Below are 54,781 nucleotides of genomic sequence, written 5' to 3'. Positions count from 1 at the left end.
TATTTTAAGTGAAATGAGGGACTTTATAATTTGAATACAAGCACTTCTCTTCCCCTTGTTCTTTAAGACCATGAGCTTGCTGCTCTTTGCTCAAGTTTTCAGAGAAACTGAAAGTAACTAGAAACTGACTTCAAAAATACCTTTTCTCCCCACTATTTTCTTACAAATTACCTCAGCTTGATCTAGCAGTATGGAGAAGTGTAAATCATCCTTAGGTTTTTTCTCTCATTTTAGCTAGAGGATTTCTAATACACAGCGTTTGCTTATTAGATATCGAGATTCTGGCTTTCAACCAGTATAGAGTCAGAGAAAACTGACTGAAAGCTGAGTTATCCAGCTGAGAACCTGCCCCATTTAATATATATCTCCCATCTTCTTAACTGTGCTTTAATTATGCCATGTGTAAAATGTTTTTACATATAAAGCATCCAATCTAAACTTACTCAAGCGATGGCATCTGTCTTTGCAGTCAATGTTCTCAGCCCACTGCTGGTTTAAAATGCAATCATCTTCTAGTTTGAATGGAATTTAAGATTCTTTTCAAGATAAAGCCTGTGATGCTGCATTGCATCGCACAAAGACAGTTCCTACATTCTCACCAGAAATCAGATCACTTCCTCTGTGCTGCAGAGTTGGGGGTCTAACAGGTTTAATTGGAATCCTTCTTGAGCACACAAAAACACAGCATTTTTAACCAGTAGCAAATTTATAAACATTTTTATACGATACATAATAATTCAGTGGGACATAATAAGCCATATTGCCAAAAGAGTCCATGTTTTCATCTAAAATATTCACTGACTTGTACGCATGTGTAGCTCCAAAAAGGGTAAGCAGAAAAGGCAAAGGTGGGTTGCATTCTTCCTGTATCTGTACATAGGCTTTAATTTTACACATGTACACGTGTTAATTTAATGCATACAGAAAAACTGTTTAGATGAGACCACCTCTTGTAACAAAACAGGTATCAGTGTTTTGTGCGTGATGCCAATAAAGACAGCTAAAAGTGCTGTAGTTTCTGTGATAGGCCAGACTTCTAGAAGTGGAATATTTCTGCTCCACTTTAGAATAAACAATCCTCTATTGTCTTATTAGGAGAAATGGTACCACCACACCGTAGTGCCAGTGCTTGTCTTGTTAGGCTGCCACCTGACATTCCCTAGGGGCTTGTGCATCCTGTATGCCTGAGATTTGCATGGCAGCATCAGGGATTCGGATGCTCAATCCACGCTGAGTATTGCTGAGGATCTAACCCCTTTGTTGAGGAATGCTACTTCTTTCTGGGGATTTGCTGTCTTCTGGCTCTGTGGTTTCTATTCCCTACCCTTCAGTATTTCCAGTGAGTCTTAGGTCTGGTCCTGGCCTTTTGCCAGTGGTGCATTTTATAATTTTTCACAGAAAGCCCTTTGCTGTATATGGGAAAGCTATTTCTTACAAGCATGTTAAGCACACAGGTACCTCAAAAACCTCCTGGAGAAAAGCAAGCAGGAGAGGTAACAGGCCATCAATGTAGATGATTTGGATAATACAACTCACCAGAGACCTCAGAACAGAAATTTCTGAGCAAGCTGCCAGGATGTCCAAATTAGAATAAACTGTTTGAACTATTTTGGTCCCTGGAATACAGTAGAATTCCCTGAAATACAAATTTACATTTTCTCTTCTTTTTTCGCAGTGGTGTAACTTCCTTGTAATGTCTACACCAATACCAGAAAACAAAACAGTCCTGAGTCTAAGGCTTAAGTACTGGCCCTTCACTTTCCCCATTTAACTGTCTTCAGTTTAAGCAAGAGAATAAGAGACTTTAAGTATGGGTGCAAGCCACACAGTCTTAATTAACCTCCAGACCATAGAACATAACCTGGCTCATTTTATTCACTACTACACACAGAGCCAGCACAGACAAAGATTAAAATCTCACATTTAACCAACTTTGCCAGGCACGCTTAAGACAGCTGGTGAGAAGGGCTGCTGCTCCATCATGATTAGTTATTATTACATTTACATATGTGTGGCTGCATGTGTATGTGTATAAGTACACATACACAAAATGTTTATGTCAATGGATGGAACAGCTACAGCATCATTTTCTCTTAGTTAACAAGATATTCCAGTACAGAGAGCAATTTTCAAGCCTTTGACTTATGGCTCCTCTTGTTTTTCATATGGTTTTAACTGTCAACTCTAGTAAGTCATAAATATGAGCATAATGTATTAAGGAGTACCACAAACACCAACCTCTATGTTATTTTATTTTTGTTCCATATTTAAAATATCCACACATCTTCACCTATTTCCTTCCTCCTCACTGTCAGACACTGAGGCTCTCAGTTATTCAAGTAAAACAGATTGACACTTTCTAAACTGTAATAGTTCCTCGTTCTCTCTTGTTGAAAGAATTCTGATGACCAACTGGAGTCACCACTTGAGAAAAAGGTCTTTGGTCATTATACTGAGACAAGCTTCCGTGTTTTGCTATGCATCTGTAATTACAAAAAGTCAAAGAAAAAAAGACTTTAAAATGTGTTCTCCTATTTCTAAATATTTCCTCTTCTTCCCTCTAACTCCATTCTTCCTTAACAGTTATGCCCATTGGTCTTGGAGAATACTAGTGATCTGCAATATTCCATAGTATTAAAATCAGCCCCTGCAAGAGCAATGGTGGTAAATCTCCCTAAGAGTTTGAAATCTTACTTTCTGGATACATGTAATGTGCTGAAAGACACATCCCTGCAGCAGCTGTAAGAAAGGTAGGTTTTGCCTCTTTCCTCTTTTCAGCCTTTCTTGGACAGACACAGCTGCTTCACAACTAATCTGCACATTGTGGAGAACAGCCAGGAGCAAGCTGAATGCATTCAAGCACTCATGGACCTGTGGTGTCTGGAGGGTAACTCTGCTGATGCTGGAGGTTTGGCTTTCAAGCCTAGAAAAATGACTTTGTTGGCACCCTGGCATGCCTGCTTTAGATGCCCACTCCTCATGGTACAGAATACTGGGATGGGGTCTAGAAAATGCACTGGGGACCCTCTGAAAAATTAGTGATAGATTTCTGATATTCTTCCAACCTGTTACAGGAAGAAGAGCTGTAAAAAAGTTTATACCCACAACTTCAGCTGTTGTAGCCCCTTTGCTGCAAAACCCCTAATCAAATGCAGGGCTGACACAGAACTGACCACAGAGTTTTATGTTCACTCACTCTCCAAATGAAAAAAGATTTTTTTCTGACCTAAATATGCCTTTTGAAATCTCTAAAGCAACTTGATAAAAAGGAGCAATCTATCTTTCTACCATCAAATTGACTAGGCAAACACATTTCCATACAACTCAAGGTGCAAATGAATACGTTTTCTGGGTAGCCATGGACAGTTAATTTAAACACAGAAGAAAACACAAAAGAACATACAAAAACTTTCTTCCTATGCAAAAGCTAAGCAATACTGCTACAATTTAATTGTACTAAAGGACCTGGAAACTTAATTTTCTGACTTTGCCTTGGGAGTACCTGGAAATAAAAATACAATAAAAATACATCAATAAAGTTTGATCTATAAAAATAGTGTTTATATTTAAGGAGGAAGAAACGATATTCCTTCTGGTTTACACCATATACAATCCCACAGAGTTCAGAATGCTTAAAACAGGTATAAAGGATTTTGACCCACATTTGTGGAAGCTCCATGAAATAGAAATACAGTGCAGAAGTGGCTGCATGCTGCCTGGTCTATCTGATATTGCTGATACCTTTGACAGGAACATTTATTAGACCATGTTAACAGTAGATGAGAGACTCTCTCTGATACCCATAATTGTCTTCAGGAGACTGGCTGTATATTGCAGACATGTCAAATAAAGCAGATACAAAAACATGCACCACATGCAATCGCTTGCTACTTTCTGAAGCATTATTACAGTCGTGTCTTGAGAATGATCAAGGAGACAAAAGAAGGGGTCATAATTTTTAAAACAGTAAGAATAAGATCACATCCCACATGAAAAGCACTTGGAAGTGAATTGGAACAGTCTGACCCCAGACTGCAGGAATAATCTCTCTTTACCACTCCACTACAGTCTAGCTTGATCTGTGACCACTGAAATCAGCAGGACTTTTATTATTTGGCAGAGGGAAGAAATTGAATTTGTTATGGACATCACTAACTAATGTTGGGAGGAGATTCCCAGCATCCCTAATAGTTTTCCATAGGTTCACAGGGGCCTGTGGTATGCCATCTGAGGTCAGTGAACACCACGCTACTCCAGAAGCAGCCCACCAGAAAGTAAAATTGGGCTGTTGCAATTTTGCAACCAGTGGTTCTGCCCACAGGGGAATGTACTATTCAACTCAGAAAAAGGGTAGTAAAACACAGTTTGTAGTGTCTGGGTGTGATTATGCTAATTATTGGTTTCCTACGCATTCTTCTTCAAAAAAATCAAGGAATTCTGTCCTGGTTCTGGTAAGTCTCCATTAGCACAGAATGAGAACCTTGTTCTTACTTATCCACTAAAAACTAAGAAACTTCATCCACTATGAACTACAGCAACAGTAACACCTGTAGAAAGTAAAAAGAAGTAACAGATGCATTTTCCTGTCTTAGATCACAGTGGCACCTGTCTTTTTGCTCTTGAAATCTGGCATCTGTCTGAAGTCTGTCAATGATCTTGACTAAGATGCATTTGCCTATTTGTCTCTGACATTTACAAGCAAGTTAGTATTGCATCAGGGTGCTCTGAGTTTATCTCTTTCCTAGATCATTATGGAGAGCAGGGAATCAGAATCTAAAGCAAAATATCATAAAGGAGAAAGGGGAAACAAATATTTATTCATCTATTTTGAAGCTACTGGCAGAAAGTTTAGGTTGGTCCTTTGGTTCTAAGCTCTTTGTGCTAACAAAAGGAAAACAGTTTTTCAGCTGTTCTGAGGTGTCCAAGCTTTTCTGAAACTAACAGGAGTTAGACACCTAAATACTTGGTGGCTCATGTTTTTAACAATCTCTGTGTGGAAAAGCAAGAGAGACTAAAGATTGTTAATTCACTTCATGAAGTAGCCAAAACAAGGGATTTGGGGCAATGATGATTTCAGAGTCACAGGGTCCTGGGCTGCATTGGTGTGAGACATGGCATGATTTTGCCTCCCACTGCCTTCAGAGTAAACCCACAATTTAAAAAAATTATTTTTGTATGGCAAATACCCATTTCATAAGTCTGCCAACACCACTTTGGAAACACAGCAGCATACATTTTTCTTTTGGGAATTTTTAACTTTGACATTCATGGGCCTCTTTCAAAACAAGAACAGATTAATAAAATTTGAAAAAATAGTCATGTAAGCCATGACTTAGCAAGCATAGCTAAGGAAAAAATTTCTCGGTGAAGAAATAATCCACACTAAGTAATCATTTAACTCAGTGTAAGGTACTTTCTAATACATGCCTTACAGTATTGCAGAAAAATTCTAAAACATCAAAAACAGATTAGCATGGAAATAATGTGGTGCGATCCCAACTGCTTTTTTTAAACCAGTGGAATATCATATTTAACATCTAATTAATCTATAAGTAAATAAATGCAATTAGGCTTTTCCCTGTAATCTTTCTGAACAAACTGAGAAATATACCTCATACCTACCCATGCACTCGTGCAATTATTGATGGGTTTGTTGATGGAAGATTAGAATTTGCCGGGTGGGTTGCTGACCAATGAACCTTGCCAGTGTATCCATGGATATTTGGAGTGCTAAAGGAAAAAGTTAAAGGGGGGGGGAAGGTGGAGAAAGAGTAAATTAAGTGACTGTAGGCTTGAAATATGACTTACAGATCAGTTCTAAAGTAGCTAGTGTTTATCAGAGCTGGATGGAATAAAAACTCTTCATAATATTGTGAGTAGAATTTCTGAGCTGGCACAGCTTCTTTAAAATCAGTGAAAAAACTTTTTGATGATGTAACTGATGATCTGACCCAGAATCTTTGGTTAGACTTGACAAAAGTGAGTTCGTTAGTGATTTATTTATTTATTTAAATTTTCATCTGTTCAGGTTCAGTATGTGTATGATATTAATGCTTAGAAGTAGCATTTAATCTCAAATTAAATGTCACAGGGTCAAGGAGGTTTGCAAAGAGCTCAAAAAGCAAATAAATATTTTTTTTAAATATGACATAGATTTAGCTCATATTTAGGTTCCAGCTTCAAACATGAAATTTAGGTAGCAGGGCTCAGGCCCACAAGCATTATTTCCTATGGCCTAAAACACAAATACTTTCTTAAGTGATTCTAAACTTGTCTACATTTCCCCTAGAATATACTAAGAATATATTTACATGTATATGTATTATTATTAACACTGCTTAGATGTATCAGCTGAAATTCTAGCTCAAATACACCAGTGGGCTGAGACAGTATGCGTCACACTTTCAAAAACTGAAGCCATTTGTTAATTCTGATGCTAAATTTTAATGTGGAGATAAAAAAATTAAGCAAAAAACCAAAAACCAAACAAAACCCCCCAACAATTTAAGCCCCCAATATGACTTTTTTGCTGTGCAAAGTATGCCAGTATATCACCAGTACTGTTCTGTATTGACAACACCACAAAATAGGAAACTGCTGGATCACACAGGTATCCAGACTGCCCGTACACATGGATGCAACAGCTCATGACACAGTTTTATCCACTGAATCAACTAGATACTTGAGATTGTGAGCCTTGCCTGCATTAGTCCTTTGTGGGTTTCAGACTGCATTAATAATAAAAGTGCCTCCCTTGAAATGATCTGAGAGATTTTTTTTTTGTTCCCCTGTACTCTGAAGAAAAATAATCAGTTCCTTTAATTATAAAGTGTATAGAGCTACTGGTTTCAGTGCACTTGATCAGCTACTTCTCTGCAACTAAGTTTAGCACAGGATGGAAAACTGGACACATGTGAGATGTGTGGTTTACTAGAAAATTTGCTGACTTGTGTACTAGGAATCTTGGTTCTGAAATTCATCACCTGAAAGAATAGCAGAGGTTATGACAAAATGCTGTATCTACCTACCACAAATAACAAAGGACTATGTGTGAACTATACTTGCCACAGGAGCACTGCTGGTATATGTTGGAGTCTTTGTATTTATAATTAGCAGAAAGACCATCTAGTTCTTTGCCTTATTTTGAAATAGCCCTCCATTAATCCATACATCCAAAGAATGCTTTATTTTCTGGGCTATGCTCCCACGTGTGACCAGCTAGAGAAGATGGCTTTCTAGAATCAGTACCCAACTTCTGCAGCACTTGGGAAGTTGTTACCTATAGGGAATTGCCAAGTAGTTAGCTGAGCTAAGTAATAAATCTGCTCTCTGTCCTGACAGTAGCCACACAGGGGTAACAAACAGGCTTGAAAATATAAGACAGCTGCAGAACATAGCTTCAGAATTGGAAAAAATGGCTTGAAGACAAATTGACTTTTTCATGTTGAAGAAAGCAATGGTCAGGCTATGTGCAGAAGAAACAGCTCTGTGTACATTTCATCTGCATTTGCCGAGATCCCACTGAGGGACACGATGGACATTGGGTGGGTGTGAGTCTAAGCACATATATTCAGCTCAAACTGAAATGTGATCTCTTCGAAGGTATCAGTCAGATTGTGAACACAGTTTTATTACCCTGGTGACATGCAACATACCAAGATACATCTCTCACATATAAACAAGAAATTCCACTGAATTCCTTGAAGTTGTATGAGCATTACAGAGAAGAGAAAGAGCTCAAAAGAAGCCACATACTAACTTGCAACATTTTATATGTCTGTTTAGAGCTAGCTCATCTAATAACTATACAACTGTGGAGATAATAAAATACATTAAGCACTGCAAGCCACCTGGTTGATAAAAAACTTCTGACTTTTAATATTTCCAAAATGGAAAAGCATCATAAATGGTCAAAAATTATTAAAAAATCAATCTTGAGAGTTAACTTGAGATTAATGTCTATTCAAGATTGTCTATTAGAAAATACTGGCACAAGTTGGTAATATGTGGCAAAGATGTAGCTTTGAAGTAGAACAGAGACAGGGAGAGAAAAGGTAGAAGTACCAGGATAGTAAGACAGCTTACAATAAAAATAAGCTGCTCCTCTTCTGGGAACCTGCAAAGAAGATGCAAAAATGTTCTGCGGTTGTGTGTTTGATAAAGCAGTAGAAACTGAGGTTAAAAAAACACCCCTTTGTCTTTTTGTTTTTGGATCGTGCTGTCTAGCTCTTGTGTGTTTCTCTAATGAGCTGCTAAACCAGACTGTTGCTGCCAAAGAAATCAACTGAGTGCCAGGCTACCACTGGGCAACATATAAAACTCCTCTGTGGTTTTGCTGTCGTCATGAAGCTTGCTTTCTGTAACCATGACATCTCTCTTGTTCATACACTTCCTTGTTATCATGCTAGCAGCTCTTAGTCTCAACAGTAAGAAACATACAGTGTTGACAGTCGAATCTCTGCAAGCTCTTCAAGTGGAATGTAGTGATTCTGAGTGGCTCTGTTCTGGTGTGCCTTTGTTTCATTGGTCCAAGATTTTATTTTTTTTTCCTGGTAGGGTAGTGTTCAGGAAAATCTGTGTGGCCACCTATGCAGGCATTTAGAGTTATTTGAGAACTACCTTAAGGTATCTGAGATAACCCCCTATAGCACAGGACCCATCGGATCTCCATATTGTTCTGAAGCAAGAAGTGGAAGTGATGTTCGAGGTTGACCCCTGGGAATTGAATGCCCAGGTTTGCCATGTAAATTCCATGTCAGATGCTTTTATGGGAGCACAATCAAGATGCCTGCAAATAATTTGCAATTCTTGAAAACCTTGGATCCAGCACTTCAGACTGAGCATTTGAGGTATCTAATTTTGTGAAAAAAATCTGTTGAGAGCAATTCAGTAGATTCTTACCTTGCACTTACAAGCAAAGAATTCCTAACATCATATTCTTTCTCAGAAACACTGTTGTATAATTCTCATAGAACCAAATCACCAGATTAAGTAATTAACTAGTTAATTTGGTTACTGCAATTATATACCAGGCATCTCAGGTTGCAATCACAGTATGTAAGACTTGCAACTGGCTTCCACCTCAGATTCCCTTCCAAGAAGATTGACCCGTCACATGTTTGTGGACCTTCGTTTTACTCCATGATGCTGTTTGCCAAGAATAACGTGTGGTAAAAACACCTCAGGTGTGATGCTATGTGAGGAAATTCAATGTAGTCTCTTGTGATGGGAAAGAACATACCTGAGAGAACTTGTGGAGTCAAACAAGGTGCTCCATGAAGAGCAAAGAATGGTATCAACAGGATTTTTGAACAGAGCATTTGGGGTTGCATTTCAAACCCTTCTCCCCCAGCCGTCACAGCAGGATAGGAAATGGGTATTACAAATGTATTTGGGGTTTCTAAAAGCTTAAAACCATAAAAATGGTAATCCCTCTGAAATATTTTGAGTCACGTTGAACTGGAGCATTTTGTTTATAAAAATTCAAAGAATTCTATTCTGCTTTCAACTTTTCCAATCCCTCTTTTTAGTTGGGGGTAATATTTTTCAGAAACAAGAAAGCATCTCAAACCAGCAATAAAATCTCACTTGGAAAATGTCAAAGTAGGATATTTCAGCTTCCCCCACCCTCAAGCCCCTGAATGACTCAAACTGGAAAATTGCTAAAAAGGCATACATGGCAGACATGCAGTCAGTTTCTGAAGACAAGAGGCATTGGGGGAAAGCTCTTAAGCAGCCCATGAAAATGACTGTGCAAGGTGCAAGGCAGCAGAGGCTCCTGTCCCCAGCTAATTGTGGCCTGTGAGGTATCTGTGGTAACTTGAAATGATAAGGGATGTATACACACAGTCAGTTGGAAGCTGACTACACTGAAGAAATATGACTGAAGTCACTACAGATATACTGACGTGACAGCAGCACTTTGCCCCAGTGTGCCTGGGAAACCAGGAGTAAAGAGTAGTTTCAGAGAATAGCTTTGTGCAAGAAGTGCAGGACTTGAAACACTTAGGATTTGTCTTCCTGTAAACTGTACCTATTAAGAGTTCACATTTCTATCAGCTGGTTACAGAAATGGATTTTGGTCATATCCTCTCCTCTCTCTGACACAGACAGCTGTGGTGTGGAGTCACTTCAGCCTCCTCTGCCTTCATCTTTCAAAAACTAATATTACAATCTACTAGTGCTATGGCAATTAATTAGCTCATGGTTCCAAACTGCTGCTAAGTAAACAGCACTCTGTTAGAATGCATATGCATTGTGTAAGCACTGCCCTCTACTGGGTATTAAGAGAGCTGATGAATTATTACTGACAAGTTTTAAAATGCTAATGACTGACAGATTTTTACTTAATTCTGGAGGTAGAGGCCATTAAGGTAGAACAAGAAACCATAACCTCTGTCCTGACTCCTGTCAAATGTGAAGAGGGAGGTTGCAGTAAGCACCACAGTGAGAAACCAGGAAGTTGCTGTGCTATGATACAAGACATGCAAAAGAAGAAGGAGGCAGATGTACCACTTGATTGGTATGAACTGTTGCTACACTGGAATGCACTAAGTGTGCTACACTATTACTTCACTAAGCACTGCTAACTGAGTGAGGGTGTAAGGGAGGTCTAACAATGCCAAGAAGGAGAGTTACTTGTGCCTGTCAGACTGAGCATTTACCAGTGCACAGCCCCTGAGTGCTACAGAGGAAATCCCCATCGCCACTGCGGGAGGCCTTTTTTTCCATTGACCCTTAAAACACCTGCAGAACTAAAATACCACATAGAGCATAACCTTGTTTCAGCAGCTGATTGAGGAAGAAGTCACCAAAGGAAAAAGCTGGTGACTAGAAGTGGAGGAGTATTATATAAAATTACATACCTATAAAGGTATTTAAGAAAAAGAAAAGAGCAGATTATAATGTTGGGAATCCATATGATACAGTTAAACTAGTTTCTATATGTTTTTCAAAATCATTAGATTTTTTTCAAAGTAGCTGTTAATAACAAGAAAGAATGAATTGGGTCATTACTTATTTTCATTTCTTAATAACATGGAGTGTCCCAAAAGTGCACAGAGAACTTAGCAGCTTGAGCCTTCCTGGAAGTCACTGTAGGTGTGCTGTGAAGTTTCCCCCCCTGTGTAACTTACACAAGACTTCTTTTTTCCCTTGATACACATTTGGGTTGGAGCAGCAGTTACACGCAAGAGATTGGATTTTTAGAAGTGCTCAGCGCCTAAAAGTTTCATTGTGGGGTTTGTGGCCAGATTGTCACAGGAGCTTAGCAATCAATGTGCACCCAGAATGTGAGCTCTTTCAGAATTCTGGTTTTCATGTGTGGTTGCTGAGCTATTTTTGAAAACCTGGCTGGCTGCACATAACATACTCCTTAGCTCTCAGTTTGCTTCCCTCCCTAGAATATGGTTAGCTATGTGACATATAAAACCAAAAGCAGTATTCAACTTCCACAAGTGCATAAATATTATAAGGAAATAATGAACAATAAAATCAGTAAGAAACAAAGAAAAAAATAACCAAGGAAACAGACAGTATCAATTCAGATTCCAAAGTCTTCTAATGCAGATCACAGGGTCTCAGTTCTGCAAGATATATGAACAGATACTCAATGCTACCGCAGGTCAGGAAATCTTTTTAAGCAGAAACCTTTTAACTCATTTATTTAAATGGAATTTAAACTTCGTGGCTCTGAAAAAAAGCAAGCAAATACAAGAAGAGAGCTTAAAGTCAAAAGGCGAGTAGAGAAAGTAGGGAAAAAAAAAGAAACACGAGAAAGAAAAACTACGCACACCAAAAAAAATCCATAAATTAAAAGCTAAAAAAAGCCACCTGATTCAATAGATAATTGCTGTCCAGTATGCCAAAAAAAATCACAAAAGTGTTGCACAATGAAAACACAAAAAAGCAATAAAGCATTGAATCTGGAAACTTGCTAGTTAGTGGCACAAAAAAGATGAGCCTGCAACTCTTCTGCTCTGACCAATGTAGTCCACTTGATGGAGCACTTTGAGCTGTAAACTGAGATCATGCTAAGTTTTACAAAGACTTTTGGACATCTGCTGTTTGAAAAAGAAATACATTAGAAAGAGAATTTCAGAGTGCTCTCCCAAACAACCTCCTCATGTTTTTACTGGGTCTTTATAAAAAAAAGATTTGCATGTTGTGCTTGGCAAAAAAATGATAGAAGATTTCAGCTTTTAAGCATACATCGCAACATAACCAAAGATAAAAAAAAGGAACAAGTTAAGAAGATTCAGTAGTGCATGCAGAGACCAAGGATATTAAGAATGATGCTACACTCCATGGCTGGAACAGACTTCAAGAGATGCTGTAATTTATCCTTTGTCCCCATTACAGGCTTTAATGCAAGCCTGGAAGAGAATAGGAGGAACTGAATTACCATCCAGGATCTTTGGTCAAGGGCAAAGATGAAAAATCTAATGTGAGAAAATCACTTCCATAGCTCCCTTAAGGACATGCTCACTGACTTGCCTACCCTGCCACCAGATCACAAACATACCATTGACCTCAGATTCATAAATCTAGCTCTTCTTCAAGTGCTAAATCTTAATGGGGCACAATACTTATGCTATAGTTTTTTAAAGACAGTGAAGGCTCCCACAGCAATTCCATGCCTGAACCACAGAGATAAACTGGATTAAAAATTGCTTAAATGTTAAGTCTTCACTTGTGTCTCAGCCTAACTTTTAAGAACTGCAGCCATCATTTTCTGCTACTTATTATTTTTTTAAAACCAAGTTTGAACAAAGCACCATTTCTATTGCTTAAAGCTCAGAGTTTGGTTAGAAAAAAAAAGAAAGGCAGAAGATATATAAAGTTTAATTCCTAACAGAGCTAATGATTCCCTATTGGATACGGCAAACCACTTAGTTCCACAGCACCTGGTTTCTCATCTGTAAAGCTTCCAAATTGCACGCTAAGGACTTCAGAGTGTTATCTAGAGTGATGGGTGTATGCACAGCAGTTTTTTGCAACACTGATCTTATACTAGGGCTTTTAGACTCAACTGTAGCATAGATTATGACTTTTATCTTTTTTCTAATTCCTTAAGAAAAAAAGAAAAACAGAAGATGGTTTCCTGTTCTGCCAAAAGGAAGAGAGGGTGGGAACAAGCAAAACATGCTCAGGTTTACCACTCTTCCTGTTTGTCTCTGCAAAATTACAAGACAGATGACTCTTAGCCAGTTTCAGCTTTGCAAATAATTTGAATGGCAACCACCTTCTTGCATGGTCTGGGGAAGAACAGTCTCTCTCTCTAGAGCAATGCCCAAGCACTGACAACGTTGCCCAGATGCTGGAGGCAGGAAGTACAACTGCTAGTCCATGAAAGACAGAAAGTGACTGTGTACAGAGACATTTTTACATGTACAAAGCACATTTAGCTTCTAATTTAAGCATTGGAATGGGCTGCCCCAAGAAGTAGTGGATTCTCAATCCCTGGAGATATTTAAAAAGAGACTGGATGTGGCACTCAGTGCCATGGTCTGGTAACCGCAGTGGTAGTGGATCAAGGGTTGGACTTGATGATCTATGAGGTACCTTCCAACCCAGCCAATTCTATGATTCTATGGTTCTAAATCCAAAGCATGTACATTACGTCTCAAGGATTCTGGGGGGAGTCTAGTGGCCTTAATTCCTTTACACATATTTCCAGGACTACTGTCAGATGCACCAAGAAAAAAACCCCATATATATATATACACACATATATATACACAGGGGTCACTTTTCTGTCTTCTTTCTGACTTTCTTCTTTCTTCTCCTTAAAATCATAGCATGGTGTCTACACAGTTGATGTCTAACAATCATACAGACAAAATATACTTTATGAAGACCTTAATAGAATTTTCCAGCTGTAACTGAGTTTTTCACAGCTTTGAGTTGTCAGAAAATATGACACAGAGAATACTGGAGAAGGTAATGCAGAACTTTTGCTCAAACCTCTAAATCCACCATGATACCATACACCACAAATAGTCCCAGACAACATTTTTGTCTGTTTGCAGCACAGTCTATATATCACCTTCTATTCTTCAAAGCTGTACAGCACCAGTAGTATGATATGGCAGAACTAAGGGTTCATAGCTCTGCTAACTACTCTTTAAACTCAGAAAACTCTGTTAAGCACTATGTTGTTTGTTATATGTGTTGTATTTTTGAAGTGCATTTCTCAATAATTTTACACTATTATATCTTCAAATTCAACCTGAACTTACAAGTTAGATGAAGGCTTGGAGAAATTTGTGCCGGAAGTAAGAAAAAACAATCAGAATGGTACATTATGCACCTAAAAGCTTGACATTAAGAGGTTTGGTGCTAGTAGTATGGGTCAATTTTAGCTATGGTACGATGCTTACTTTGCCTGTGAACCTAATGCTATAGTGAGTAAAGCTGAGTAAAGAACGATGTGCCATTCATTCCCCTAAGTGTGGCAGCATGTGATGCATTACAGAAGGACATGCATTCTCTCTGTAATTGTTATAAGAAATAGAAATCAAGTGACAAGGTGGGGCTCAGAAAGTCCAGCTACTTTAAAGGAAGCTCCCACACACTAGGAATGATTAGCATGTACTTTGCTGTATGTGAATAAGGCCCAGCAGTATGCATTTTCTTCATAATAAAGAGGGAAATATTTTTACAGTTTCATCCCTTTTCCTTCCCCCTGTAGTTTCTTCATGAATGTGGACTGCGCAAAACCACTAAAAGCAAAGAAAGTTAAGGTCTATGCAAATAGAAAATCTTATTAAGTAAACAGAGCAGTCTCTCTCCTCTTTTGTTTTACCATTTTTAGTTCTTACCATTATGCTTTTACTTTTACCGCTTTACTTGCTCAAAAGTTTTCAAATTAACAATTAATGCCAGCATAAGCTACTAAAAGACAACTTCAGGAAAGGCTTAAACTGAAAACCTTTGCATGTCATAGCTGACGACCTAGTTAAAAGTCAGGGGGTGTTTCTATTTGCAAACTCACAGGCCATCTAGTGTCTAAAGTTAAAAATCACACGTTTTTAACATGGCAATATTGAAGTCACACTTGGGGAGTGACCCATGGAAGAACGGTGTATGCATTTCTACACAGCAAACCTGTTATTATGACTAAAAAACTGGAAGTGTTTGAAGTATGAAAGTATGTCATAGTTTGAAAATAAACTCTTTTTTTTTTTTTTTTTTTTTTACAGAATGTGATCAGCAGAAATTCCTAAAATTCCTGGAGCATGGTAAGCTCAGAACCTGCTATGTCCTCCCCACCTGAGTCTTGAATGTAACACAAATTCATCTTTTACTGCTGGGCATTTACAGAAATGTCTGTGTGAGGCAGTCGCAAAATCATTAGGAACCACAAGGCAGGTATTTTGGAGTATGATCTAGCAAATCTGCTCAGACTACCTGCACATGCAGCTTTTCTCAATTGAGAAAAAGGACAAAGTGCCTGCTGAGTTCTTAAAACTTGGTTGTGCAACTAGTCTAGCAAGGTTAATAGCAGGGGGGGAGAGTATACTCAGCTTTCCATCCCAGCCTAGGTCAGAGACTGCTGATGAATTCATTAGACAAAGTCAGTATATTGCACTGTTGTTACCAGAGGCAGCCTATACTTGTCAGGACAGACACACTAAAGGTTGCTTTTGGTCCAACAGTCAGCTACTGTCAGTCTATTATGATCATTCTGTACTAGATGGATTGCAAGGTCCCAGAGCATCTGTAATCAACATTTCTGACAGAAAAGTGTGATGCTTGATGCTAAGAACATAATTTCCCTTAGGAAAGTAAGGAACTAATGTGATACAATAAAAAAACAGGCCTTAATGTCATCCTACATGACGAATGTTTTATACAGACCTACACTGACCAATGTAGGCAGTTACCACTGCAACCCATTTACTACTGTTTTTAAAAAGGACTCTTCAAGTACAACTTTGACTCTGAAAGCCCTGTTTCTCGTGTTAACAGACATCATTCAAGTTATTAATAAGAATAAGCAGAATTCCCTCCAGTTTTTTTCAGTCTTTTGGCCCACGGTCAGATCTTCAATGGATTTTCCCCTTTCCCAACTAACCACAAGTCAAGAGGCAGTTCAAAAATCAACTAAGAAGAGAAACCTACTGTGCAGTGCTTGTGTAGCGAGGCTTTAAAGTTCGCACATGGTGAAGGAGGATTAAGTCTTCATCAGGATTGTCAATGTCTTCAAAATTTACTGCACCAATGCAGCCACTGTTTGGATAGAGAGGAAATCAAATATATGTACATTATTCATAAGACAGCTGGCAGGGGCAGCTGAACCAAATAATACATGGTCCAAAAATTTAATTATTTATGAAAATGAATGGTCCTCAAGAAAAAACATGGAGATGAACTGCCCTGTGTGTCTGGCATGTCCCAAGATGAAAACAATTATCTGCTGAACTTGCAGCATGGAACAAATCACAGCCCTAATACCAACGTGCAGAAAAGAGCCTTGGGAAATATGGAAGTAAGACAGAAATATGCCATCTCTTGTTCTTTTTGCTACACCCATAATCAGAGTAGGATATTCTCCCAAAGAGGACATGATGGATCGTGACTTCTAGTTACAGGTAAAAGGCTGGAGTCACCTGCAAACAGAGGAGACTCAGCACATGCTCTTCCTTGGCGTGTGGACCAGAAACCAATTTAAGATTAGTTAACACAGGGCATCTGTAACTCTTGCTTCAGAAAATGAGAAATGGATTACTTCAGCTAAATCAAAAATTTGGGAAGTAGAAAAAACCCAGGGACATTGTACTTACGTATACAATGGGATTTGACAGGTTCGAGGGCTGCGGCTTACACTGTTAATGACAAAACAGATAAATCACCTTTTTTTTCACCACACAGAATATTCTGATGGAATATTTATGAGTCTCAAAAGAGAGGTGGTGACAGGTCAAAGTTTTGCTCTTGGAATGATGCAATGCTCACTTGAACTTGGTAAAAGACTGTGGTAAATTATTAGCCTGGCACATATGCTAAATGACCCAGTTCAGCAGGAAGAATATTGTCTTTTGATCTTCATCCTCAGACACTGGGACTTCAGTTAATTTGCTAGGATAATATAAGCAAGTTTTCTTAAAAAATTAACTGCTTCTCTACTTCCAACACTTCTTTCATTCAGTTCTTGAGAACACGGGAAAATTTAACATCAGGTCTGAATTTCTCTCTTGGTCTGTCCTAGCAAACTGCTCTCCTTGGCCATGTCCCTATTCCTTTGAAAGAGCAACATTTATCACAATAGTGTTTTCTACCTCCCTTCCACCCTGCACAAGTACCTGTCTTTCCCATTATATGCCTGCCTGTGCCCAGTAGCACACCTGTCCACCAAGTTTGCTGACCAAATCTGCTGACTCGTGGCCCGGAAAAGTGGCAAGTTCCAGCTTTCCTATCTTGCCCCCAACCAAGCTTTCCTTCCCCATTCTTTCTCTATCTTGCCCTGACCAAGCTTTCCTTCCCTGTTCTTTCTACTTGGCTCCTATCTGAGATCTTCTGAACTGCCTGTCACTCTCTACTAGACTCATGTAAAATGTTCCATTCTTAGATTGTTTTAGATTCTACAGACAGCAGATAAAACCTTGAATTTGTACATATGTACAGTTACCATGGTATTGTCATGAATGCCAAGTCCCAATGCAGTCAGCTCTATGCAGTCATGACAATAATCCCCTTAAACAACCTATTCTGTTCTACTTTTTGTATTTAACTTTCTCGAAGGTGAAATGTGTTAAAGTATACTTTTAATGTGATTATTGATTTAATATCTTGACTTCTCTCGTTATAGAATATTGACGAATTCAGTCTTCCAAAATAATTAACTGTACACAGACTTCATAAATGAAGTGTTCAGAGGACCCCGATATTCACAGAAAAATTAAACTTACAAATTAACAGGCCTCTTTGGAGAGAAAAATGATCTTCTTTGAAATCTGTCCCAGAAGCCTCCAACAACCTAAAATCATAATTAAATGCTTCTTGTAAGGCCACATTACCTAGTTAATTTGGCTTAACAGATTTTCATGTAGCAATCAGAACCAACTACAGGACTAAATTTTAGTTTAGTAAAAATAATTGTTATTACAGTTAATAATCACAAGTGAAGTAACTTAACGGTAGATTTGTTATGCTACAGCATTGTTCCTAGCAACCAATTTTTCATTTATACCCTTATAATCTCTTCTGGAATTATTCATACATATCCTCAATACCAGAGGAGGGGGGGGAAAAATACAGAATAATCTGAAACAGTTACTGAAGTGTGCTGATGGCCTTACATGCTCACTTAGGACTTCTAAATACTGCTGTGGGTTTATGTCTATGACCCACCCAAAAGTTAGGCTCCATTTCATAAGCAAAATCTGAAACCAGGTGGCAAGAAACTGTTCACTGACTTGGCTTATTTCAGGTTCTGGATTGTATCTCCTTTTTGTGAAACACTGGGAAACAGGATCAGCTAACTCCTCCACTGTTGATTTCGGAGGCTGGATTTTGGGAGGTAACAAATTATCCCAAGGAACTTCTTCATAAGCTCTACATCAACAATAAAAAAGAGGAGAAAAAAATCTTGTGTAATCTTTAGTGACTAATGTCAGTAGCTAGATAATAAGGAATTACATGATGAAGAAAGATGCAGAAAATAACAAAGCTGTATACTCCTAGTTTAAAGAGAAAAACCAAAAAAACTGGAGTTGTATGTTCCCTGTTGAGGAACCAGTGGTTTTGGTACAGTTTCACAGGCTTACCTTCATTAAAAAAATTCATTAAAAGTTTTTCACTTACTAATTGGAAGAGGTAGATTTTCTTCCAGTCAGCTTTCAGTTTTATTTTGTCTAAATTTGAATAATCAGTTAAGTGAGACAAAGCATAAATAGAGATCAGACACCCATCATATCATTCTTGTAACAGGCATTGAAGACAGATATACAGAATGCCCTTCTGGAAACTTCCATTTCCCTTCACTGTCTATGGGGAAGTGGAGATGACAGGCACAGACTGGACAGAAGCTTTTAGATTTACTGAAGTTCACAAGATGAATCCTATGCTAAATGCTGTTAAAGCATCAGAATTGCCAAGAGATTGTGAAACTCTTTGTAATCTTATATGTCCTCCTGCCTTAGGGTGCATGGTAGCAAAAAGAAGATGAAAAAAATGAAGCAAAGTACAAGCAAAAACTGGCTTTAAAAGGAATATTATCTCACTTTTGCGTACTTGACTTGTACAAATAGTCCCTTGCTTTTTCTTCTCTCAATCTTGCAGAAGAATCGCTTAATTCCTGGAGAAACAAAATACATGGCAGAAAGGAATGCTATCAACATATGTGATACCATGACTGCTCATTTAAAGAGTGAACTGTATATATACATGCATTTCCTACTTCACTATCTTTTGCATCAGATTGAGAAACATGCTGTTTCACATACTTTACCAGGCAGCCCTGGAGATCAAGAATGGATCCATTTCTGACAAGTATTATTCAGGAAGGAAAAATTTAATATAATGAATATAAGTTTAAAAGCTAATAAAATGTCCTCGCCTCTCTACTCCTCAGGAATGTAACTTTCCATTTATTGTATTTTTATAAGTTTTTATAAAATTTTTATAAAATGGCACAGCAAACACATTTTAAAGTCTCTCAGATATGCCTGATGTATTTGTACAATGCTCACCCCTACAAGTTTTGTTTCTCAGGGTTCAGTTCTAGGGCCAGTTCTGTCTTATCAACAATCTGGATGCAGCAGTTGAATACACCATTAGCACGTTCAATTATGAAACCAAACTGGGAGGTGCTGTTTACTTTTTTGACGGAGAAGAGGCCTTGCAGAGGGATCTAGATATTTTGGAACACTGGACTGTGACTGATGGGATTAAATCTAACAAAGTGAAATGCCATATTCTGCACCTGAGATGGAGCAACCCTGGGCACAAGTGTGATTTAGGAAAGGAATGGCAGGGAAGAGCCCTGCAGAAAGGGATGTGGGGATCCAGTGACAGGAGGCATGGGAATGGTTCAAAGCTGCAGCAGAGAAGCTTAGACTGAACATTAGGAATAATTTCTTTACTGAGAGGGCGAAGGATGAAGAATGCCATTACATTTTCAGACTTGTGCTATGGAATCACTGATAAAGTTTGCTTTACTTGCTTGTTTGTGACTTACCTATGTATTAAATAGATGAGTTTTGTATGTAGTTTTGGTATCTTTTGTGCATTCTGGTATTTTCACTCTCAGTCTCCAGTTACACACAACTGACATTGGTAGAAACACTCCCATTATACTTTAAATGCCGTAAGCAGAGTAATACTAAAAAAATGAAAATTACTGGAGTGATGGCTACCATTAAATCTGTTCATGGTAACAAACAGCTACCCAAAATAAAGCCCTTAGCTCAATATAATTAGATGAAGGAATGAAAGCCCATTTTCACTACAGTACTGTAATCACTGCCAGAAGTATGTTAAATTGAAAACAGTCTACAAAGTGTTTTAAGCATGTTTTCTGTCACTACAAGAAAAGCATGAGACACTTGCCTTGAGATTGGGGTCCATATAAAATGCAAAACCATGGTTTTGGTCAGGTGAAGTGGGAGCAACTGCCATTGGAGTTCTCCAAGCTGAAAGAAAGAGTTTCCTATTGTGTTAATGAATTTGCAGCAAACCTTATGGTTTTAAACTGGGTGAAAACAGTTTATGGCTTCCTATAAAGACAGATGCACTGATGTTCAATGAACTTTTACCATTCTGAATTACAAAATTCCACAAAAATACATTAAATTTCATGGAAGATGGAAGTAAGTGATAAAAAACATCACAACATGCATTGCTATGGTTTGGCCTACTCCACATATTGCAATGTACATTACTAACCATATAAAGGAAAGTATCCGAATTAGTAATCATAATAAAATTCTTTATTCTAGTAACTTGCATATTGCATTTCTATAGTTACATAATCTTTGCCAACCCTGAAAGCAATAAACAAGCTATCCCTTGAGCAATAGGTGACTGATTTCCTACAGATATTTGTCTCTCTCCTTCACCCTAAAAACTTCATATTCCAATAATCTGAGCATTCCCTGACCAGGTCTTGTACATCAGGCTCACTCACCAAGAGGCCATGCCCTGCAGCCACTACAGAGTCACCTATGTACTCACTGGTGAGCCAGTACACACATGCTGATAACCAAGTGAGGTGCTGCCAAATGGAAAGATGTTATAATGTACGAGGTTCAATTCCCTCAAGAGGAACACTCATTTATGTCTCTCCTCTCCTCAGACTACAACTTTCAAAAATCTTGCAGGGGTGCAATTATCCTTGAGATGCTTGTAATTCCATCAAATTTGGCAGAAATTGGCCAATGGTGTTAAAAGTTATTAGAGGCAAATCAACAGATTAATAATAAAACCAACCAACCAACAAAACAGGTAAGGAAACAACCTGTGGCTTTTGGGAACCAGGATAAAACTGACAAAATACTCCTATAAAGAAGGTAAAGGATACGCATGAGAGTATCATTAAAATTTCAGTGCCATTACCTATATAATGCTTTTGGTGACTAGGGGGAAAACGTATTTCTAAAGCATAATTTGCTATACTATACTTAAAAGGGTAAGGCAGCCACCCAGCCACCACAACTCTCTCCCTATGAATACTAGAAGCTATTATTTTGTATTAAGAATGCACTACTTAGTGTTCAATTTGCTTTTTACTTCCAGATCCTATGAATTTCTCATGCATATGAAGGCCTTCATGTAGCAAATTTAAGCTAATTCATAATAGAGTTATTTTCCTCCTCATCTGCAAAAATCTGCAAAAAGGTATACTTTGGAGAAAATAGTTCAAAGACTGCAAGTTGAAAATCACTTTGCAGAATGCAATATTATTTCTTGCAGAACTAATCACTCTGACATAGTTCAAAAGAAAACCACAGCTTTCAATAAAGGAGACTAATTTTGCTATCTTGATGATCTTTGCAAGTACTGAAATAATATGACCTGGTTATTAGAGTGACCTGGATATTTAAAATGTAGGAGACACTGGAATCCTGTTTTGATATACCTCACACTCAGTGTGCTCCTTAATTCTGGATTGTTCCTGATTGATTACTTATCCAAAGTGATGATTACTCTGGAGAAAATGCTTCTTACTTCAGGAGAGAAGCACTGGGAAAGGAACTCTCCTATTCCAAGGCTGGGGAAATGAATATAATGCAACCACAATTATTTCCACAAGTTCTACATAAAATTTTTAATAGGGTCTCTTCAAGTAATAATAGAATAAAAATAAGCTCTTCACATGGATAAACAATTGATTAGATGATCAAAGAAGGAGGGAAGGGACAAATGATCAGTTTTCCAAGTGGGTGGAGAGCACTGGTAGAGAGACCTGGGGATAATTCATCTGGTTTTAGGATTTTGTTGCTTAACATACATTCACAAATTACCTGGAAACACAGGATTGGAAGTTAAGTGGTGGGTTAAAAAAACAAATGGATATATTAATGAAATCTATAAATACATGACTACTAAAAACAAACACACCATCTCCCAGTTGTGAACCCCTGGTCAACAAATCGTCACACGATAGGAAAATATACAGAGAAAGTATGATAAAATTCTTTGTTATTTATTCACAATCTTGAACAGAATACTGGACTAGTTAGGCTTTTGAACAAATGCAAATATGGCCACTCTAGTATCGGCATGAGTTATGCTTATTTTTTCCAGAAAAGGCTTTCTATCAAGTCTATAGACAAACCCCATAGTGTTTCCCTTTTCACAGTTTTTGAAGAAAACTGTATTTACACGTGCCAGCTTGCAGTAGGGGCAGGAAGTCATCTCTCCTTACCAGACTTTTCTAATAGCCTGGTTCCTTCTGCAATCCCTATGCCCATCTCTGTGTTAAGCCATACAAAGAATAATAATGAAAAAGTGGGTATCAGGGTTTCATCACCAGGTCTTCAGGTACAAATATAGCTGTACAGTCAAATTCTGAGTTCTTCCTAAGCACTGCAAAGACACAGACCACAGAGAAAAGGTTACAAAATTCTGTTGTCATGTAAGAGAAAGAGGCTCTACAGGCAAGAACTTCCTAAAGACCTCATCTTCTAGCTCTGAGCACCTGTGCCCTGTACTGACCCAGAGTATATAAAGAATAGCTTTTCATCTCTCTCCATCCTCTAGTAGGTAAGATTCTCCACTCTTTAGGATGACCTTCATGAGCTTATCTTCTTTGCTTTGCTATCACCAAGCCTCATTCTTCAATAAATTTACTTTGCTCAGTAGATGCAACAGGCTGCTGGGGAAGTTCAAAGTAGCACTGTTGACTACCAAAGCCATAACACTACATCTTCTCACAACAGAGAACCTCCTGTCTATTGCAGATGTTTTATATACCTCAGCTCAGCTATTGCAAAGGCTGCTTCTCTCCTGTGTTTTTTTACATTTATCCCTGACACAGTGGAGACTGTGACTGTAGAATTTGCTTACAAAATGACTGACTGATCTCTTTCAGCACAACTTCTCCAAATAGGTTAGCTGGGGAGTATCTTGGGACTTATATCTAGAAGGATAAGCAACTTTCAATACATCACATGCTTGGGGGTTGGTAGTTGGGCTCTGAATCATATAGCTGAAGTCTGGAATTTGTTTATGCAGTCCAATTAAGATTAATATCTTAAAACTCAGCTACTTTTTATATCTATATATACAAATTTGTTGTTTATAAGTCAGCATCACATGAAAACCTGGAAGCTAATCCTACGTTTGGAAGAACATTTGCATACCTTCCCTGAAGAAAAAGGACTTCTTTTGACAGCTTCAGTGGAGTCAGTTTTTCACTCTAACAGTGAGCTTCACCCAGTGAAAAAGCCCCAGGAAGCCACCAGGTGGTTTCTATCTGCTTTCTGGAAGTCTCCATTTCAGAACACTTTTTTAACTGTAATCAGGGTTCCTGCCTTGAAAAGTCAAACTTTGTTCATTTCAGGTATGTGTCTATCTGCCAGAGTATTGCTATCTCTCTCTGTCTGCCTTTCCCTACATTGGAAAAAATAATGGTCAGATAGTACTGGATAAGATAGGGCAAGGTGGTCTTAATCTAGAGCAGGGTAGATTTGGGTTGGATATTAAAAAGAAATTCTGTACTGTGAGGGTGGTGAAACACTGTAACAGGTTTCCAAGAGAAGTGGTGAAGGCCGCATCTCCGGAGGCATTCAAAGTCAGGCTTGAAGGGGATCTGAGCAACCTTGAATTAGTTTAAAGGTGCCCTGGCTCACTGCAGGAGGAGGGCTGGGCTGTATGACCTGTAAAAGTCCCATCCAACCTAACACATGCTATGATTCAATGATTCTCAGCTCTTTCCCCTTTGCTTTTCTAGAGGCTTACAGAACAAAAATGAGAGTTCGGTTCTGATTGATATCTGAGGTCTTATTTCATATGTAAACTGAAAACACAGTAACTGAGAAATAAGAATGAAAAATTATATGATGAGCAACAAAACAAAGGAGTCTATTTTTTTATCCTTTGTGGTTTCTTGGGTTCTTTTGGGTTATATGACTGCAGTAAGCTTAACATGATTTAAGATGCAAAGCTCAAAGAGATTACAAGGAAACAAAAACGCTGCCTGAATTTATAGCACCTGGAGACTTTATAGCGACAATAATATAGATAAAATATAGCTAACTGTAGAGTGAGAGTGTTATCTCTATATAGTAAAACGGAACAAGGAGTTTATTTACATTTTTTTACCATGTTGAAAGAAATGCCTTCTCCCACCTGTGAGCAAGCTGTTTGAGTTCTCATAAAATTTTGTTCTATCTGTAATTAGCATTTATCTATGAATATAATTTAAATTAACTTAATCTTTATAAAAATTCAGACATATTGCTTGGTGCTTATAGTGTCTGCCTTTAGAAGTTCTGGGAAGATATTTCTGCTTTCCAGAGTTTTCATCAGAAAATTCTGAATATTAACCACCAATCCAATTTTTGCTTCATGCTAGAGAGTGAATTGCCATTTTGATGCTCTACTCAATATAAAATGATTACTCTCTGCTCTATTTCTAATGCCTTGATATAAAATAAAAGAGGTAATGTGGACTTTGATAAACCTGTGATGACAGTGCTAAGGAACTTCCGTTCTCGAATCATAAATGTGCTGCACTGCAACTTGTTGGGAAATACTAAAAGACACAAAAATATCCAGGGTATTTCCCAAAGCTGGAGTAATTTGTTATTTTGGTTTACATTAAAACAAGTGCTCACAGTGTATATAACATCACAATTTACCTAAATAGATTTTTGAAAATATTATTTACCTTCAGAGACATCATTGTTATTATTATTATTATTGTTGTTGTTGTTATTATTATTATTATTACTTTAGCATTGGAATGCTCATTATAGTTTGCTGACTGGGTTGGATATTAAAAAGAAATTCTTTACTATGAGGGTGGCGAAACACTGTTAACAGGTTTCCAAGAGAAGTGGTGAAGGCCCCATCTCTGGAAGTTTTCAAAGTCAGGCTTGAAGGGATCTGAACAACCTTGATCTAGTTTGAGCACATTAAATGAGCACATTAAAACAAGTGCTCATAGTGTATATAACATCACAATTTACTTAAATAGATTTTTGAAAACATTATTTACCTTCAGAGTCTTATTATTATTATTATTTTAGCATTGGAATGCTCATTAGAATTTGCTGACAGGTACCTCTTCGCTTCAGCAGGGACAATAAATAAATCATACAAACACTTTACTGCAGTTGTTAAATTCAGTTCAAAAATTCAGGGCAAATGTATTTTCTAAGTCTGCTCTTTTAGGACTTTGGGGGATGGAGCTGAGAAACAAACTGTATTTTTTTGTTAAGCACCACCAATTTCTTTGTTAATTAAAAAATAAAAACAGTGGTTTGCTTTACCTCTGACTTGTGCCCTAACAGAAGCATCTGGCACAGCCCTGGAGTTCCACCTTCTGTTCTGGTTGGTTTCCTCCAGGAGGATCATCTGCTTCCTGTGGGCTTTCGGGCCTCTCTTTCCTGTGATGGGGACCCGCTGGTGAGGTTTCACATCGCTGTAGTCCACCAGGGATTCAATAGCTCTTCCAACATTGGGCTGGAGGGCAGCATCTGCTCCTGCACTCACAAAACCTGAGCAGGGATCCACTAAAGGCACATCAATCCGGTGTGGAAATAAAGGGCAATTTGGCCATACTGGAGCCAGGGATGGCATTAATCCAGGAAAAGGAGGACTGGTTTTCTTTTCAAAGTTGGCAAAGCCGTGGCTGTTCTGAGAACCTCTCCCAGCAGTCATGCACGTATTTTTTAATGGACTTCGACTCTGTTGGCGATCCATCTCGTGAGCCAGTTCAACTGACAAGGTGGACTTTTTAAAAGCACTTGCCTGACTTTCAGCTCCACGAGGAAATACAGTCACACCCTTCTATCGTTCCTATGTGGCAGTAAATTCAAAAGACTCCACTTGCTCCTGCTTCTGCAAGTTCCGGGAGCCCTAGACAACAATCCACAGTAAAACTAGATTTCATCCTCCAGCAGATCAGTACAGAGAGAGTTCATAAAGAGCAAGGCAGTAGATTATGCTGTGAATTCTTCCCTGAAAAGACATTTATCAAGTAAGATACAGAAAGAACACAGCCTCTGAATGAGCAGAGAGTTTTTTTGTTCCTTGGTAACGGTGGAAATAACCTCACAATGAAATGTGTCCTGGTGTGAAACATGGTCCCTGTATACCACAGTACAAGTGGGTATGCATAACAACTTGAAATGGCACTAACCATTCTTACTCATCTAGTAGAAGCAAAATTAAGGATATGGTGTTTTCACTAGAGTATTTTCAAACAAGCTGCTGGTATCACAAATTAAACAGAAATACAGATTTAACACAAAGAAAATTTATCAAACATAACTGCAGCAAAATGCAAGTGCAGAAAACTTAAATTACGTGGAGTAAATCACATTGACATCAAATATGTCCATGCAGCTTAATTGCTTCCACAGTTTTGCTATTTGTTCTATCAAGATGGCTGTTTCATGTCACACATCAGCATATGCAACACCCATTTCCAAATCCCAAGATCATAGGTCTTTATTTAGCAATCTAAACAAAAGCAGTCTGATTTTGAGAGGTCTTCTCTGCATAAATTCAGTGTCATCTGCAAACATCCAGCACTCTGGAAAAAATCAAACCATGTTTATTTGGACAGTCCAATTAGCATTATGGGGCCTTTGTGGTGGTATCAGGAAAAAATAGGGCACAGTGTTTTAGTATTTATGTATGTTAAATTTCCTACAGATACAACTTCCTTGAATTCTTAACTTGCTCTTGATTAACACAAAATCACTAATGGGCCTAAAATATTAGAGTACAGTTTTATAGTAATAAAGTTTTTGTTCCATGATGCAGGACCATGGTGATTTTTCTTTGAAGTAGTTTGCTGATAGAGCAGAGAATAACTGAATGAAAAAACTTTTCTTTTATTAAGACAAATTTCATCTACAGGTCATGAGACCTACAATGGGTAAAAACTGACAGCAGATAATACTATATATAGTTTTAGCATTGCAAGGCTAAGGTAACCTTATGAAAACAAATAATCCTTTGTCTGAAACAACTTGTGTCCACTATCATACTTCTACATTCAAGATAGTGAAAAGATACTTCCAAGTTTGTCCTCTGCCTCTAACAAACCCTTAAAATGTCCTACTGCTTTCTTTACTGACATTCAGTAATTTTCACATCAAATATATTCAGTTTTATACTATAAATAGCATGCAGTGTTGCAGACGTGACATTTCAGACCCCCTGCTCAGCTTCTCCTGGAAAGCTCCAGAAAGAGGTGAAGCAAAGACAAGGAAGCCAGGTAAAAAAGCATGAAAGGCTGCAAGGCATACTCATTGCTCCATTTTGCTCCATTTATTATGCAGAATGAGATGCAATTAAAGCTTTATTTTGGATTTTATTGACAGATATTCTGTCCAGATTATCCTGGAAAGTAATCTTATGACATGAGGCTGAATTATGTTTACTGTCAATTTTCAGAAGTGATCCCATGCTTTAAGGAAGAATATCGGTCATGCATCTATGCTAGTCCTCTTTACTAAATGCCTGCCTTTTGCTTTCTTTAAGGAGTCCTATGGAGTCTTTTTGGTCCTTTGATATAAACAGCTATTCTACTCTGGCCCAGTAACAATACACCAAAATTTCCAAGAGAGTGAAACTTTCTTGTCAGACTTTATTTGCTTCCCAAATAATTCTATTTTCCCTCATCCAATCTTTCAAAACACCGCTTTTCTAACCTACAACAAATTAAATACTCTTACGCAGCATGAATAAGCTCAAGTCCTGAGAGCTTCCCGAGCCTTTTTGTAGCAGAGCAGTAAGGGCTGAGCAGCACAGCCGTAAATGCTCATGACACTGACTAGATCAGCGCAGTTCCTTACTTCTGCAAGGCAAACTTCCTTGCTCTTCCCTCAGGAACAACTGCAGGCCGCAGGCAGGCAGCTCGCTGCCTCCTTGGCCGCCCCCAGGTGCAGCTTTTGCACCACCGCTCGGCTGTTTGGAAGACGTCGCCCCTTGAGCGGAGTGCTACCGCGTTATCGATTGGGATGAATTATGTACCATTTGCCAGATGGACGACTGAGGATCGAGCCACCTCGGCGGCAGATGTTTCCCTGGGGTTTGAGGATGTGAAAGCCCCCCTACTCCCCCTCCTTCGACAGAGACACAAGCGCAGCGCTTCGTACTGCGGCTGGGAAAGCCCCGCCGCCGCTTTCCCCCCTGACAGGTCGCGGCAGGGAAGGTCGGAGGCCGGCGAAGCCACTTCCACCTCGGCGGCTCGCCCTTCCCTTCCCGCCCTGCCCGTCCCGGCGCGGCGCCACCGCCACTCCCCTCGCCTCGCCCGGCCGCGCCTCGCCCTGCGGCCGTTGGGCCCGGGTAACGGCTGCCGCGAGCCCCCGCGGTGGGGAGAGGGGCCCGGGGCTTCTGCGATGTGGCGTGGAGCGCATGGCAGGGCTCGGGGCTGCCGCCGGGCAACCACCGCCCCCCGCCGCCTCCCGGCTCGCCGCTTCCTCTTCCACCTTCTTCTTCTTCTGCTCCTCCTGCTGCAGGCACCCCCGGCAGGTATCGTCCGGCGGGGTTGGGGGGAGCCGCCCGGCAGCCGTCGCAGGAGTGTCTCTCGCATCACGCCGGTGCTTGCGCAGGTGCCGAGAAAGGCGAGGGCGAGGCACAGGCCGCACCCGTCCCGCAGCTTGGGGGAGGCGGCGCTCTTTGCTGCCCCTGCCCTGCCTAGAGCATCGGACCTTAACTTCACAGTCTTTCCTGAGTGCCCCAACTGCCCGTGGCTTTGTCACAGAATCACAGAATCGTAGAATCGTTTTGGTTGGAAAAGATCTTTAAGGTGATCGAGTCCAACCGTTGTCCTAGCACCGCCAGCCGAGTAAACTACTTCTCTAAGCACCATATCTTGTCTTTTAAATGCCTTCAGGGCTGGCGACTCCACTTCTCCGGGCAGCCTGTTCCAATGCTTAGTAACCATTTCAGTGAAGGAACTTTTTCCTGATACCCAATCTAAACCCCTTCTGGCACAACCTGAGGACACTTGCTCTGGTTCTATCGCTTGTAACTTCGGACAGGGGACTAAACCCCACCTTGTTACAGCCTCTTTCAGGTAGTTGCAGGGAGCGATAAGGTCTCCCTCAGCCTCCTTAAGTTCTAAACAACCCCATTTCCCTCAGCCATTCCTCATGCGTTTATTCGCTCTCTTGCACACCCATATGTTTATGTTGTTGCATATATGACATTCTTTACAGCCTGGTAGTTTTGTGTTGATAGCAGGTGTGCTGTTCCATAAGATGGGACCTGTGCATTTTGACATCCAGCTTTCCCCTGTGGGTTTTGTTAGATATTTGTCAGTGGGGTTGCTCACAATATACCCATCATATCCACCAGTGGGATTAATTTTACTTTCTGTCTTTGGAGGTGAACACTGATGCAGGAAAGCCTAAAGATTATCCTCGTAATATTTTATTTCATTCAAAAACGAATAGTGATTGCTGGGGAGAGGAACTTTTCTCCTTCCTATGCACCAAGGAAGCTGCTTGCCTGAGGGAGTCTAACACCACAGGAGGGCGAGATACATTGTCCCTGAGTACCTGGTGTCTTTGGTACTCAACTGAAAGAGCTGCATCACTTTGTAGAAGGCTCAGAGGTACAGAAATAGTTTGTGGTAGGATACCAAGACTGCATTCCTGATGTATTAATGCTGATCTTGTATCTGCTGTGTATGTAATTGCAGCTGTCAGCCCGCACCAATTTGGAAATCCGGTTGTATGGCCTCTCAAGTCTTAAGACTGGGAATACACTGAAATGACAGTCTCTTCTTCCTAGTGAGGTTTTGAAACTTGGACATAGTAATTCACTTAGGCTTTCTGATACTATTAAATTAGATTATTTAGTCTGTGCATTCATGTGCATACTTGCCAGATCTTATTATTCTGTAATCTAATTATGATTGAGTTTCACCAATTTGCTTAGAAAGTCAAGGTCTTTTTCTGGAGGAACAAGATCAGAGGTGAAGTTTGAAATTATTTTATTCTCTCACACAAAAAAAAAAAGAAAAAAAAAAGAAAATCCATGGGCAGTATTTTAGTATAGTATATATTCACAACACCTTGTTGCAGTCTTCCTTCTGTCTTTAGTTTTAGCAGGCATAATAAGCATTATCAATTCCAAAACAGGCACTTACTTTATATATTGCATTGGGGTGTTCAGTCTGAGTTCAGACTAATGCAGAGAATGTGGAACACCTTCTTAAAGGATTTTTCATTTTGTTTCCTTGTTTACTAATGTGGACAATTTTGGTTTTTGGTTTGTTTTTCTGAAGTGAATAATTAAACTTTTTTGAGGACAATGTGGAGCATGTTTCTTAAAATGGCTCAATTGCATTTGACTTTTCTGACCCATTTGAAGGAAGTTTCCATCTTACTGAACACCATTCTAAACTTTAGCTTCCAATATGATAAGGAAAAGGTCTCCTTCTAAACTTATGAAATGTATTAGTGATGTAGATATCAGAAAATATGAAGGCCTATTTGAAAATCATAATATGGTTCATATCTGGCAGACTTTTGTGTAAAGATTTAAACTTAACTGAAACACAAACTGAAGTTTGGTTTCTCCTTTCATATGATTAGTAATAGAAATGGCAGAAATGGTAGTATTTTTGCTTAGAACTTACTTTCAATAGGCAATGTAGAAATGCTAGATGTAATTAAAATACTTGGATATAGAAAAGTTTGACGATTAGAACAACTGAGCAAAAACAAATAAGTAGCATTGCTATTTATATACTCCTTAGTGCAGAAATCTATTTACAAAACTTATCTGAAAACATAATTTCTTTGAAAAAAACTTTTAGCAATTACTATAACTAAAATACAAATTTTCCTATCCATAGCGTTTTCATTTCTAGATAAATTAATTTTATGCCTATTTACATCTAGTAATACAACATTTTATTAATTAATAAATCAATTGTTTATTTAAGCTTCAAACTGTTTACTGCCACTACCATTTTCAGACCAAATTTAATTTTGTGATTAATTGTTTTGAAGATAATTGATTTTGCAAGTGTAATGTTCATTTTAAGACTAAAAGATTGAGAATAAAATACTTTGTGAAACAGTAGAATATAATTTATATGAAATTTAAGTGAGTGAATAGCATTCACTTGCAACTCAGTGGGCGTAGCAATGAATGCTGATTTGGTCAGTCATAATCTACCCAGATTTTGTCTTTTGGCAAGCAGTGGGGAAGAGATTCCTCGTTGCTTGGCACACTTGAAACTCCTTCCAACCAGGAAGAAGCAGGAGCATTGATTTGTCTGAGAAGGTACAATCCACCTGCTACCCCTGATCTTGAATTTGTTCTCTTCCCCATAGCCAGAAATCCTTAGAAATATGAGTGCCATTTCTCACAGTATTTGGTTAGAATTTATACATCTGTCAAGTAGATTTAAAATGCATCCAACAGGATGTTAGTATTTTACACAACTCTCTACAGGATCTTGGGCCTGTTTTGATGGCATATATTAGTAGTAAAGCTGTTGAATCAAACTCCTTCAGATTTTAAAGTCCTCAGCATAGCTACTTTGTATGGCAAATGTACCTTTGAATTCCAGTCTTCAGGAATAGCTCTTTAGGTGGCTGAGCAGTTTGAATCAGTCTGGATTTGGGGATGAATTAGTCTAGACTTCTGTGTATCATGTAGTGATGAAATATGCTATTTCTTCATCTGTGTTATTCTGCAAAATGTTGCTCATGTCTTCTATTATGCCTGTAAGAAGTAAAACACAATGAGGAATCAGACTAAATATGTTTCTAGTGCATTTGGTCTGCTTAAAAAATTTACTTCTTGTAATTAATTCAGAAGTATCACTTTTCTAAAAAATGAATGAAACTTAGCTTTTCTCACTGCTTGTTAAGTGCAGGTTCAAACTGAAGGGTTGGAGTGATATATTGCATGACTTTAAACTGCAGTTTAAGCACTTGCCTTGTCCTTTATTGTTTTCATTGCTCTTGCTGTGGCACTTGATCACCTCTTAATACTTTTTTCTTTCTATGAAAATCTTTTTAGGCTGATTGTATGCACTCTTAAAATTGAGAGTGAGAACCTGATCATTTTTGTTAGAAACAGTTGCAGAAAGTACCATTGAAATAGTATGTGATTAGGGTAGCAAAGGAATTCAAGTAGGAAAACTGAAAAAGAAAAAAAAAAACCTTAAAACAATTATAAAGGCAGCATAGAAAGGGAGGGAAAGAATGTATAAGAGTTACGTTTCATACACAGACAGAAACCTTTTTTGACTGAAATGGCTTCTATGCAAATGAAACAATGAGAGAGCATTTAAGCTGCCTTTCTCATAGTCTAGCCTGGGCTGCCATTGAAGCTGCGAAAAAAAAAATTCCAGAAGTTTTAAATTATTATCCTTAAGTAACCAATTACTTCCACTTTTTCTAGTTCCTTTCAAATAGACAGTTCAAGAGCTCCATCTTTGGGTTTAAATTATTATTGTTAAAAAAATATTATTCTTTCTGCATTAAGAAGCACCTAAACATCTCATATAGTTATGTATATCTGCTCATAACTTGTCAGTTTCCAGTGCTTAACTTTTCTAGATTAATTTATCCAGTTGCCTTCTCATGGGCTTTGAATACTTTCAGTACTTTCTCTGTAAGATTGGATCTGAATACTTTCTGTATAAGATTTTTTTTCAATTTTCTGTCATTAATATGTGTTCAATAATTCTGTTTTTCCTTTCCAATTACGATACACAAACTCAGTTCTTAAAATATTTATAAATAATAGTGGCAGAAGGCATTTTAAAATGGGCTGTTTTTCAGGTAGGAATCATAATTTGCTATAAATTAGTATGCTTTTATTAAAATCAAAGCATATGCTGATTTTTGTTAATGGAGAATCTCATCTCATTCTTTTGGGAGCTAAATGTTACTAAAAAATTAGTTTTGTTTCTTCCAATGCAGCAGAATTTTAAAAGACTTAGTATAAATATTCCAGTGAGAAAAACTGAATCCATTTTGTTTTTCAATAAAACCTCTGTTCCTTCCAGGTGGTCTTTTGGGAAAATTAAATTATTTTAAAAGTTCCTCCAGCAAAGTTGTGGAAGTGGTACACAGTGAAGAAATACTACAAAGTAAATTAAGCTACTAATCCATCAAATCTGAAACTACTCTTCTGATTATCATATCCCAGTTTTAATTTGTGGGGGGTTGGTTTTTTTTCCTTTTTGGGAGTGGTGAAGTCTGTTTTGTTGGTTTGGTTTTAGTTTTTTGATGGTTTTTGGTTGGTTGGTTTGGGTTTGGTGATTTTTTTTTCTTCTCAAGCAAGGCTTTATTTCTCTCTACTTTTTAAGTATCTTCAATGGCATACTATAGCCACATTCTGAAATTAAAAGTACAGACAGTTTTTTTTTATTTACCTTATTTATTTTGTCCTGAAAAATCTTTGATTCCTTTTTTCTGCAGAGAAGTATAGTTACCATTTGTATAATAGATGGAATGGATAATTTCCCATTATTGCTTACATCAAGATAAATCAAACCAGAGATGAGATTCGACCCCTCTCTCATTGCTCTCAATAAAAACCTTAATCTGTAAGCAGTTTACCAGAGTATTTATTGCTGCTTTTAGTTTTGGAATATTGAACCTAATTTAGTGATAAGCACTAGTCTGGTACCACAAAATTACTCAGCTCATCATTAAATAATTGCTGCTACTATATTCAGTATTTTATTGCTCTCTTTTTAGTCAGGACTTCCTATTCTTTGTTATTTACTTTATTTCACAGATTATCTGAAAGAATTAGAAATCATGAGCATACCTTAACTCTCAGTATCCTGAGTTTCTTTCAAGCAGGAGGTGGAGACAAAGAACACAAAATGCTGAGAGGTCTAATAGCCATTATCTGCTGGCTTCAGTTCTGTACCTCTGGAAACTCTGTAAAAAAACCTTGGATTTGACTTGTACTAGACTGTCAACCTGACAGATACTTCAGTTTTCTTTCAGAAGCCGTGTGTGTCTTCAAAGCTTTGCAAAAATTACAAATGTATTTTTAATTTCTATTTAGAAGAAAAGAAATTCAAATTATAGCCATTAAAATAACTTATATTTCTTTTAATGGGGAAATTCAGAAAATCACAATCATGACAGAGCCAAAGCTCATTATTTCATTAATGGTTGGTATACACATTGATTGATATCCCGACTGAAGTTATCATAACAAGGCAGCTAAATTTTAGCCTCATTTTAGACAGTGCAGATCTCCATTCTCCCCATTTGGAACAGTCTTAATTTAAAATGCAATCGTTTTCTTTTTTAAAGTAATATATTTAAATCTAAACTGAAATGTGTTTAGAATGTTTTTTCTGTATCTGTCCACTGTCACTGGTTTTTGTTACCTTAATGCAAGTCATGTATTGTGACTCTCAAATCATGCATATAAGACATTAGGTAAGTATTAACTTAATATCCATTGATGAACAATTAAGAATGTACATTGATCTAAAAAGTATGCTGCTTGCTTTTTCAGATAAATTATACTGTTGTATTAATGTTATTGTTCTATCTTGTAACAGTTCAGTCCTCAAAGAGATTTTTAAGAAGTGCGGGGTCAAGATGCAGTAGCTTAAAAATAGTGGGATCTGCCACGTTTCCAGGTATTTTACTTTAAACATAGTGTAACAAGTTTTAGTGAAAATATTTTTTTTTACCAAGACCTTTCTTTATCATATCCCTTGTTGAACTGCTTTAAATGGTTTTAAGCTATTTAATTCATTGCAATTCTGTACTGACTTATGTATACTTAATAGGTTATTTAATTTTTGTAGCTTTTTTATTCTTACTTATATTTTTTATGGATTGAAGAGAATTTTTTTTATTGTTATAAAAATACCAGTGTTATGTATAATCTTCCAGCTGCCTGTAGGAATTTTGCTCTGAAGTGCTGCTTTTTTGCTGTTGTAGGTGTTTTGACTTCATCTTACTTCCGTTGATAGAACCTGAGACTTGAAATTTATATTATACCCTAAAAAACAAAATAAAGAGAAAAGAATTAATTGTGTTCTAAATTAAATCATCTTACTCCAGAACATAATAACACTTTCTCCTTAACTAGTACTATCTCTTTCATTAAACAAAACAATTATTCGAAAATATGAAAATCAAATTAAAGACTAGGCTGTTACTGGTTGTCCTATATTACTCATGTTGCTATTTCTCTGAATGCACATTTCTGGCTTGGTTTTGGTAATACTTTTCCCCATAGTTTTCTCCATATGTATTTTCTAGTTATAGCTTTACTAGTAGCATATCTAGAAACTGTATTTCTGCTTTTTAGGGGAATCCTAAAATACAATATAAAAAAAAAAAATTTTTTTATCTGATTTCTTAGACATATGAATTTTTTTTATCCCGAGGTGCAACAATTCTGGGAAATGTTTGGTTTGTTGTTGTTGTTGTTTCTTTGGGGGATTCTCTTAGTAGTTTAACTTACAATATCATTTAGCATTGATATTAAATAAAGTCTATGAGTGGTCTAAAGGTTCATCCTATCAGTATATCAACATATCTCTGTCTTCTGATTGTGAGTCATGTCTGTAAACATGGCTACGACTGGAATGGCAGAGGGCAATTTGAAAGTTAGAAGACAAGATTAAAATGTTTTCTTCCAACTTTGTTTCTAAAGATTATGGTATTAATAAAGAATGGGACAGACCATTACTAAACTTGGCTCCAGTGTTCTTTCGACATGCAGGGCAACATCTCTGCTTTGAAGGATTTTTTCACCAAAATTGGGTTAAATACAAAGCTACACTATTAAAATCCTATACTTTTAAAATACATGACATAAGTGAATTATTTTTGGATTGCTATCTTAGATAATTTTTTTATAGTGGAGAGAAAATAATCAAATAAAATAGGTAGCAAAGAATTTATTTAAAAGAGTAATACTTAATTTTAAAAGAAGAATTAGGTTATACCTGTAGCTGTTTTTTCAGCCATTATTTTCTATCAGATGCACTTCTGCTATGTTATTGCTATGTTACTTTTTTAGAAAACTGTCATGGATATTTGCAGCAGTGAGACTGAATTTACCATCTAGTTTACAATAATAATGTCACCATAATTTTGTTACTTTTTATTATGGATGCAAGACAGAACAAAGTGACTTTGAGGAAATAGAAAATGTGAAGAGAGATACACAGTGTGTACAATTTTGTCCCAATAGATTATTACAAAAGCCAGTCAGTTAGGAAATTTTGAGCAGTATTAAGGATTTTCAATGGAAAAGCCCCAGTCATATTGGCAGTTGCATTAACATGTAAAATTCGTATTAATTTTCATGCTTTGTGGTTAAAAACTGAAATAACACTTGCAAATGACATCTGTCTCCATGATTTACTATTGTACAAAAGAAAACATGCTTTTCTGCTTTTTGTTACATAAGCTACTGTAAAAAACTGATTATTAGCTGGGATTGGTTTACCTTCTGATCTTAAGACTATAAAGACTCTGAAATAATTCTTATGTATTCATTGTTACATATAAGTATTTATTCTGTTTGAACAACTTCTTACTGTAATGTGAATGCAAGAGGCTTTTAAGATGTTAATATAAATGAACTGTCATACTTTGTGAGGAGAGAAAACCTTGGTATCTTTACTACCAGTTGCCACACTGGAAAAGTGAAAATGTTTTTTGATCATTAATCCCTTCCTGCAAGAAATATTTGAACTGTTTTCTACTTGGAGGGAATCTGAAAGAGTCAGTAGTAAGGTACTATCATGGTAATTTGCTTATTTAACTCAATTGTAATTATTAATCAGACTGTCCAAATCACAGATGTCATAAATGTAATGTTTTATACTATCTGTAGCTTTTCACTGGTATTAGGTTAGCCTGACACAGACCATGGTATATGCTAGGCCTCACTGGAGCATAAATATTTAGCTTCCCATGCTTCTGAAGAAGATAAATGCTTTGCAGAACATCAGTGGGAAGGGAAGCAAAACAAATTGTGCACAGTGAAATGCTGTGTATTGTGGAAGTGATTATGACTACAGCAGTCACAATTTACTGAAGATCTAGAAGCACTTGTACATTACAAATTGCATGCAAGACATGCACGCTTGCTTTACCATGAAACTAAGTAAATCCTCACCTTGCTTAGTTTTCTTCCTGTCTCATCTGAATTAAACAATAGGCAGGTCACCATGTAGTAAGCTAGAACACTAAACCCTTTTTATGCAAATACATTGTGCACTGGTAAAAAGCAATAGCTAATAGAATGTAAACAGTGAACTTTCATATCTGAGTATCCTGAAACTTCACTCTCTCCACGTGTTGGTGACCAACTGAGACAGTGCTGCAGAAGCCCATGCTTAGTAGAACCTGCTAAGTGATGTCCCAGTGCACTGTGATCCTTGTTTACACAGCCAGATAAGCTGAGAACTAGATAGAATTACCTCAAATTTAGTTTACATAGAAAACAATGCTGTTCTATTTTGTATTTCATCTTGATGGTAGAGTTAACGGAACCAGTCCCCAAATTAGAACTCTATTCAAGATTATTGTTGAGCCACTGTCTTGAAATTTGTATATCTCACTGTAAGGACATAATTGATAAATGCTTGATGCTAATGATAATGTTTTGGGTTTCTTTCAGTTAAAGTTTATGTCAAGGTGAATCACAACAGTCCATGTATTTTATGTGTTACACATCATCTGCGAAACTTAGAACTTATTGATCCAGTATTTCAATGGAATGGACCAGCTGGTAGTCTTTCTTCAGGTAAGCAATTCTTTTCTTACATGTACCCCACACCCTGTCTCCTTTCCCCTGCTCCTCCTACCCAAAGCCTCATGAGGGTTATAAGGGTGGGAAATGTAAATGAAGTAACTGAGGGTACTTTGCGAGTTTTTCTATGTAATTAATATAAATTAAGTTATATTTTTCTGAAAAGGGTGAGATAAAAAAAATGAAAACATATTTTTAGATTGATGTAATGAATGATGCCATATCTAAAGAGTATTAGAGCAGGACATGTTGGATGCAACTGAGACTGAGGATAACATTCTTTGCTGCACAGAGAGACAGCTGGGAGTATTCAGCAGACAAAATAATAGAATGATGGGTGGTGTGATCTAACCCAATTGCCTTTTCAGTTACAGACTAATTTCCTTTATTGCAACTTGTAATTGAAATAAGCAACTTGTTATGCTGCTGCTTGTCCTTTTGTGGTGCATCCCTTAAAAAATACGGTTTATTCTTCTCCCCTTAGGTAGTGAAGCACTGCAGTTCCATCTTTAGACTTCTTTAGGGTAAAAGTCCCAGTTTTCTCTGCCTCTTGTATGTGCTCCAACTCCCTAATCATATAAAAAACTTTCTTATTGACTTGAATTAGTTATTGGTCTTATAATGAAGATTTAAAACTGGACATGGTGTTCCAGACTGCCCAGATGAGTGCAGAGTTGGGAGAGAATAATCACTTCTTTTGACCTGCTGGATATACTGTTGCTATTGCAGCCTAGTATGCAGTTAGCCTTCAGACACCGCTGAAAAAGTGTTTCTGATTCATATACAGTTTAAAATCCACCTGTACTCCCAGGAACTTTTTTACAGGGCTGCTCCCAAGTCACCAGGTCACCATGTGCAAATGTTGCTGCTCTTATTCAGTCTCAGATGTAGGACTTTGTATTTACCACTGTTGAGCTTCGTGAGGTTGCTGGCAGACTGTCTATTTAGTCATGTAAGGTCCCACTGTATGGCAGCTGTGTTCTGTAGTCTGTCAGCCACTCTGCCAATTTGATGTCTTTTGCATACTGGACGAGAAAGCATTCAGTCCTTTTGTGTAGGCCACTGGCAAGATGTCAAGCAGTACTGCTGCTTTTATCACTCCTGAGGAAAGCTCTAACTACTAGACACTCAACACAGTGTCTAGTGTCAAGTGGCTACCTGGTAGACCAATCTTCAAAATGATGATGCAGGCAGTTTTTCATTCATCTTGTATTCCACTCATGAAATCCATATGTCCCAAGTTGGGCTACAAGGATGTGTTGGAGGACCATACTGAAATCCTTGCTGAAGCCTTTCAGTGTATATGACATCTACTGTTTTCTCCTCATCCTCAGAGGCATTTGGTTAATTCCAGAAGATACTCAGGCTGTCCAGCCAAGGTTTGGCAATGGCAAATTGATGCAGCCCGTTCTCAATAGTTGGTATTCATGCATCTGGAAATGTATTCCATCTGTTCTATCATCTTCTCAGGGTCTAAGGTGATGATAGCTAACCTGTGATTCCCTGGGTTTTCCTCCGTGCCTATTTTTATGATGGATGTATTTTTTTCAGTCTTTCTGGTCATTAAGGACCTCATCACCGTCAAAATAGACAAGTGTCATTAATTAGTCAGCTCTCTCTCATCCTCAATTATATATCAATCTGTTCTACAAACTTGCATATTCAGCTAACTTAAGTAAGTCCCTGACATCACACTTCTCTCTCCCTGTAGCCTCTTCTGTAAACTCTGGTAGAGTCTGGGGCAGGGCAAAAGGGTTCCTGCAAGGAATAAGTGAAACAAAGGCAACATTGTGTACCTTGTTGTTTTCCACCTCATTTGTTACTAGGTCATTCAGCCTGGAAGCAACATTTTTATTTGGTCTTCCTTATTATGTATGTGTCTGGTGGCCCTTCATGTCGCTTGACACTTTCAACCTCTGGTTAATCTGCTCATGGACAATTTAAACATTCTTTTTCAGAAAGCTGCCACTAATGAAATAGGTGTCTTAATCTGCTAGTTTAGCATGAAAAATCCAAATAATTTTTTTCTGCATAGAGTATGTCCGGCTACTTTTACACATATTATTTTTCTCACATAGCTAGGATTGCTTAGAGATCATGACGGGCTCTTCAGCAATATCTTTCCAAATCTGAGCAGTGAAACCAAGTTCTTTTTTGTTTGTTTCTTTCTGTGTGTGCATGTCTCCTTATCCTTTAGTGAAATTTCATTTTTAAAAAGGAAAATAAGCATTATGATTAATTTATAAACATGTTCAATAGGTTACTTTAGTTTATAATTTGCTTTATGAACCATTCATACTTCTACAATGGCAGCATTTCCAAATCCTATTTGCTTTCCTCTTAGTTTATACTGCTGTCTGTCAGAACACTGTTCTGGTCTTATATTTTCAAGTAACAAAACAGACCAAAGGCAGCCTTCTGATTCACAGTTAACACAAATTGCTTGTTTCACTCCTCTGACTTCTGTTTACTCAAACTAAAGTTTCAAAATTGTAGAACAGAAAAACATGGAGACCTCAGACTTCTTCCAGTTAACAGGTTTAAATCTCTTTGGGCGGGTTGCTTTAATAGTATTCCAAGTTGCTGTATCAACATTGGTTCACTAAAACTATGGCGGCAGAGGTTCTTGGCTCTATGGCAACTTCAGGTGTACTACAATCAGCGTTAGGCAGGCAAAAACCACTTTGTTAAGAGGAGAGAACTTGTTTTCCTGACATAACTTTCTATAGGGATGAGAAAGTTTTTAGAAAAATTATTTTGCAAAAGCAGTAATGAGAGGACTTCAGCCACTATGATTTGGGTTAATAAATACGACAAAAGATATGGCAAAGATCAGAGCTTTAGTTCTCAAATCTATTTTGTTTTTCTGACAATAATAATCTGATAGCTATTCCATCATACAGTAGCAAATGACATTCTAGTTTATAGATTTAACATCCTGAGTAGTTCATCATCAGATTGAAACCTGTTCCTCATCAAAAAATAAACAGTGGGTTGTTAATGTGAGAGCCTAGGCTAATACAGAACTGCAAACCATTCTTGTCAAAGAATTCACACTTTGAGTCTTTTTAATAATACTCCTTTTTACCAGCACTTGATTTTTTTTAAACAAAGTGATATTTGTGGCAAAATTAAGTTAATTAAAAGATCAAATAGTTTCTGGAGGAACAAAGTTGTCCTACACCCTCCTGCCAAGTATGTGAAAAGATGCACTTCAGTCAGGCTGTTTTTTCCCCAGCATCTTTCTTTAAAATTGCATACCAGGAAAATAAGCATGCTTTTACAGTTAAGTAAAAGTATAAGTTATATAAGTTTGAATAGAAGTGTGGCTTTGAAGTGAATTGCTTGCCTGTACCCATAATTATTTTGTGCACAGCTTAACAGTCAATAACAATTCACTTTAACAGCAAATAACCCTTGCTTTCTGCATTTTCTCATAATGACAAATACATTTATTTCATTTTTGTCTTTACTAGAAAATAGCAATGTGCAAATATCACCATCAGGAACTTTAATATTGAGGCACTTCAACCTGAGTGGAATTTACACTTGTTCCATTCGTTATAAGCTAACAGCAATGCAAACTGATAAAAACCTCACAATAAAATACTTTATTTATGGTAAGTTATTAGTTCAGGTAAGTTTGCTGTTGCCTTGAAAAAATTTTATTTTTTAAAATGTGTGTTACTATTTTTAAATAAATAGGCATATTTATAAATAAATTTGCAGAGATAAAGACAGTCTGTTTCTTTGGGAAACAGTTTTTAATATTCATTACTACCAGACAGTTCATTTAATGTAATTTACAGAGCCTTAAATGAGGCTCAGTGGCCTACTAGAAAGCTCCTGAATAAATTTCTTTTTAAAAAAGAAACATACAAAATAATGAAATGTAACAAATTGAATAGACAGTAATCCTTAATAACATCAAAATAGTATAATTTTAAATAGAATTATTCTTTATGATATTACTTTTAGCACAGCTGTATGGATTTATTTCAAACATATTAGTATCTTAACTATTACCTGACTTTATTTTTTAACTATGTATCATTTAATTATGCTATATTTGTAGCTTATTCTTTCCTGTTCTGTAAGTGAAATCAAATACTGTAATGTATTTGATGCTTTAGTATTAAGTACTTTTGTATCAAAGGTTGTAAAGGCAACATCATTTATTCATTACTAGCTCCTTTTCTTCTTTAGAGGATACTTTATTCTTGTGGAGATGTAGACAAGAGCTCTTTTTGCCTTCAGCAGGAATGATTTTTAATTTAAAATGCATAGTAGTGATCATTAAGAAACATGGTAGAGCACAATAACCTAAATTAACCTCCAATGTAAATTAATTTTACTTTGGCACAGTCACCTCCATACAGAATAACCATGACTTCTGGCAGCTAGCTTGCTTGACAGAACTGGAAAGGAAAAGGTTTTTCTGAAACAGTTTTGATGGAAAATATTACATTTCTCAGTAATTCAGATTTATATCCTTCACTAAGGATCCAATCTGAATGTTAGCATACAAAATTCAAGTTTCGTACATATACAGAAAAAAATCTAGGATATGCAGGAGCAAGGGAAAATAAGTAAGGTAGAGAATCTTATGAGCTGCCTATGTTGGATATTTGGATGTACTGCTTCTGCTTTCAGCTGTTTCAGTTTCTGTTTCATTGTTCTTTGTTCCCTGCCAACCCCTTCTCCTTTCTGTGATTCTACACACACCATGACACCTATTCTTCATTCTTTTACATTTTGTTTAACATTGTGCTGTGTTGATCTCCAGCTTCGGGTAAGTAGAGTGGTTATCATGAAATAACAACAAACATGCATTTTAGAGTACATAGGCTTATTTGTAAAAGATGCCCAGGTATTCACGTAGCTTTGCAGTGAAGGTGAAATAGTTGATCTGTCCATAAAAGCAAATTTCATGCCTATATAAAAGCTTTTTCAGCTCCTTCTGTTCACAAAGAAGGAATTCCTGTTTATCTTATTAGTTGCATCTTCTATTGAACTCTGGGGAGGAGGATTCATCTTTTAAGCCCTTTAAAATACTTATGTGACAGTTGAGAAAAATATATATAATATACTAGTATAACTGGCCATGGTGTGTGAGATGAGCTATTGTGTCACATACTAAGAGGGTATTTTCTATGATTAACTTTAGCATTTATAATCCCAACCCTTTTCTGTAATTTCATTTTGGCTTAAAATATTAAAAATTACATTATTAAGGAGTAAGGCTTACCTATAGATATAAACAAGAATGTTGACTTGTAAAACTCTGATTCCAACTGGTTTAGCATACCCTATTTTATCACTAAAAATGCTCTGGGAGTGCAAAATAGGTTTTATTTGTAATTTAAGAATCTTAATTGGCAATTTAATTTTCAAATACACAAATCACTTTCCTTCTTTTTACTTCATATATGTATCTCACAATCTTTCACGTTTTTTTCTGCAGCTTACACTGATCCTAAAAGTTACTATGAGTTCACAGCCCGGTATCACGCAGGCCCCTGCAACAGTTATCATAATACTTCTTTTGAGAAAGCATTGATTCAGATACTGAACAGACTTGTTGGTGAACTTTCTTGTGAGGTTACGTTAATTAAGGCAGAGTGCCATCATGTAAAAATGCAGAGAGCTGGTCTACAGAATGTGATCTTCTTTACATTTTCAGGTAAAAAACTGCCTTGCTTTTTAAGAATGGTTAAAATTTTTATATTTAATTGAATGTATTGATTTCTGCACTGCAGCAAGTATCATGCTTAATAATTAAGTTTCCTGAGTGCAAAAATGAATCAAAGTATTGCATGTGAAACTCATACCAATATCAAGAAGATAATTGATCTGCTCAGTAGTGCATATTTTACATGATTTCAGAAGATCTTAGAACTTTCTGTAGCTGTGGATAGGTGGACATGTCTTTAGTTTTGTATCATAACACATTATCATGTCCATTGTTGCACAAGACCATAAGAAGGAAGGTGATGCACCTATAGGTATTCTGTAGCTCCTCAGGTTAGCTTCATCGAGCCACTTACAAAAGGTATAGGAATCACTCCATGGATGTGCCTTGGTCTTTTATTAACAGATTCCAAACAGCAGATGAAGAATGGATGTCTTGTTTTCAAGAACTAAAGCTAAATGGGATGAACAACAATAATTTTCCCTTTTTAAGTGGCAACAGTGAATGAGGGAGATTTCATGATTTTGCATTTCTTTAAAAAAAAAGAAAAAGAAAAAAAAGGAGCCTAAAGGAGGCCTGGGGTAAAACTGAGTTGCCAAAAATGCTGATTTAGCTTGATCTAAAGCAAATCATTAGGTGGCTTGGTAAGATGTCACCAAATTAGGGGATATTTAAAGATTCTGACTGATTCTGTCCAACTATTAACCTAACCTAATCTTTCTACTAGTGAAGTAGTTTCTTACAGTTAGTCCTGAGGTTATTGAAACTACATACATGATATTTAGTTCATGTGCAGGCTTTATGGAATATTTGAACCTACGGAAGAGAAATTCTCCACTTAGAGATTCAGGTGGATGCAAATTTTGACAGGACCCAGTGCTATACTACATGTTCCTAAGTAGCTAGAAAGTACTTTTCTGATTTTGAAATAGCATGTGGTGTTTCAGAATTACTTCTCTGAGAGAGACAGGTATAACTTATATTGTAAGGAGTTACATTCACATGTTAGCAGATAATTTTACTGTTGAAATGGCAGATTACTCTAATGTCAGTTCTGGAGAGCCATCCAGCACATCAATTAAATATTTCCCAGGCCTTCACCATAGCATGCTATTTCTAGGCTATTGATAAGGAATGTAGTCCCATGCAAATTGGGACTAAAATAGTTACTAAAACATATCTACCCTTTTCCCTCAATCCAAACTTGAAGCCTTCCTTCTCTGTGCTATGGACATTCCTACAAGAATGTAAAGGATTGGGTAGGTGAGGCTCAGGAACTGAGCTCAGGAGCTTGTGCAGGGAAAGTGTAGGGAAAATCTTTAAAAGCAGTAGATATTGCCTTGATATATTGTTCTTCCTGGCTGAGGCTTCATAAAACCCCAATGGCAGGCAGGTAATTAGAGAGGGAATATCTTATTTCATTTGAAATGATTCACATAACTATAAATCTAGGAAGAGTATAAAATTATACATTTCCATGCTATTTGAATTTGCAAAATAAAGAGTTTCCATAAAAACAATCAAATATACTGAAAATTAGGAATAAATGTGTTTTATTTGAGGACAAGCTCTGTGATTTCTTTAAAACATTGCAAATTAGACATCTGAAACATGGGAAAAAATCCTAAATACTTGCATCCGAACTGACTAGAATCTTAAAACCAGTAAAAAAAAAAGAATGTCGATTTCATTAACTTTTCTGTAAAGAGATTGTTTTTTGTTACAGTTGCTTGCTTAGACAGAGAAAAACACAACAGACCGTGTCATCAAAGTGATTGTGATGCATCTCATAGACTAAAGAAGGTACAGTAGGTGGAAGAATGAAAATGCAACTAACACTATAAGCTTCTCTCACACTTAATTAGAATAATATAAAAAAAGAAGCATGCTTTGTTTGGTTAATTAATAAATCACTGCAATAGTTTTAGTGGGTGTAACATTTGTAGCAATTAAAATTGTTAATCTGTTTCTGTTATGAGTAAGGCAGATCACACTATCAGTCTACATTAAAGACAGTATATGAAGAGCATATATAAAAGTGACAAGACAATCAGGAAACTTTGAACATGTGCTATCTTATAACTATCAAATACGTGGGTTTTTTTGCAGTGTGGGTGCCTTTTTGCCACTTCAAAGTATTATTGATCTGACAGAATTTTAGCTGCTTGAAGATCTGGCTTTTACAGTAGAGAACCAGAAGCTAGAGTTTTGCTTACTAGGTTAGCTAATTCAGAGATTCTTAAAGGGGAAAGGAGAAAGGAAGGGTAGTACAGAAGGAATACCAAGAAACAGCAGGTGTGAAAATCATGCTTTGGGATTCCAGCAGCAAGGTGAGGGAATCCAAAATAACATGGTACTCATTAAGCAGCTTCCAGCCTGTCCACTAAAAAAATAACCATTAAATCTGTGGTGAAAGCTCATGATCAGAGTTAATCTTTTTCATACAGACAAGAGGATCAAATTAAGAGAGCATGAATACATTTGGTTTTGCCAATTTCTTTGTGTACTGGACCTTGCAAGCCTATTAAAGTTGGTTTTGTGTGTTTCTTTTTTTTAATTTCTTTTTTCTTTTAGCTCTCTGTGTATATAATTCATCCCTGTATATACATGATGCACTGTCTGGATATGAAGCATTGATACTTTTATTGTTAGACTTTGTCAGATTGCTAATGAGAGTTGTTTTTTTTTTTTTACATTTTATATATTTTAGCCAGTTAGAAGTCACAATTTTTAATTTTACTACTGTGACAAAATATTTAATATTCCAGTGGAAATCACTTCATAGATAATGGTGCAAAATTCCAGAGAAAATAAACGATTTCAAAGAATAAACATAGCCTTTGGCTAGGGAGATGTAGTAGATGGGATGTAGTAGAGCTCTCAACATTTCTGTGATTTGTTTCTGCTAGTTCCGCACTGATGGAATCCCCTTATTTAACTTGGCTTAAGGAGACTTTTGACTATTGAACAGAAACTGCTAATAAGGAATATAAAGGATGTCCAAAATACGAGGAAACCTTAATAATAGCACCTATGTAGATGGGAAAGGTGCAAGTCTATTGATGGTGGACTACAGATGTCTAATGTTGGCAAAATTGCTATGGATTAGCTTTTAAAATTTTATTTGTGTAATCCTGAGCACTGACACAGACAACACATTAATGGACCAAGGTTTTCTAAATTAAAACCAATATGTCCGAGAATATCAGATTATCCTGTTTCCATTCAGCTACAATCAAAATATTTAGTGTCATATCCTTTATATCATAATACTAATTCATACTCAGATTCTTTTGTGTTTCCTTGTATTCTGATGTCTTTCCATCAAAGATTCTGAAAAAAAAATATTTGTTTCAATTCAGGCAAAACAACTTCTAGAGAGATTTTTTAAGCAACAGGTGGCAGCTAGGAGAAGTTTTCAACAGTTGTCTGAAATATACTACATTGAAGGTACTCTACAAACAGTATTGATTTATCACTGCTATCCAGGATATGGAATGAATGCTCTGGCACATCCAGACTGTCCAGAGTGTTGTGGTAAGTGACAAATTCATTTATTGTACTACTGTTAATTTTTTTTCTTTGATTGAACTCAGTTCTTTTCTGTTTACCTGTATAAAATTGCTATGCTGTTATTATGATAATTGTTATTATGCTATACTGTATTTGGCTGTGATCCTGTCAAGTCTGTCAAGATAACCTGGATTAGGTTAGAACTCAGGCAGAACTTTTTAAGACCATGCTGATTTAGATTTTAAGCCAGACTCAAAATTTCTATGGACTGATTTAAATTAAAATTCATCACGTTAGGTTCAGATTCTTGGATGACCCTCACTGTTTTATGGTGAGGCAAACATGACAATTATTTTTGTTTTTAAATTTATAAGTAACACAGTGTTTTAATCTAATTAAAAACTTAAATGCCACATTCCAGATTGGAATAAAATAAGAATAACAGATAAAGCAATCACTCTTTATGGCTTTGCAGAATAAAGTTAAATTTTAAAATATTTGTGATCTATTTACAAGAACAAGAAAAGGGAGGGCAAGAATTACATTTTTTGTCAGTCTTTATATTAAAATGAGTCATAGATACTAAGGAATGGATTGGTGTTAAAAGAGTGGTTTTGCCAGCCTGCATTTCGCCCAAGAAAAGGTTACTCATATGATTCTCAGATATTGAGCCTGGAGTCTCAACATAGACTCATGGAGAATAAATCTGTAGTCAAGCTTTTGATGGGATTATTCCCTACAGAACTACAAATGATGAAGGAAAATTCTGTATTACCTATTGAATGGTAGTTGAAAGAATAGAATACACTTCGAAAAGAAATAATAACAGCATGAAAGAAAATAGAACTGTAGAAATTGCAGATCATGCAAAATGTTGTAATTTTTTCTAATTTTTTTGTATGTTGTTATTTTTTTCTAATTTTTTTTCTCTATCAAAGGAACTTAAAGTTTTTGCTCTATGTCTTCTAGCAAAAAGTGGAAAATATCTGGAATATATATATATAAAAACATCAAAATTATTACATTTATTGTAACACAGAATATTAGGATAGGTACATGAAAATCAAGTTCAGAAAAGCATGTCTTGAGGATGATTTGTTTTGTATGGACTGCAGATTTGTTTTAGGCTTTCTCTCAGAATATTTTGCTCCATTCTAAAGTAATTCTAAAGTTTTATTAGTTTAAAACCTTTTTCTTCAAAACACAATTTTCATGTTAGCTCAGGTGACTATTTGACACTAGTAGTAAAAAGCAAAATTATTTTCTTAGCTGCCATGGTCCTTTGCTTCCTGCATTAGACAGAAACTCTACATAACCCTAAACCAGTGTCAGCCTAAGAAGCTGATCCTTATTCATCTGGGATGGTAACAGACACCTCTTTGGCAGATACAAGGGCAAACTTTCACACCTAAGGTACCCAAGCATCTGAAACAGTCAGGCCTGAAACTTGGCTGATTAGGCTTTCCCATAGTGGTGGATGTCATTCTGTCAGCATGTCAGTATGGTCAAACACACCCCATAGTTGACCTCTTGGTAAAATTAGTAATTTTCTTTCCCAGAATCACAAACACCATATCTAGGCAGTAAAACTGGAAGGGTCCTCTGCTTATTGTTCTACCTCAAGGAAAGATAGGAGCTCCAGTTATTCTGACAGATGTATCCTGCATGATCTTGAAAATCTCAGAAGACTACACAGACTCCTAAGGAAATATAACTCAGCAGAATCATAAAATGGTTTGGGTTGGAAGGGACCGCAAAAGATGATCAAGATCCAACCCCCCTGAATGGGCAGGGACACCTTCCACTAGACCAGGTTGCACAAATCTCCACAGTTTACAGAATAGTAAACAGTGCTGCACATCCTTTCCACTAGAAAACTTTTTTCTAAGATAGTTATGTCATTTCCCATGCTGTAGTTTATACCAGGTACTTCTTGTTATTTTTCAGTGGATCTGGAAATGATTCTGTTAACTTCAAGCTTTTGTATATCCTAGAAGACTCTGACCAATTTTTTTTCTGATGCTGTCTGACTCAAACTAAACCACCTCTAGTTTGGTCATGCTTGGTCATGCTTGGTAGGCCTCTGTTCAGCCTGATTACCACCCACTATAGGGTTCTCTACATTTGTTTTCAATGCATCAGACTTCATGCAGTAGTTCTCAGGGGACCATGTTCACATGGAAGTATTAGTTGTGATTTCCTAAAGTCCCTATTACTTAACTAGAAAATAAAGTATTTTTTTGTATATCTTTGTTAGTGGCAAAGCTTTTTATGAAAGATGGACTTACTCAGAGAAACATTTTGATAAACACATGTCCATGGAAGTACAGCAGGGATCAGCTTGTTGGGTTATCAAGAGTTTCCCTTGTAGCTGTAGGAACAAGGTTCTGTAATCCAGTTAAAGTAGTTTCAAGGTCCATTGTAGAACAATTGAGGAGTTATTTTCTTTAGATACTTTGTGGTTAGAAGATTAAGCTTTCAGTCTAAATTGATTGAAAATACGTACTCATTTGCTCTGCTGGGGACAAGGTTCTTTAACTTAAGTAGATTTTTTTTTGTTTGTTTCCTATTTTATATTTAGAGCAAGTCAACTACTATCTGCTTTTGTAAGTGCTTGCATTCAGAAACACACCCTACTTTGAGGTTAATACTCTTGCACAGAGGTGACTAGAATTTAACATGGCTTTTCAGATGAGCTCTTGCCAGTGCCTTTTATGTCTTTAGTGCTTTTTTTCAGTCCTAAGAACCTCTTTCTCAAATGATGTAACAGTACCACAGTACCACACTTCCTCTTTTTATTGTGACTGATCTTGCTCACAGTCCTCTTCAAAAACATACACATGCCTTTCTCCTTCTTTTATTTATTCTTGTCTATTAAAATCTTGCACATATCCACAGTTTCTCCCAGTTTTGTCATCAGCATAGTTCACTGGGACTTTTTCTGATAACCTTAGTAGTAGAAATATTTATTGAAGTCTTTGTAAGAGCAAACTCATGAGTAATCACTTTAGCAGTTTCTCTCCAACTCCTATTTCCCTTTTTAATAATCCTTCAGTATTCGCTTTAAATTCCATTCTAATTGTATGTGTATGTGCTGCAATATCCACTGCTTTTAAATTAAATGTGTCTATCTGCATTGTAAAACAACATCAAATTTTATAATTTTCTGCTTATCTGCATGTTTTGCAGCATTCATTTATGAAATATATATATAGTGTGGAAGTCTTATGAGCTGGTCTGTGTTTTTTTTTTATTTTTCTTTCCTTTTCTGAAAAATTTATAATAAATTTCTTTCCAGTCGTTGGTTATCACCACAGATACATTGCAAACACAGATTATAATCTGTGTTACCCTGTCACATGGGCCGGTTCTATTTTGGAACATGGAAACAGATGTTACTCAGACTTTCTAATTTAAGTACACTACATTCTGAATAGCGCAACTTTTCCTAGTCTCTCAGTCTTGATAAGGATATAACAGAATGGAAGAGATTATGGAGTAGGCCCAAGAACATGGCAAGATTCATAAACAAACCTACTCTATTTTTTTTCCCATAAAGCGAAATAGCTGGATATTCAGTTACAGCTATTCTCTTTCTTCTGCTAATTTAAGAATATCTGGTTTCATGTAGCATTCTAGCAGCTCTGGTTCCTCCAGACTGTTGTGCAGTGCTCTTTGAACAGTTCATCATTTATTTCACTCTGCCATCACACAACTTGTGAACTAAGCATAAACAGCCTGTTCACTTACTGAATAATCTACCATTCTAATTCTTCTGCATTAGAACCTGTATTCATTTTCTTCCCCATGCTTCAGTCTCATTTATATCATACTGTATCCTCAGTTGTTTTTCCCCCTCTGCTTTTATATTAAAATTTTTATATTAAAATGGCATTAAATATTGAGTTAGTGTCACACCTTCTACTACCATTTTCTACTCTAAATCTCTGAGTAAATCAATTAAACTTGTTAACCTGGTTAGTCACTGTGTGATGTATCTATCTTTAGAGAAATCTTTCAGGCAGAAAACACTGGTGGTAAAATATGCCAATAGTTAATCGGGTAGCAGATAAGCCTCAGCCAGAACCCTTTACTAAGTGATTTCAGAGAGGAAATGACTTAAAGACACAGAGTTACTGCTGATTCATAATGCCACTTAGTCTTCTGCCTCTGTAGAACAGTCCTAAATAAACATGACTATAAAAATATCAGAAATTCTTTATAATATTATTTTATCATAGAATCATAGAATCATAGAATCATAGAATCCTAGAATCCTAGGGGTTAGAAGGGACCTCGAAAGATCATCTAGTCCAACCCCCCCTGCCAGAGCAGGGCCACCTAGAGTACATCGTGCAGGAACGTGTCCAAGCGGGTTTTGAATGTCTCCAGTGAAGGAGACTCCACGACCCCCCTGGGCAGCCTGTTCCAGGGCTCTGTCACCCTTACAGTAAAAAAATTTTTTTGAATATTCAACTTGAACCTCCTGTGCTCCAATTTACACCCATTACCCCTTGTCCTATCACTGGTCATCACTGAGAAAAGCCTAACTCCATCTCCCTGACACTCACTCCTTACATATTTGAAAACATTGATGAGGTCACCCCTCAGTCTCCTTTTCTCCAAACTAAAGAGACCCAGCTCCCTCAGCCTTTCCTCATAAGGGAGATGTTCCACTCCCTTAATCATCTTAGTAGCTCTGCGCTGGACTCTTTCAAGCACTTCCCTGTCCTTCTTGAACTGAGGGGCCCAGAACTGGACACAATACTCCAGGTGCGGCCTCACCAATGCAGAATAGAGGGGGAGGAGAACCTCTCTTGACCTACTAACCACACCCTTTCTAATGCACCCCAGGATGCCATTGGCCTTCTTGGCCACAAGGGCACATTGCTTTATTTATGTTAAATAAAGGACATTATTCTAGGATAAGTTAATTATATTTTGGTTAAAACTTCATGAGGCATTATCTGTCATTAAATTTTTCTTAACATAGGTAGCTGAGTCACTTGCACATTATCAAAATTTCTAAATATATTTTTTCTGCTTTATAAATCTTTTTCTTTTAAAAAAAATCAGATGCAGCTGTGATTACAAAATGTCATATATTGCTTAGGGCTTCTCTGGGAACACAGTTTGATATCATGCCCTATACTAGCTTTATGAAATATTATTTGTCCTGCATTATTACTATACAGAGCTTGATTTCTGTGGTATTTTTAGTAGACTAGATACTGAATAGTCAGTTCTAATTTAGTTTTCTTCAGTTCTTTCTCACAATATGGTTGTTATTTGTATTACTGAAACATATTAACTTGAAGTTCAAAAGGAAATACATTATTCAAGAGAATATTGAAATAGTCCTAAAAATAGGAAGTGAGTGCAAACTACTTGTTAGCTTATAAGATACACCAACAAATTAAGACATTCTGTACATTCAGTTTGTGAGGTGTGAAGTGGCAAGTATGTAAAATATTGAAATTGCAGTTTTCCACTGGTGAAAAGAAAAACAAGAAACTTTCCAACAGATGGGTAAATAAGCTTTAGATCCCTACTTCAGTTTTGTCTTTCATGCTTTCTGCTGGGTAGCAAACAGTTGATGCTTCTGAGAAATAAAATTTTTATCCCATTTTAAGAGAAGCCTACAGTGCTCCAATTAAATAAACTGGAAAGTCTGGAGGATTTGAAGTGTGCCTATAATCTTCAATAAAAGAGTAGAATTATTCCTCTGGTACACAAGATGATTGCTTTTCCAGACAGAAAGGTTGGAAGATGCCTTTAGTTACATATATTTGTAAATCTTTCTGTTTCCCATAAGACTATCTTGGTCTGCTTGCACTGATGTACAAAAAAGGCAGGGTTTTGACATCATCTGCAGAGGATTCATTCTTTCTTACATTTCATAAGACCTATGAAACTCTCTTCAGTCAATAGCAGCTGCAAAAATTACCAGCCAAGCTAATAACAGCCACTGGGGATTGAATGAAGCCTGACAGCTCAACAAATAAAGATAAATGAAACCAAACACTGCAGGTTTGTGCAGTAATGAGTCAGAATTCATTATTAACCAGGCAGTAAGCAGGTAACCCAATATGCAGGTGAGCACTGACTCTGCAAAAGGAAGAGAAGTCTTAAGTACCTTTGCATACTGAATACTAATGCTGTTAATTAAAGATCTGTCCTAAAGAAAGAATACCATTGCCCAACTGAAGTTATGATTCAGGATAGTTGTAACCAAATAGCACAAATTCTGCTTTTTCTACCAAGAACATAATGCTGAGTCAGTCACTTGTGACAGTCATTTGGCAGATGACTGTACAGATTTCATCAAATGGAATAACTTGATCCAGCAAGAAAAAATGTTTCATTCAGAACATTTGTTCTGTATCATAAACTGATTTCTATTTTGGTGTATTCTATTTGCACTACTTCGTAATTATCAGAACTTAGATTTCAGATTTGTTTTGTCTTGGATTAGTTATACAAGCAGCTATAGCAGTTTATTTAAAACATTATTGGATAATGGGCCATGGTAAAATGTTACTGATGGAGACATCCCCTGAAATGGATGGAGTGAAAAGTGATGAAAAGAAATACAGTGTAATAAATAGATGACTATAAAATATATACAACTTTTTAACCAACCAGCAGAATGCTGGAAGAAATCTGATCTTTTTTCCAGCAGATAAAGATGCATTCTGGATAATTTTTACTTTTTTTTTTTTTTAATTCCAGTTTTATTACTATTACTATTACTATTACTATTACTATTACTATTGCTATAGTGTAATCCCACATTTTCCTTATTTTTTTTTATCCATAGTTGTATGCAGCCCAGGATCATACAATCCCACTAATGGAACTCACTGTCTTCCATGCAAGAGCAGTTTGATATATGGAGCAACAAAGTGCTAAGGGCTGTGGGATCTGCACTTCTGCAGTAGCTCTTATGTATTTTAACATGGTAATATTAATAAATATTTTTAAAGTACAGTTTGTTGGACTTTATCAATAGAATAGACTTGTTTCTAGGAGATAATGATTCATCAGCTTATTGGTAAAATGTGTTAGGTCGTAGTACTTAGGACTACTTAATTTTTAAAGTCTTTAGAATATCTGGTAGGTTAATACCTAAAGAAATAACAATTTAAATGACAAGAAGTAAGCACA

General features: G+C 36.9%; 2 protein-coding genes across 2 annotated transcripts; one reads left to right on the top strand and one right to left on the bottom strand.

Annotated features, from left to right (window-relative positions):
- Positions 1–2,359: 2,359 nt before the first annotated feature.
- On the bottom strand, positions 2,360–26,825 carry SPATA48 (spermatogenesis associated 48). Its single transcript, XM_030444666.1, has 10 exons — positions 26,813–26,825; positions 25,941–26,432; positions 20,554–20,636; positions 19,227–19,300; positions 18,420–18,558; positions 17,913–17,980; positions 16,788–16,829; positions 16,126–16,233; positions 5,623–5,730; positions 2,360–2,483 (listed from the first exon to the last, which is right to left on the bottom strand). Exons 1-10 carry the CDS (start codon positions 26,823–26,825, stop codon positions 2,360–2,362), a joined length of 1,251 nt encoding a protein of 416 aa, XP_030300526.1.
- A 727-nt stretch (positions 26,826–27,552) lies between these two features.
- Positions 27,553–54,526, top strand: ZPBP (zona pellucida binding protein). The gene is made up of 9 exons (XM_030444665.1): positions 27,553–27,556; positions 28,513–29,157; positions 35,189–35,269; positions 38,278–38,403; positions 41,886–42,029; positions 43,874–44,092; positions 45,828–45,904; positions 47,464–47,638; positions 54,435–54,526. The coding sequence occupies exons 1-9, from the start codon at positions 27,553–27,555 to the stop codon at positions 54,524–54,526; spliced, it is 1,563 nt and encodes a 520-aa protein (XP_030300525.1).
- The last annotated feature ends 255 nt before the right edge of the window (positions 54,527–54,781 follow it).

This window comes from Calypte anna, chromosome 2, assembly GCF_003957555.1.
Source record: "Calypte anna isolate BGI_N300 chromosome 2, bCalAnn1_v1.p, whole genome shotgun sequence".
Classification (NCBI taxonomy): Eukaryota; Metazoa; Chordata; class Aves; order Apodiformes; family Trochilidae; genus Calypte; species Calypte anna.
This window is presented reverse-complemented; position numbering and strand designations above follow the sequence as displayed.

Coding starts and splice junctions, on each gene's coding strand:
- ZPBP (XM_030444665.1), top strand. Junction 42,030..43,873: donor AATAAAATACTTTATTTATG/GTAAGTTATTAG, acceptor TTTTTTCTGCAG/CTTACACTGATCCTAAAAGT. Junction 45,905..47,463: donor CATCTCATAGACTAAAGAAG/GTACAGTAGGTG, acceptor GTTTCAATTCAG/GCAAAACAACTTCTAGAGAG.
- SPATA48 (XM_030444666.1), bottom strand. Junction 19,301..20,553: donor ATATGGACCCCAATCTCAAG/GCAAGTGTCTCA, acceptor TTGTTTCTCCAG/GAATTAAGCGATTCTTCTGC. Junction 2,484..5,622: donor ATAATTGCACGAGTGCATGG/GTAGGTATGAGG, acceptor TTGTAATTACAG/ATGCATAGCAAAACACGGAA.